The 72,089-nt window shown below is 38.7% G+C and overlaps 1 protein-coding gene across 1 annotated transcript in view; it reads left to right on the top strand.

Annotated features, from left to right (window-relative positions):
• The first annotated feature begins 69,938 nt into the window (after positions 1 to 69,938).
• Positions 69,939 to 72,089, top strand: part of ARHGAP23 (Rho GTPase activating protein 23) — a 1,842,805-nt gene continuing 1,840,654 nt past the window's right edge. Inside the window, exon 1 of the mRNA XM_044055365.1 lies at positions 69,939 to 70,081. Within this exon, the coding sequence (XP_043911300.1) occupies positions 70,073 to 70,081 (9 nt within the window). The 5' untranslated portion in view covers positions 69,939 to 70,072. The remainder of the gene's footprint in view (positions 70,082 to 72,089) is intronic.

Below are 72,089 nucleotides of genomic sequence, written 5' to 3'. Positions count from 1 at the left end.
GATCTCTGCCTGACATACAAGGCCATGTCCAACCCCAAATTGATGGACATGTTCCACCAAAAAAAAAGACAAATCCCCAAGAGCCACACACCCTAGGGATCTAAACCTTACCACAATGATAAATAGGATGTGCTGGAGGGATAGATTCCTATCCCAGAGACTCCCCATGCTTTGGAACAGGATTCCAATCTACATTAGGCAGAGCCCCTCACTAACACTGTTCAAGAGAAACCTTGACGAGAGGATGGGAAACAGAACATTTACCCCGGGGATCACTGCACTGGCTCTGCTGGACAGAGGCACAGGGAACTAATGGCTTCGCTATACAGAGGCACAGGGAACTAAACTAAGGGGGGTGGCGAAAGCCAACACATTCTGGCTAGGCTTATAGATACCCTTGGGCAGATAGCCTAGTACTTACCTATGAACCTATGAGACTTCCTTAAATGTGAGTAATTAATATAGTAGCATATTATCTATTTTTAAATATAATATACTGTAGAAAATTTTAAAAAATTGATTGAATCTACCTCTAAGATATTTTTGAAGTGAAAAAGTAAGTAACTCGTTTGTTGCTGCATGTATGTCATTTTTATGCATGAACTCAAAGTATTTGGAATAGTCCTTACACAGTAAGAAAAAAGGTCCTATCACAACTTGAGGGGAAAAAAACAGATTTTCTTTTCTTTTAAACTGTAGCAAACAGCCTGATACTTTTGTGGCAAGCAGCTAATTCAGTTCACATGACACACAGAAAACTAAAACTCTTCAGTCCTGACCGCAAATGGTAATGCACTAAAGATTGATCACTGTATGCTAATCATGCCCCCTAACACTTTGCACCTGAGGTGGTTGCCCCCTTTGTACTTCCCTAGTTATACCTCTGCAGACTCCCTAGTGTTGCACACAGCCAACTGACTAGCAAATAGATTCATTGTATTAACATAAATATGAAAGTATATTTAAATTAAAAGTTTTTGATATACTACTAAAAGGAATATTCTGTTCCATAACAGAACAAGCCTTCATTGTTTTTTCATCATTCACATTTCCTTTGTAAGTAAAGTTGAGAATCTTCTAGAAGTTTTGATCATTTTTCTTCTATGGCAACATTCCTTCTCTTTTGACCTGCCATTTGCTGTTTTGTAGCAAAGTGCAGTTTTAGTTTGTTTCCCAGCCCACCTGTTCTCAAATAAGACTGGCCCTCCATTCTCCTGAATATACAAGTCTAATACATTCACTTTACATTTATATTTCATAATCATTTTTAAGTTCAATCTGTTATAACCACATTGCCAGGTTTGCCACTGGACTGCCTTTTAGGACACATCACTGCATCACTCTAATCCAGCTTGGATGGCTTGAACTACACAGTCTAATACTATATAAACAATTGGTTATGGCCTATAAAATCATAGCAATACCAATGCACTTAAACATCTTGTCACCCTCTATAATAATCCTAGACTGCTGCGCTCCTCCAACAGACTCCTTATTCAGATATGTAAAACTAATAACTCAACCGGTGACTCACTCTCCATAAATTCTGTAGGTAGATCGTGGAACTCTCTACCAGCTCATATTACCTTACTCTCTTCACTTGGTCAGTTCAAAACTAGGCTCAAACACCACCTGGGAACAAACTGGCTATGTCACTGTATCAAGCCTGGTTAACCTGTCTCTGGAATGTGTAAGTCTGCTAGGTATCTTACTATGTAATTTTATCCGATTCTCTCGCTGAATAACACTACCTGACGATTTCTTATAATGTTTACTCTTCTAATCACTGAAAATATTCTATATGTAATTTGCATTGTCTGCCCATCTAATCTCTGTAAATAATATATTTGTTATTTGTTATTTGTAATATGTGACATGTCATGATGATTTGGAGCTTTTCTCCCCGGGCCTCCGCTGAAAATAGACACGCATCCAATCGGACTATCCCGGTCAACAAATGTAAAATAAAATAAAATAAATAAAAGTTTACCATCAGGATTTACTATGCATTTATAAGTACATCAAATCATGTTCTTTAAACAACTGAATGTATCCTGCTAAACCGAGAATAACTTTCAGTATCCCTTATTTACTGCCATGTGCTATGTCTTTGTCATGTGGTCCAGGTCATGGCTGAAAATGGTCCTTGGATCTGTCCTTCGACACATTTAGCAAATGTAAAACAAATAAATAAAATATCTGTCAATTGTGATTACTTAACTTGTTCTATTGGTCCTTCAGCCATGCTTTGGATGTGACATTTTATAGTCTTTCTGTTTAAACCATCAGCTGTCTGATCTGTAGAAAATGTCCCCATATCTGAATGGGGTCTTATCTTGGGACAGCCAAAGGATAGCCTGTTCTCTGACCATTCCAGTACGTCATGCAATATTTCATAGGCATTTCTGCCAGCTCCCTATCGGAAGAAGAAGACAAAGCAGCAAGAACCCTAACACTTTGAGAAAGAGTGGATCCCAAGTCTCGCTGTTACAACTTTCAAGCATTTTTGTGGGGGGGGGGGTCTTTGGCCTTGAACACTTGACAAGGAAGTGTGCCTTCACACCACTGCTACTTATATATACCAACTTTGACATTGCTATATTTTGGAGTAGATCAACCACAACCTTGTGCTTATGATATTTTGCCACATTCTCATTTGTAGTTCTGCTGTTCCAAGAATCAGAATTATGGTATTCAGAATGTCAACATGCACCCATCCTCGACAACTATTTTCTTTGACGCTGTTATATTAACATGTTTGTTCTCATGATATTTCGATCTGAAACAATGTCTGTCTTTTGTCTAGCTTCGGGTCCATTCTGCGAATATGTCTGTGCCTTACTCTCAGTGTTACTTGCCCACCAAGCTGGCAATATTCAATAAAAGCTGTGCAGCTCGATTGTGCATTCTGAAAATGCTTTCAGTTTTTCTTGATTATTTTCATGTAATCTGAACCTGTCTTACAATTATTAAACATTTGTGTTGGATAAGATTCTGCAAACTAGCTACAGTTTAGGATTTTTCATATAGTTTAAGTGGTACTACTAAAATCTGTAGAAGTCTATAATTGACTACATCCATTAGAATAAAAAATCTGGCATGTTTTATCAGCTCTAATTACCATAGAGCAATTGTATAATATAAGAAACAGCCACTCTGTGATAAGAAACAGAAAAGCTACCAACAAAATCTACAAATAGCTTGGCCAGTATAATTCAGTATACAAACGTCACAGAACAATCAGTGTCTTTCCATATAATAACAAAAAGCTGAGAAAGAGTTAAGCTAGAGAATTCTAACATAATAGAATGTGTAGCTTGGCTAATTTTTTAAATTTCACCCCCCCCAACCCAAAAAGCCCAGACGAAGGGGGAAATCTCTTTTGATATGAAGGCCAATAATGCTAGTTCATGACAGACAGAAAGAGGGACGTAATACCTACAGCAGATAATGTAATATTAGATGTGAATATGATTCAAATATTCAAGGCAGCTTCTGGCTCTGATTTTACCAACAGTTAGAGCATCATCCATACAGCAATTTTGTAACTGCACTCTCAACACACATGGAGTTAAGAAGGTATAAGAAACTCAGATGCTGAACTCAACAGCATAGGTATATCAAAATACCACACATATACTGGAAGTTATAACGAAAATATGTAATTTTAGTGATGACGATATTGTGTATGTGAAAGCAAATACAGAACAGAATAAAAGATCAATAAACATATTACAAAGGCTTAAAACGTTGAGCTTACTATAAGTAAAGAATATAAAACATAATTTACAGTTTTAAGGATTCATATTTTCAGAAATGGACATATCTGCTGACCCAAAAGGGTTACATTGCAGCCATAAAGAATTAACCACTATCTAAAAATCCTATAGATTACCCAGGCACGTCTCCAATTATAGTGCCAGATTCATTAATTAAAATAATAATAACTGATATACTTGGAAACTTTACCACAACAATACATCTCAGATCTGAAGTGTGAATTATGCTGAAGCACTGAAAACATAAAAATACTGTTTAAATGTTGATCAAGTTATAACTTGCTTTTAAAGTCCAATTGATCTGGAAGCTGTTTTGACCACAAAAATCACAAACGCTGCTTTCAACCTAATGCGTATGCTAGGAGATTACACAAAGATGTCAAAAGTGTTATTCCTGAAAGACAGAGATGCATTAACCATTGTGAACAACTGCAGCCATTTTATTTTATATTTATGTGGGCAAAGATAACAAAATTATCACAATTTTAACAGAACATCAGATACAAACCACCTTTGAGAAATGAAAGATGGTGACTATGGTTTTGTTTTATTTAAAAGAAGAATGTTTGGTTCTTAGATAGTCCAAATCAGTCTAGAGGTGTTTAAAGTATTTAGATATATTTTATATTATTATACTATATTTGTATTTTTGAACCTCTTGTTATTTATTTATTTGTTTTTTTTTTCAGTTTATTGCTTTGAGATGTGGTTTATAAAATTGTGTTTGATCTAAAAAAATAAGTTAGGATACTAAAAAGAAAATTAAAGTGAAGGACTACACAGATAAGACCAGATGTTGCAGTTAGCATAATTTTAAAACAAAATAATTTCCTGTTACTGCACTGCAAAACGGATTAAGAACTCGGTGACAACTACAAGACTCTGATCATGTTTTATGAAGTTTAATAGTTTTAGTTTTAGTCAGTTTTTGAAAGTCTACAGATTATGATGGCGCTGATTATGTCACGGTTAAAATGTTTTCCCGTAGTCTTGGAAATAAATCACTTTAAAAGTGTACATTTGCTATTGACTGTATCAGTTCAAATGCTAAACTGGCATGCATCATTTAAAGGACTGCTTTGAAATATTGGTTCAAGTACTCTATCCATAGTAGACAATCATAGATTTGAGCTGTTTTCTTCCTGCAGTTCATGGTTTGATTCACTCAGCCTCCATTTGCCTGTTGTGTAATGTAATTCTGAGTAAGTTATTTAATCAGAAAGTATTCTCAGGGTGAGTATGAAAATGTTCCACATGAATCACTGCTGCACCCTGGTTGTAAATTTTAATCAATAAATGACAGACAAGCTATTTCCTGTAAACATATTTAAAAAACTTCTATTTCATTCTGATTTGAAAAGTAATTTACAATGTTGTTAAAAATATTTTTCTGTTTAATGTAATAACAGAAAATACAGAAAAAGTTTAGTGCGGATTTTTAAAGCTGGAACAATAGAAAAAAGAAGCTGTTATGAGATGCATGAAAATAATTTTAATGTAAAAAATTATGAATAAGCTGTTTTACTTATTTAACCAAAAAGAAAGTGCTGTGTTATTATAAATTCACCCAACCAGCCTTTGACCCTTAGCATGATGATCAGTCTGTGTGTGAAATGCTATTGCCAATAGAAGCTAGCGTAAAAGGCAAAGGGACCCACTAAAGCCTCCTTGATATTTTCTCTAGCTTCAGATGCCGTTAACCTGCACTGTGTGTGAAGTACACCTCATTATAGCTTGCCCAAGGTCCAGGAACATACACTCTGGATTGGTCCTAGAAATCCCAAGAGTCAGCTCTGACTTGCTCACATGATTTGATTCATAAGACTGCATTTCTAGAATGAAGGTGAACAAGGATTTAAATGGAAAGGACACAGGCAACTGTACTTATGAAGTCAAAGTTTTAATATCTTATAAAAGAAGCACCATCTAAAAATTATGGCTACCTTTTTATCACTTCACCTGTGTTCTTTCTAAATAGACAGCTACATTCCTCATGGTTCTTTTTAGATTATTAACATCAGTGTGAAGAAAGTGACCTTTTGGTCAGTCTTTCACTTGGCTATCATTATTTCACTGATTACATATATGGTCCCAATACAACAATAAAGTCACTTTCTATTTCCTTTGCCCAATTTTCATATTTAATATATATTCTCTTCCTGGGTGGTGCAATGGTTAACAGTGTCATCTCACAGCAAGAGGTTCTCTCGTTCGATTCTCAGCTGAGGTGCCTTTTGTGCGGAGTCTGCATGCCCTTCCTGCATTCACATGGGTTTACTCCTGGTACTCCAGTTTCCTCCCACATTTCAAACACATGCATTTGGAGCATTTCTCCCTGGGCCTCCACTGAAAATGGGCCCTATCCCAGTCAGACTTTCCTGGTAAACAAATGTTGCATTTATAAACTATATCAGAACAGCACATTTTCTGTAAATGTATTATTAATTGCCAAGTATTGATGCTTATTCTAATTCTTTTACAGTCACGGTTTCAGGAATTGATTCACACTGGATGTGCTTTATATTCTCAGAAATTAACATTACTTGCTTTAATAAGACTCATTCTGCCACAAATGTTACATAACATCAATATTTTTCCATGTAGCTGCTAAATTACTTCTTTACAGATGCAAAAACAATATTTGTCTTCAGTTTTCCCACTGAAAGCTTAGTTATACTATTTCCATGGCCATCTTGTCAGCATGTGGTTTATTCTCACCTATTGCAAGAATTTATTTTATATTTTTTCTTCAGGAATTGTTGCTTTCTCAATCAAATTTAACCTCTGAACATGTGGCCCACACTTGTCATAAGTTTATTTTGCATTTCTTGCCATATTACGTAGTATATCTTAATATAAAATAAATACACAGAGCCAGTCACTTTTCTCGGTTATCAAGGCACACTCATACGAATACAGGAATATGTGCACATAACACGTGCACTTCAGGTAGGTGCACGTGCAGCCCTAAATGCCTTAATGCTGTCACCATCTGAATGTGGTCAGTAGGAATATGTGCACATAACACGTGCACTTCAGGTAGGTGCACGTGCAGCCCTAAATGCCTTAATGCTGTCACCATCTGAATGTGGTCAGTAGGAATATGTGCACATAACACGTGCACTTCAGGTAGGTGCACGTGCAACCCTAAATGCCTTAATGCTGTCACCATCTGAATGTGGTCAGTAGGAATATGTGCACATAACACGTGCACTTCAGGTAGGTGTATGTGCAGCCCTAAATGCCTTAATGCTGTCACCATCTGAATGTGGTCAGTAGGAATATGTGCACATAACACGTGCAATTCAGGTAGGTGTATGTGCAGCCCTAAATGTCTTAATGCTATCACCATCTGAATGTGGTCAGTAGGAATATGTGCACATAACACGTGCACTTCAGGTAGGTGTATGTGCAGCCCTAAATGTCTTAATGCTGTCACCATCTGAATGTGGTCAGTATACTTCCTATATATCTGCTTTCCATCAGAGGTCAGTTACTGTAAGGTAATCTCCATTTCCTTAGCAGGACAATACACAAGATGCAAATTCTGTCTTTCTACTACATAGCTGACCGTACCACTGACCTCTTAGCTCCCACATCTAGGTTGCCTTTACTGTACTGTGTCTTTATGTCCAGTTTACGTGTTGTCCTTGTAAAATTGCAGGTCTTGTGCTTTAACCTGTACTGGTAATGCTGTGCAGGTGAGTCCAGAATTTATTCAGGATGTGTAAAAAAGCATAGAGTGAAGCCTAACACTGCACATGGTTGACCATGTATGTGATTCCAGTAATTTCCACAATCCGTGCACAAAGCTCGACCTAAAGCCTGACAAGATGTATCTTACAAATGACTCCTTAAACCTACTGTCTAAAACAGAAAAAAGACACGGCTTATTATCGGAACCTCACAGGAGGAAGCCGATTGATATTCATTTAGCATTTTGCTTGTGTGCAGCTGTAACTGTAATTAAAAATGCATGCAAACATATTGAGTCCAGTCAACTGTGCAGTTAATTATGTAACAGCCCTTCCCCCACATCATTTATTCCAAGCCTTTTAAATGCATCTGTAGCCTTGAGAAAATGTTATATTCTTGACCAGTTTTCACAATATTATGCCCTAAACAAGCTTGAGGAACAGCTCTGAGTTCTATTTTCTGCTCTCACTATTTCTGTCTGTTTGGTTATTGTACACCAACAATTCAGTTGAGACAACCAGCTGCTGTCTTCTATCATAGCTGTGCTGTTCAGATGGTCTTCTGCCTGAGTAATAATGTGTTTTGTCATTAGTTCTGTCAGTGACGAAGGCTTCACGTGCTGGCTTGGGCTCAAATCACTGTAAGACTAGCTCATATTTCTCAACTGTCCAGATTTCCACAGAATGTCCAGATTTTTGTGTCATATTTTTGGTCTGTTCCTCATAAAATTTGTGGCAAATCACTGAAGACTGAAATCACTATATAATGACATCCATTTCCATTTCAGACTTAATATCCTTCAGAAAATGCATACTGACTCAAATCATGTTATTATAATAACTTTTTAAGTTGATAGCAATATTTAAAATCTGTCCCTATTTTTGGGCCTTTGTTCCCATTAATGTAAGCTTTGTCCAGATTTCTTGCACTAATAGGTTGAGAGGTATTTCCTTTTACAATAGTTTCTGTAGAGAAAATGTTAAAAATGTTGCTGCAGTACATCTCAATCTTTAGTTGGAAACCAGTAAACTAAAACCAGTAAAACAAAACCTTTTCAAGCAAGTGCTCTTTTTTTGTAAATTAGATACCCTTTTTCTTAAGATATAGGGATATCTTCAGATTCAAAACATATGCCAAGCATTGCCAAAATGGACTAATCTCATAATCCAATAAAATACAAAATAATTCAGAATGTACTGATTATTGCAGGTCTTTCCTCCTGACTCAACATTTGAGATTGAGTTGGCTGCTTATAGTATAATTTACCTTGATGCAGTTAATTGTGAAACAATGAAAAAAAAAAAAAAAACACAGAACATCTGTTTAAAATGTTCAGTGCTTTATCATTACTCAATCCATCTTTGGTCTAAATTGTTAAAATTACTAAATAATGGTTAAAAATACAAACTATTTTAACTATGAAGAAGAATTTTCCTAAGTTTAACCTAGGCAACTGATTTATCATTATTGACGCCACTAGGATGGCATTTTACTCAAATTCATTATTTTAAACTGTTTCTAAAAATATGTATATAAATTATTGTAAAGGCATCTCACAAAAACAACTAAATACTGATATTTTAGCCTTATATATTGACTATTTTGTTGCTTTAATCAGAAATGGTTTTCCTCATACATTTCCATGTTTTGTAAAATACATTGTTGTTATACTGTGTTACTGCTGTTAAATTTATTCTGGGAAAATTTGTTTTGATTAAAAAGATTTTGGTATTTATACTAGTAGCAATGTTAACATTTTCAGTAGAGTTGCATCTTTAAGAAACACTACAGAGTTATTTTATAGTTCCTTTTTATGAGCTCCCTAACTGTCAGTGACATCTCCTGCAACTCCCACAAATTCCGTCCACAGCACCTAGTTCCTCACATGGGATGTCCCTGTTTCAGGCTGCGAGTGGTGGGTGGCTTCATAGTTAGCACAGTATTAGGGATGTTTAATTTCATTTTGCACTTCTTTACACCTGACGTGGTTGGTGGGGATTTATCGATTTTCTTCCCAACATCCAATAAACAATATATGAGGCTATGAGCATATGCATGCTACTGCATACACATTTAACTAAGGTGTGCAATGTGGCCTCTACCTGTTCTTGTGCCTTGACCTGGACACCACTATTGAGTGAATACCTAGGAGCCATCATTGACAACGAATTTAAATTTAACCTACACATTCTACAAAGTATAAAGAAAACTCACCAAAAGCTAGGTATGCTCCACTAACACCGTAGATTCCTGACGTGCGATGTCAGACTGTCCCTATCACAGGCTTCTCTATGCCACCCCTATTCTAACTAATATTCAAACAACTACCCTGGCCAAACTCCAACAAACATACCACAAAATAGCAAGGTTCATCACAAACATCTATACAGCTCTCACCACTGCCTCTCTCTGAACTCCTTACAATGGCTAGAACTCCCACAACAACTTCTTCTATCTCAGTTTCAATGAATCCACTCCATACTGTATAAACCATTAACCTGCCCAGCCCTGTCCTCCTTAGTGTCCACCTATATACCAACTTGCACACTTCGCGCCTCTAACCAACAACTCCTCAACATCTACCAAACAAAAAAATCTATTGGTAGATTACTTTATAAATCCTCCCTATCCCAGGCATGGAATAGCCTTCTATCCCATTTACACTCCATAACACGTCCTTTACAATTTAAGAAAGGACTGAAACTACACTTTATGAGGACAAAAAAGCTGTACTTGCCATGACCCTACATAACCTCACTACACTCTGTTGTATACACTCTAGTAAAATATATTTATATTTTTGCTTTTGAAATGCCTGAATTTTAATGAGAACATATAATGTTTTTTTTTCTCACCTGAATCTTTTTTTTTTTTAAATTGGTCATTGTACTATCTGGCTTGTTAAACTATCATGTATACTTTATTGTATGTAATTGGAGCTTTTCTCCTCGGGTCTCCACTGAAAATGGGCTCCTGGCCCAGATGGACCAACCCGGTTAACAAATGTCAATAAATAAATAAATAAAATAAAATTTCATACATCTCTTACTAAGATGGGAAACCAGGCTTTCAAGATACTTCATTCCTTTCTCGTGGACAGGGCCTCAGGTACTTGTGCCACTATTGGAATGAGTGACAGTGACAGCATTGTCAAGATCTGCATCAGTGTAATCAAGTGAACACTGTGGACTGAACATGGTGGACTGCCCACATTACATTTGCATTACCTTGTTTGATGACAGAAGGAAACATTAAGCCCATCTAGACTCTGCCCTTTCAAATGTATCTAAAATTCTGTATCACTCCACCCCTACTTTCCCCTATCCCTTTTCTCTTGTCTTCTTGAATGTCTCTATAGATTCCCTCACCACTAGTCATTTAAGCTGTCCATTCCAGTCTACAACCTGCTTAGTGTAAAAGTACTTTCTGAGATCCAGGGACTAGGTAGTCTCTACAATCTGCTGCCTGTGTCCCCTCTTCCCTTTCTGCCCCTTCTATTCAGGTTGACACTTGACATCTCCCTAACACAATCCTGAGTACCAGTATCATGGTCCCCCTTTCTCTTCTGCATTTCTAGCTGCATGGCCTCTGGTCATATCCCTTCCCTTCCACCTCACAGACCTTTGCTGTAGCTTCCATCTAGACTCCTTCCAAAAGCTTGACATTCCTTCCTTTTATAGACACCAAAACTACATGCAGTATTCAAGACATGGTCTGGTGAGGGCTCTGTAGAGTGGAAATATTACCTACTTGCTTTTGGGATCTATCCCCCCTGAGGATACATCCAAATATTCTTTTTGCTGCAGCCACTATCTCATTCTGCTCCTGATGGTCCAAACAAAGCATGATTAATACTCCACCCCAGATCCCTTATCTGCTCTGCCAGCATTAGCTCTACTCCACCCCAGCTAATAGGTTGTTGTGGTCCAAGTTTAGTACTTTGCATTTTTTTTTCGGTGGACCTCAATTGACATTTTTATATCTAATCGTTCAGCCTTTCCAAATCCTCCCTTAAAGTTTTATCCCATCATCCAGTGCTATAACCTCTCATTGTGTCATTAGCAAAGAGGGTGATGCTGTTATCTGCTCTCTCAGACATGTCGTTGACAAATATACTGACCACTGAACCCAGGACAGACCTATGTGGTACTCTACCAGTTTTTCCCATTTCCTGATACTATCCATCTTAACATAACCTTCTATGCATTATCATTCACTATGCAGCTACCTACTACTTCAACACTGATCTTATTCCACAGCATCAAGAGATTTCTTATCTGTCTCCTATAAGAGACTGAATCATGTACCAGTACTGTCCTGTTCAGTCGACCTTTCCACAGCGTCAAGATATTTCTTATCTGTCTCCTATAAAAGACTGAATCATGCACTGGTACTGTCCTGTTCAGTTGACCTGTAACTATTGACAAAACTAGATTAGGTATGAGTGACAGATCTTTCTGACTATCAACCCATGTTGGTTGCTGTCCTGGGGATTGTCATATATAAATGCTATGAGCTTTCCTCAAGTGATTCTTTCTATGACTTTTGTTGCCACTGCTATTACGCTAACAGGCCTGTAGCTCATCCATTTTTTTCTGCTCCCCCTTGTACAAGGGTAGCACAATTGATATCCTTCTGTACATTGGCTCTTCTGCACTGGCCAGCGATTTGTTGAGAATATCCACCTGAGAGGAGTGGAGGTCCCCCAACATATTGGCCTAATTTATGAGACCTCCAGGAGGAGGCCTCTCCCTGTATTGGACTGTGGATTCTGAGAATAACACATATATGTTGCCTTTGTTTTGGGTACTCTTAGCTGCTATACATTGTTTATATTTTGCTCTCTTTATGCCCTCAACTCATATTTGTATATGAGTCCCCTTTAAAATGTCGACTTACTGGAACATTGGCTAACAAATCAGTGTGACTACAACGTTGAAAGTTCATAATGCCGAACTCCCAGAATGTCACAATTTAACTCCAGGAAAGTAACCACTGGGCCACCATGGTAACTTTTGCCCTGTTCTCCACTGTAGTGTGATCTCACAGTTGGTATATTTAGTTAGGGGGGTGGGGTGCAGCCCCCCCATATGGGGGGTGTCAGGGTGAAGTCCCCCACATTGATGGGTTTAGTTTGCTTCTGTTCATACTGTAGTGACTGGTGTCCCTGTGGTTACTTTCCTGGAGTTAAATTTCTACGTTCTGGGAGTTCGGCATTGTGAACTTTCATCATTGTGGTCTCTCTGATTTGCAAGTCTATGTTCCAGAGAGTTGATGTTTTAAACTAGACCCCTGTATACAAATTCCACATTCAAACTTCAACATGGTTTAGATTTGCTATATACTAGATGTGATTTCCTAATCTGTATGGTTTGTGAAGTTTGCCTTTACTTGTCTTCTCTAAAAATGAATTCTCTATAGCTGCAATCTCCAGTCAATAAAAGCAAAGGCATAAATAAGTAACATTAAAAGTGAGTTTATGAAATATTATCTGCATGTTCCAGTGTTAGTGCCAGATGCATCTACTACAACATGGAAAGAGAGGTAGAATTTAAAATCAGTAGACATAGTTGTGCAAGGGGAGAGTAGTACTGCACCCCTAAAGTAAGACTCCCCCCTTATTCTCTATAGTGATATAAAATATGATTGTTTCAAAAAACAGTGCTCGTTAATTGAATATTAACATCCTTTTACATATTGGTGCAGTCTGGGTTGGATCCCCAAAAATGACACCATTTCTCTTTCTTACTATAATATGAACATACCTGCCCATTAGGCAGACAGACTGGAATGTTATTTTATTCATCTTATGCAGCATGAGATAAATTGTTTGCCACCGATAATGCTGGTGATTAAGTTTCACCAAAACATGACAATCTATATTGCCGCTGGTAAACATTTCCATATGAGTATCTGACACGTGAATGAAATTTTCAAGGATTAATTTAAAACAACTGACATATCTATTACTTAATCCAGTAAACCAGTATGTACTGGGAGAGAAGGATAAATGTCAAGAGTATACCCCATGATGTAATATGCATGCCCACACAATGCCCTTGTATGGCAGTATTAGTTATTCATTCATTTATTTTTATAAGTTAACTGGATATGTCCAACTGGATAGAAATAGTTTTCAGAGGATACCCAGCAAGAAAAGGTGCAGTGTGAGTAATATAACAGACCTTTCAGTGACTTTAGAGACGTATATAACATTTGTTCACACACAGCATAGCTCATGACCATGGTGTTTTTTTTTTTTCTGTCAGGTAAGTACAGTTAACTGGGAGAGAATCATAGTCATTTCTTATATGTTCAGCTCATTGCAATGACACTTGTTGGCACTGAGCTATAAAATACGTAAAGCAAGGATTTTTCTGAGGGGGCTATTCCCCCAAACTCATATATAACGGCTTCACTGCCACCCCGTTACTCATATGAACAATCACCACAAGCAATCTTTAGATGGAGTATCAGTCTGGAGCTAACCTTGCTACAAAGTATATTACCTCCTCTTGACTAAATGAGACTAACATGCCTGTAGAGTATTGGTAGTTACTTTATAATGTGTAGTTTGTAGCGATAACATTGTATATGAATAATAGATAAGGATGACATATGGGTGCACTGCTTAAAGTTTCTACCTTTCAGTACGTTGTTCTCTGGCTTGGTTCCTGGCTTCAGTGCCTCCTGTGTAGAATTTGAATGTTGTTCCAGTGCTCACATGACATTTGAAAGGGGGTTCCAGGTTCCAGTTTCACCTCACATTCTAAACACACGTGAGCATGCAGACAAGCAATGCTCAAATTGCTCCTATGTGTGTGTCTGTGTGTGGGCTCGTGCACGCACACGGTGTGTGTGTATGTGTGTGAGTGGGCACGCATATATGTGTGTGTGTGTGTGTGTGTGTGTGTGTGTGTGTGTGTGTGTGTGTGTGTGTGTGTGTGTGTGTGTGTGTGTGTGTTTATACTATATTATGTACATAAGCCTGTGCCCTATGATAAACTGATGCCCCATCCAAAACTGCTTCGTACCTTATATCTACTGTTTGTTGTAATAGGCTGTGGCCACCTATGACCAGGAAATGGAGAGGGCAGGTATTAAAAATACATGGATGGAAGGATAAGTAAGAGGTATATGAATGGATTCATTTAGAAATATCTTTGTGCTGAGATTATCCGGATTACCACTTTCAGCATCAGAACGTATACTTTTATCAATAAGTGCCTGTTCCTTCAGTGGCAGGCAATACCCCATCATATATGCCTAAAGATGTATAATGTTAGAACGGTGTGTGCAGAAGAATGCATGTGTGGTTTAGACATTAGTCTACATTTAGAATGGACATGAGAAATTACTATTTTAAAGAGGAGGTAGTGGGGAAACTGAAGTGTGCTACCATAGGGAAATCTGGAACCTGTAACAACTGAAAGCTTTAAATTAGTGTGGGAGAGATTGATAAAAGTGGATTTATAATGTGGAAGCTGCTGTAAGGAGTTAGCTGCAACACAGAGGGATGCATTGGTCTCACTGTTAACATAATCATACATTTTTGTTTTGTGGAGATTAAACACAGTTGTTAGAGTTCTGTGGAAGGTGAAGTTCACTTAAAATTACTCATAATTTTCACTAGCAATGAAGAAACTAGAGCTTCAGCTGAGTGGCTTATGCTGAAGGAGGTTGCTACATAAAGCGATTTATATGTGCATACTCGTTTAGTTATGCATGCTTTGGCTAAAGACAAGAACATGCTGTTGGGTGCTGTAGGTGGTTCAGTACAATGAAGGAATTCTGATTCCACATGTCAAATGGCACTGCACATGACTGTATGTTCATATGAAGCTGGGGGGAACTCAAGAAGAGATCTCTCACTACAGTGTCATTACTTGGAGACAATCCTTTGTTAATCTGAGACTGACTATAACCTAATTTTGAGCAACTCAGAAAGTTGTAAGGTGACAGAGAGCAATAATTAAGGGACGTCATTCAATCACTGTGCCGGATGCCACTGTCTTTCTTACCAGGATAATGAACAGTTCTGTATGCATAATGTTTGAGAAATACAGATTAAGATGGCTCATAGCTAAATCCTTAATTTGCTTGTCCATACCCACCCACAGTATAAAGCAGTACGACAGGGACTTCAGTTCTACAGTTCCCAAAAGTTAGTCAAGGACAATGACTAACACTGGTCCAAAACCTAGAAGGAATTATCCCTCTATAGCCATAAAATACATTGCAATGACATAAGGCTGATGACCTTTTCTAGTGGTTAGCTCATTAAATCTTATTCTTTGAACCATTTTTTATACTAATCTCACACACGCTGGACAGCTCATGGTTGTTTGTAATTTCTCTTTGGATAAAGGCATTTGTCACTGATAACTGTTTATAGACCCCATGCACACAGGTGTTAGGTACACATGCATAAAGGGTCCATGGTGTTGGGCTCCTCTTAGGTAATTCCTAGGCCTGAGTCCAATTTCCCATTTGTGCAGAGCACCATTTGGTTAAGTGACTTGTTCATACAGTAAGTAAATAGGAGCTGTCAGACTCAAACCCTCAACTACATGAAGCAGCTTGCTAACAGCTCATAGCCCTAATTCTCTGCACTAACTGCCATCCTGCACTTTTTCCTATGGTAATTCTCACAGTCCATCAGATGTATCACACTGCTTGTCCTTTTATGTTCACTGTTACAGCAATGTGCTCTTATGAACTGTGCCCTGTTCTGTAGGTATGTTACTACAATGGATGAAACACCCTTTCTTTAGTTAAAAAAACAGACTAAAGGCTAATGGCCTGCAGTAATGTGAATGGATTTTTTATACTATTGTTAACCAGATAAGCCCACTGGACGTGCCCCTTTTCAGGAACAACCTACGAGCACTATTTGGTCAAGTGAATTGCTTTGAGTCACATAGGAGACAAACAGAGGTGAAAGGAATGAAATTCTGCACACTTGACTACAGGAGGCAACTCATTAACAAGCTACAAGCCTTAATCCTCAGTGTTAACTACCAAACAGCTTTCCAGACAAATACTGCACATTAGACTAATGGTTTCTCTTTAAGTTTGAATCATAATGACATTCAACTGTTGTCAGTGGTTTTGGAAGTGAATTAGTGTAATATCTGGGGCCTTGCATAATATAACACTCATGTGCCAGTCTAAAAGATGTACAACAGTCAAAGAAGCTAAACACTTTGACATTGTCATCTTTTTAGATGCCTAAAAGGCCCAGTTCCATCTGTCCAACCATTGACAGAATTATTCTACAACAGCTAAGTTGCTGTAGAACAACTGAGATGTTTGACAGATATTTGGTGTAGTAGGGGGTTTGGCACTTTTAGCACAAATTCCACTTTTCCTGATGACTTACATAGCACATCCTTGCCAATAATATGATCACACTATGACATTTCTTCTTTACAAAATAAATACATTTGACTCTGACAGCTAGACACCCATAGTGCTTTATTTAGCCTGTCTAGAAACGTCATTAGTTTATATAAATGGTCTTCATTATCCTTGACTGTCACTAGGACTTCACCAAGGTAAAACTGTGTATACATTTTCCTTGGAATACTACAGTCTGCCAAATGACTCAGGTAGGTGCAACTTCATACATAAAATGTTGAGTCGGTCCCAATAATCTTTGTAAGAAACTCAACATGATTAAACTGGAAAGAGTGCTGAGGAAATATAACAAGGGCATCCACGGATGTGAACGTTTAAATTATTAAGAACGATGAAAATAACTTGTTCTTCATATTGGTGCAGATCTTTAGCCTTTAGTATGTTTCATCCATTGCAGTAACGTGCCTACAGAGCATGGCACAGTTCATAGGAGCACATTGCTATGACAGAGAATGTAAAAGGACAAAACAGTATAATAATGCTGATGGACTGCCAGAATTACCAAAGGAAAAAGCAGGGGATGGTCATTTCTAAATGCACCTAAGCTTTGCTGCATCAACCTTTCTGAAACACTTTCCTTTCTCAGTGGTGCAGAAATGTCTTCTGTCCATGGTAACAAATACTTCACAGTATGGGCCACTTAATTTGGACACGTTTTAAATTTCCACAAGTACACACATTTCTTCTTTTTCATTTTTGATTTCTTTATTACTGTTACTGCAGACACAGTCCACTCACTCTATTCCACGTTAGGTAATAAATGTATGTGTGTGTATTTTTATGTTCTCCGCTCTAGTCCTAGGATCTGTGTGCCCTGCTACACTAATCGCAAGATCCGACTGACTGGGTAATTAAGTTCTGCTACCTTATCAAATGTCGGTTCGCTACTGAGACCATTGCGCACTTCTGTATTACTAGCGCATGGTCCGGTTTGCTGCTTTGTTTTACTTTTGTTTTACTTTGGGCCCTGCATTACTAACGCAAGGTCCGATTGATTGTGGAACAGTGCTGGTACCTTATAGACTGTTTGGTTGGTACTAGGACCTCTGCGCATATCTGTATTAAGTAAGCGCATGGTCCGGTTTGCCGTTTTTATCACTTTTTAACCTGGTATCTTCACAGGCTGTCTGCATCACAACTGGGACCTTCGCGCATTAAAATACTCAAGCGTAAGGCCTGGCTTGTTTTTACAGCTACATTATAGTAGAGTTGCGAGTGTAGGCATCTACCTTAGGTCTGTTATGTGCTCTATCTGAAGGTAATTACTAAAACGCTCTAACTGATTAGAGAAAGTCTGACTATATTTGCCTGTAATTATACCTACTTGTGTTATTGGCTGATTTTCTCTGTACTAGCAAGGGTTTGTGTTGATTTATGTGTTATTGCTATGTGCTGTGTTTTTTATCTCTACCTTAACATCTCATTTTGTGTTTTGTGACGACTGCATTTAAAAGCCAATTTGTGGCGGGAAAAAGTACTGCACTATATGGTTCTATTAGCTTTTGTGATCCATACGATCAGCAAATGCCATGTACTAGTTGATTGTAACATATTCTAAAAATATTTTGGGGTTTTTTCTTCTAAGACCAATTGCAAATTAATGTGTATTGTGTTCCATCGACTATACAGTTGTAGTATTTTGGTGGCCAACTGCAAATGCCATGTACTAGTTGAGTGTAACATATTTTAAATGTATTTTGGTGTTTTTTTCTAAGACCAATTGCAAATTAATGTGTACTGTGTTCCATCGACTACACAGCTGTAGTATTTTGGTGGCCAACTTACATGGCTTTATTGTTTAGACGCTTCTAACTGCTAGAAATTGTTTTGATGTGCTACATTTTGCTATCATTTCATTACTATCTTACAACAAGCCTTTTTTAATTTATCTAACACTATTTTTCTCACAAAACTCTCTACCCTGTTTTTAGCTCTCTGCCGTGAGTTACCCCTGCGAGTAAAACCCTCGAGGATACCTCAAACTCTACTTCCAAACCTCAGCTGTCTTAATTGCTCCAGCAAAGTAACAAACATCTAGGCAGGCTTCTCAGCTGCCTCATTCCCTTTATGTTTGGACATTTCACCTACAGGAATTTAAGGAAGTATGTGTAACTGCTAATGAACCCTTTATAACTTATGTTTTGGCCTTGATAGATGTTTTGTAGTACTCTAGCCTGCCAGGATAGCCAGCAGCCTTAGCTCTCCCCCCCCCCCGATACGCACTAGCTGCACTCATTTTCCAAGTATTGCCCCAAGGATACTCTAAGTGGCACAAGACCTTAGACTCCTCTGCTAAATGTTATGTTTCTATCTTAACGATAACCTCTCCCCTTTCACTGTATCTTCTAACTCTCTAGCCCACTCTAGCTATAACACCTTATTTTCTAATTTCCCCCTCTAGCTTCTCATACCTCACTCCTGCCCAGCACCTCAGGTCCTTCTCCCTTCCTTCTTACCCCTCTGTAAACCTTCTTTCACTGATTGACTCCGGAACCCCTCTGGACCTCTTGGTTCTATCCGCTCCGTTCGCCCTGCGGGCTCACTCTGCTCCCCTACCCTACCCCCAAATCCCACCCGCCCCCAGTGCATCTAGCTTTATTCCCCCATAGCCACGCCCCCTGAAACTCAGATCCAATTATACAATTACTAGCAATACCTACCCCTCCCTATCCCCACCCACATTAACCACTAATTATCTACCTCACCTATACCACTTAACCATTGGGATCCTTCTCACCCACTCCAATCCCAACTCTATCTTCCACTACCAACTTTATATTTCTATACTTAACTACTCCTACAGTAACTTATCTCTAGCTTTCATATATATCTTATCTACCACATAACCACTCTACATATCTCACAATCTAACACACTACTTCTACCCAGATACATCCAGTTAATTTATATAGTATACACTTTATTCAATACTCAACTACTCTAAGTCCACTGTTCTATTTACTCCTCCTCATCATGCTCTCTAAATACCCCTTCACCTTCCTCCCACTATTACTACTATTCTCTTTATCCTCTTTATATCTTCTCTCCCAATCCACAATTTCCACCCACTCCCAACTCTTTCATATAACTAATCCTCATAACACTTCTTTCTCACCCTCATATTCTCTTATCTCCCCCCATTTATATTCCTCAGAAAACCTCCTTCTCTTTCGACACAAACTTATCTCCTATCATGCTAACTTTTCCACCATGACTTTTAGCAAACCCTTCCAATTCACAAAACAACCTAATCTCATCTCCTTGCTAACTACCCACATAAACCATTACATACTACACCTTACAAGTGCTCTCATATCTGGAGACATCCATCCTAACCCAGGCCCCACCACTACTACTGCTATAAATAAATCCCTATTATTCACTTCCTTAAACTCTCAAAGTGTAGTAAACAAAGTCCCAAACCTACATGCATGGCTCATACACAATAAACCTGACATCCTCACTATTTCAGAAACCTGGCTAAAACCACACATTAAAGACTCTGAAATAGCTCCTAACTACTCCATCATTCGAAAAGACAGACCTCACAAGAAAGGTGGAGGAGTAGCCCTCCTATACACCTCCTCCCTAGTAGTTACCCCATACAACAAACCTACTCCACACTTTAACAATGCCGAACTTCTCCTTACCATGCTACAAATCAATAATCATAAACACATATGTATAGCTTCCCTTTACATCCCCCCAGGGGATAATATCTCCACACTTGAACTCATCCTTTCCTGGCTATCCAGTAACATTAGTAATGAAACCATAATCCTAGGAGATGTTAATATTAACTGGGCCCTTATACAGTCTCCTACAAACCTCACTAACATCAACCTTTACAATTTCTCACAACTGATCACTTTGGTAACCCATCCTGCCAAAAACCCCTCCAATGGGAGTATATTGGATTGGATTCTAGTCTCCCACCCTCACTACTTCAACAACAGTGGCACTCTTCCCGACCCACTTGGTGACCACTTACCCACCTTTACCCACCGGCTTCCCACTATCCTTCAGCAGACTCATAACTACATTACTATCCGTGACCATAAAAACTTCAACCCATTAATCTTTTCAAACTCACTACAAGCAATTAATTGGAACTGTCTAAAAACATTATCTCTAGACGATGCAGTCTCATACTTCAATTCAACTTTCTTAAAACTACTTGACTCCCAAGCTCCTTTACGGACTAAAAGAATAAAAACTAAATCAGCCCCATGGCTCTCCAAAACTACTCTTGCTATCATGAGACAAAGAGACAAAGTTTGGGGACGCTACCAAAAACACAAGACAATACCACTCCTTAACGAATATAAAATGCTCCGAAACAAAGCAAAGAAACTCACTACTTCTGATCGTCAAAACTATTTCTCTACACTCCAAAACCAGAATAAAAACAACCCTCAGAAATTCTGGAAAGGGATCTCTACTCTCCTCCACCCCAGTAAACCGGATACTCCTACCCCAGACCCAAATGCTCCAGAACATGAATTAGCCACCCAATTTAATTCCTTCTTTATTGACTCTATCTCTAAATTAACCTCCTCATTCTCAAACTCCTCTCTACTATCTAATACCTCCTCATCCACCCCCACTATCTCTACTTCTTCACCCTACTCCTCACCCACAATCTCCCCTACCCCCTCTTCTACACAAACTCTATCATCATTTCCTACTCCCCAAAATTTCCCCCCTCCTGACTGCCCCCTCTTCTCACTAAATCCCATACCAACATCAACTATTAAAAAACTCCTTCAGAAATTGAAACCATGTACCAATGCTCCAGATAATATCCCCTCTTACTTTCTCAGTATAGCTGCTGAAACTCTTGCCTAATCCATTAGCATTTTAATTAACCGCTCACTACTAGAATACACAGTTCCCCAAATCTGGAAACAAGCCTTTATTATACCTCTACATAAAGGTGGTAACAATAATAACATTACTAATTTCCGCCCCATAGCCATCCTGTCCCCCATCTCTAAACTCTTAGAAAAATGTATCCAACTTCAGCTCCTTCCCCACCTCCTAGACAACCATCTTATAACTCCCACGCAGCACGGGTTCAGACCCAATCATAGCACCATGACAGCCCTCCTCTCTTTCCGTGAGGTTGTAAATAAAGCCCGTGACTCTGGACAAATCGTTTCCACCTTACTTCTTGACCTTTCCAAAGCCTTCGATACTATCTCACATAGCCTGCTCTTAAACTTTCTAATCTTCACCTATCTTCCTCCTCTTTGAACTGGTTCTCTAGCTACCTATCTAATAGAAGTCAAGCTGTAAAATGGAAAAAAGCTACCTCCTCTTTCCTTAGTACCCCTACAGGAGTTCCCCAAGGCTCCATACTGGGTCCTCTTCTCTTCAATATCTTTATAAATGACTTCCACAAATCAATCCCTTTCTCTAGCATCATCCAATATGCAGATGATTCAACTATTATCTGTTCCGCCTCTTCTATCTCTACACTACAAAAACTTACTCAAGATGCTTTCTCTTCCACTGAGCAATGGATGCTTTGTAATCATCTAGCTCTCAATGCTACCAAGACCAAACTAATGTTATTTACCCCTTCTAAAGTCATCCCTCCTGACATGGGTACTTCCTCAATTACTACTCAACACAACTCACCTCTTGAAATTGTGTCAGAAACCAAACTACTTGGGGTCCAAATTGATAACCTACTTAAATTTAACTCCCACCTGCAAATTAACATCAAAAAAACACACCAAAAACTTGGCATGCTTTACAGACAGAATGCCTACCTCACATCTGCCACTAAAATCACTCTCTCTACCTCCTTCCTAATCCCATCCCTGCTATATGGTGCCCCACTACTAACTAATCTTCAGTCCTTGTTAAAAAAACAACTTACTTCCTGCTATAACAAAATTGCAAAATTCGCCACCAGCCAAAAGTCCTCCACCCACCACTGTTTCTCCCTCCATAACCTAAAATGGCTAGAACTTCCCAATCAACTAACTTACACTCAACTAACTCTAGCCCATAAGCTTATTCTCAACCCTTCCCTCTGTCCCTCTCTTTCCTCTGCCTTTAAAATGCACCTACCTAACAGAGTTCTAAGGTCAAATAATCAAAATCTACTCAAGTACACAAACCAACTCATCCCCAGGCAAAACCTTCTTTCCTTCAGCCTCGCTCGCCTGTGGAACTCCCTACCTCCACTCATCCGCACCACCTCTAACCACTCTGCCTTCAAAAAGTCTCTCCACCTTCATCTAGCTTCACGGTGGGAATGCTCTTGTTCCCACCCAACATAACTAGCTCTACTCTACACCTGTAGCTATGAAATTTGTTCTCTAATCAGTATTAATGTTTTACATTTATTCCATTACTTGTAGGTTTCTTCTTATTGTATTAACTGTTATGATTGCTTTTCTAAATGTGATTAGTTCTACTTTTTAGTATATATAATTATTAATAACTCTCTGTATAAAAATTGTTACTGCTAAATGTTGAAAATACACTCTGTTGGAGCTTTTCTCCCCAGGACTCCATTGAAAACGGGTTCTTTAAGGCTCAATGGACTATCCTGGTAAACCAACGACAATAAATAAATAAATAAATAAATAAATCAGCTCCTTCCAAAATCTGCAGGTCTGATGCTATCTTGAACTTAGGATTGGCATTTTGTTCTAGCTCTGTTCTACATACATATAGATATGAAAAGTGTACAAACCCCTGTTAAAATGCCAGGTTTATGTGATATAAAAAATGAGACCATAATAAATCATTTCAAAACATTTCCCACCTTTAATGTGACCTATAACCTGTACAATTCAATTGAAAAACAAACAAATCTGTTAGGGGGAAAAATATAAAAAATAAAAAATGTAAAACAAGCTGGTTGCATAAGTGTGCACACCCTTAAACTAATACTTTGCTGAAGCATCTTTTGATTTAATTACAGCATTCAGTCTTCTTGAGTACACACCTGCTATCAATTAAAGAGACTTTGATTAACCCCAAATAAAGTTCGGCTGTCCTAGTAGGATCTTCCTAACATTTACTCAGATGCCTTCTACATCAAAAGTCATGGTTCAGAGAGAGCTTACAAAGCATCAAAGGGATCTCATTGTTGAAAGGTATCAGTCAGGAGAAGGGTACAAAACAATTTCCATAGCATTGTATATACCATGGAACACAGTGAAGACAGTCATCAAAAAGTGGAGAAAATATAGGACAACAGTGACGTTGCAAAGAACTGGATGTCCCTCCAAAATTGATGAAAAAACAAGATAAAAACTGGTCAGGGAGGCTGCCAAGAGACCTAAAGCAACACTGGAGGAGCTGCAGAAATTTCTGGCAAATACTTGTTGTGTACTACATAAAGCCGCAGTGGTGCAGCGGATGCATTGTTGTCTCACAGCAAGAGGTTCTCCTGTTCGATTCTCGGCTGGAGTGCCTTCTGTGTGGAGTCTGCATGTCCTCCCCGTGGTTGAGTGGCATTTGAAAATGGGCGTGCCTTCGTTGAAGGTTGAGCATCGAGCTGGCACCTCGGTACCGTAAAAATCTACTGCCAATCATTAGCAGACCGGAGTTCCGCTGTGGCGACTCCTAACCGTGAAAAGCCGAAAAGACAAACAAACAAACTTGTTGTGTACTACATGTGGCAACAATTGCCCATATTCTTCATATGTCTGGATTATGGGGTAGAGTTGCAAGGCAGAAGCCTTTTCTTACACAGAAAAACATCCAGGCACAGCTAAAGTTCGCTAAACAATACATCATGTCCCAAAAGCATGTGGGAAAATGTGTTATGGTCTGATGAGACCAAGGTTGAACATTTTGGCCACAATTCCAAAAGGTATGTTTGGTACAAAAACAACACTTTGCATCACCAAAAGAACACCAACCCCACTGTCAAGCATGGTGGTGGCAGTATCATGCTTTAGGTTGCTTTTCTTCAGCTGGAACTGGGGGTTTAGTCAAGGTGGAGAGAATTATGAACAGTTCGAAATGCCAGTCACTTTTGGCCCAAAACCTTCAGGCATCTGCTAGAAAGCTGAAGATGAAGAGGAATTTCATCTTTCAACATGACAATGACCCCAAGCATTACATCCAAATCAACAAAAGAATGACTTCACCAGAAGAAAATTAAAGTTTTGGAATGGCCCAGCCAGAGCCCAGACCTAAATCAAATAGAAAATCTGTGGGGTGACATGAAGAGCCCTGTGCCCAAGAGTTGCCCTTGCAATCTGACAGATTTGGAGTGCTTTTGCAAAGAAGAGTGGACAGATATTGCCAAGTCAAGATGTGCCATGCCGATAGACTCCGACCCAATAAGACTGGATGCTGTAATTAAATCAAAAGTTGCTTCAACAAAGTATTAGTTTAAGGGTGTGCACACTTATGCAACCAGCTTATTGTACATTTTTTATTTTTTATAATATTTTTCCCCTAACAGATTTGTTTGTTTATTAATTGAATCGTACAGGTTATAGGTCACATTAAAGGTGGAAAAAGTTTTGAAATGATTTATTGTGGTCTCATGTTTTATATCACAAAAACCTGGCATTTTAACAGGGGTGTGCACACTTTTTATACCCACTGTATACAAATACTTCAGACATGGGCAATAGTGCATTTCTAGCCTGCCAAAATACCAAAATTGTCATCCTTATAGCAACTGTTGTTATTAAAATTATCCAGTGTGTGCTTTAATATAATTTGATATCAGCTATTTTGACAGAGAGCTAATTTGTACATCTAACATTCGTATAAAATGACATGCACAAGTTGTCCAATTCTTTTCTACTACTCTTTGATAACTCAAACATTCTTAGGGGTAGCTGCCTCTAAATGCACTGCATACCTGAATATGATCTCCTCTTAAATATCTATATAAGGCATTTTACAAGTAAAGATATTTTAATGTTTCATAATAAGCTAAATGCTCATTCCATTGATGCCAGTAGCATATTTCCTCTCTACTTATTTCAGTTTACTCATGTTGTTTTTTATTGCTGATTTTATAATTTCTGATGTCCTCGACTTATTTTAGCCTCAGGTAATTTTTCTCACATGTTTAACTTTATATGCTCAGTGCTACCGTTTGTGTTAATGGTAAATTTGGAAGCATTTTCTTATCACTAACAGAAATTGCAGGTGCTACTCTATCCCCTGTAAGCAGTTCCATTCTGAACTTTAACCCTGCTACATCTGGGATGACCTATGTAACTTTGCAAGTATCTCTAATGAAATGATGTCATTAGACACATGTATTTCTCTAAGTCCCTAAGCACACATCTGCCTGAATGCTCTAGTCATCCTGCTCTGCAGTCTCCCCTAGTGAAGGGGCCATGCTGTAGCTACCCAGCATATCTCTCCCTTCCCTCGTCTCTACGAAAGAGATGAGCAGGTAATCGCCTCTTCTTTCCTCTCTCACCACTGTGCCAGGTCCATGAGCACTCAGGCCTTAGTGGAATGTGAGTTGTCTGGGCCACAGTCAGGCCACTGTCCCTTTATACCACAAAACCAATGATGTTGGCTTACCTGGTGCTAGTAAACCAAGTAATATCCGACACGTTTTGGTGTCCATTGTATTATGTAGTAACGGAAGTGTCCTTTCATTGTAAATATCCTTTTTATTATAGAAGACCTACTTACTCTAAATATGAACTGATCATTTTTCTATGCAGCCATCCACACTAGTCAGTTTGTCTCTTTTATCTGCTATTTTGTATCTATTTTCAGTTCATGGACATTAATTTGCACTCGTTACTGTGCTTTAGTGTGAAAATGTCACAATACAAAATATCTTTATGCCCCAAATCGCTCTTCATATCTCATTTACTGATTAGCCCCTCTGTCAGCAAAACTTCATTTTATGTTACTTGGCCCTAAACTGCGACTTATACTATTTTGCAAAAGTCATTTGATATCGTATTTAATAAACTTGTGTTCACAAAATTTAGTATGTGTATCTCTTTGCAGATCAGGCAATCATTATGCAAAATTTACTTATGTACTTATATTGCCTTTATAAAGCTCATCTATACCATCATACACAACACTTGATTTGCCTTTAAAATCTTTTTGCATACAAAACTCACGCTGTATAAATTGTTTCTTTATGTAATTGCTATGAAACACCCTATTGTTATGCAAATTTACTGCCATATGCCTTTAATTCATCACTCACAAATTACTTACAGATCACACTTCAGCCAGCATAGCAAATTCATGAGGTTTCCATCTCACCTGTTATAACATTTTATTTTCTGTTCTTTTTCCTCTTAAAATGTCACCCTGTAGTCTTTAAATTTGCTGTACATCAGGCTGATTTATCACCAGTTGTGCCCAATATGTTTATATTTTGCAATCTAAGTACCTTATGAAAACCATAAGGGACCAAAGAAAGAGGTAACTGCTCAGTGGTGGATCCAGGAATATGGCAAAGGGGGGGTGCAGTCTAGTAAGTCAACTACAGGGGTTGGAGTAAGAAAGCAGAACACTGGTTACTGGAGGTGTGTAAACATCACCTTAAGATGCTCTGAATTATGTGTGAAAAGACAGCAATATACATTCAGCTGATAAATAGATGCTGTAAATGTGTATGCATGACCTCTAATGTAATGTTCATACTGATTGTTAACACTAAACGGTATCTTCTGATACCTAATATAATTGTGGTACAGTAAACAAATATAGTAAACAGCTGGGGTAATTGTGGATAGAATGTGTTTCAGTTGTTCTACACTCAGAGTCAGACACTCTGAAGTAACTGCAGGTGTTCACAGAGCTGAAGAATTTACTCATAAGTAAGCCACTATAGGCAGGATCCCTACCGCAGAGTCGGTGGTATCGCTGTGTAGCCGGGAAGTATGCTTGTTGTGGATTATTCTTGCTTGCTTAGTGGCTATTAAAACATTGTGTGCCAGTATCAATATCGCTTGTTTTCATATTCAGACTTTTCACACCATCTGACAGGGAATAAAAGTGATTTAAAGTGACTGTGTCACATTTACATATTAGCTAGGAGTCATATGATGATATCCTATGTGCTGAGAACGCACCCTTCCTGCCTCATCTCAATGCCTACTACTGATTCTAATCCTCTACTTTGAAACTCCCCCATGGCTGGTGGAAAGTTATCTATATTCCTCCAGAACTTCATCATATCTAGTCTTATACAGCAGAAATAATAACCTACAGATACCCCATGTATTATTAATGTAAATAAGGTCATCATACCTCACAACCTGCAGACATCAAAAATATAGACAAAGGTTCTTGGAAAGCAGATACATACAGCCAAAAATCTGGACAGCAAAATTCATATACCTAACATCATAACTCCTCCTACGTCACTATAGCTATCAGAAACAAAGTGCACAAAGGTATCAAAAATGAATCATATAGGCATAGTAATTCCAAGGTAGAGGGCTTTCTCTTTTCATAAAAAAAGCTGGTGGTGGAATGCAGAAGTCCAGAAAGTCATCAAAAGAAAGGAGTTCAGGAAAAAGTGGAAGACAGAAAAGATGGACCAGGCTAGGAAGGAATACTGTTGGCTAGCAAAGAAGCTAAAAAAAGAGTTGCAGTAGCAAAGAATAGGGCATCGGAAGCACTCTATCAGCTTCTGGAAAGTGACTCAATAGGTAGCACAAAGAAACTATATCAGGTTGCAAGACAAAGTCAGAAAGATAAAGAAGGCAGTCAGACCTGAGCAGCCAAGTGCTCCGGATTGTGCGGAATGCTCCGCATTTGTGATCAATTAAGCCGAACGCTCCACTGTTCTGTAATGAGCAGCCATTGCTCCGCTTTGTGTTTTGACATCCACATCCAAGTGAGGAAGGAGTCAAGTCACCAGCAATAGGTCTGTATGGATGTTAATTTAAAAAAAAATGCAACCTATTGGATGATTGCTTTTCCGTACTTGCCTACAGCCAACTGCATTCCAGTTCTGCATTCTTGGTAGAAATAACAGCATTAGTCACAAGTGCAGCCTCTCCACAAATTATATAATGAAAACTAGAATGTGAAAATCACTGTACCGCAGGTACTGACAGCCAGCGGTATTTTCTTAAAAGTGTAGGTTTTCTGGTGGAGGTCTCGTACATTTTGTGGACATCTACATGAGTTTTCGCTAGATTTTCTGATTTCCTTCCTAATGTCAAATATATGTTGAAGAGGAATCGTCATTCCTCTTGATTGTTTTTGATTAACGTGAGACACCTTGGTAAAATATATACCACTTAGAGACAATAATCATCTTCAAATAGGAAGCTCACAACAGTATGTTACTCATGCTTCTCAGCTGTCCATGATTTTAGATCAGAATGTTGTTCTGTCCTTCCTAAAACTTGCCAACTTGCCATTTGGGAAGAAAAAATGGTTGGTTACATTGAAGAAATAATGACTAAGTGTAAATATATTGACTTAGTTTACTTGAAAATGCATGCGACTTTACATTATCTTATTCTGTCACTATTTCAAGTTAATGGTACAAATACCACAATGGGGAGACAAAGGCCAAAAATAGGGACAGATTTTAAATATTGCTCCTATAAACTTAGAAAGTTGTTAGAATAACAGGTTTTGCATTATTCTGTATTTTTCTGAAGGATATGGAGTCTGAAACTGAAATGTCTGTCATTATTTAATATTATTTACTGACTTCAATCCTCAATGATTAGCCAGAAAACCACAAATGTTATAAGGAGGAGATGAAAATATCAGGTAAAAATCAGGACAGATGAGTGGTATGAGAGGCAGCAGTATAAGAAACACTAGGCAATCACTGTCCAAATGGAATCGATGCTCTGTTAATATAATTGGGGATTTTCCTGCCATTGGATCTCAACAAGATATTCACTGGCAGATTTAACATTATTGTTTTCTGCAGAGTGTGACCATTGTCTAATACCATTCAAAGTGAATTGGTACAGCAGACCTGGCACCAGCCACTGAGTATGTTGTATTTTATCAATGGTTTCTGCTGACTTTGTTTTATTTGACATGTGTCCTACTGAATTTTAAAAATGTACGGTATTCACTAACTTAGTACTTCTGGCAGAAAGCACACTTCAACCACGTCCCATGAAAATGGTGGGTTTTCGCGTAGTGCAAAAATGGGTGTTCCACATTTTGACTACTTGTCACACATTGCTAGGGTCTGTGTTCCACATTGGCCCCTTAAGAGGTTGAGACCTATGAGTCAGACACCTTTCATAAGGGATGCCAGTAACAACCTGCTCACCAGTCAACAGGCCATCAAAGGAAGATGGTAGGAGTACTTTCAGCACCTTCTGAATGAAGAAAAACCCACAGAAGCTGTACTGCCCTAGACACAGTTTGCAATGAGAGAAGAGGAGCCCACCCTAGAAGAAGTAAGAACAGCACTAAGAAAAATGAAGTCAGGGAAAGCAGCAGGCTCAGATGAGGTCACAGCAGATATGATAAAGCAGCAGGGTCAGATGAGGTCACAGCAGATATGATAAAGCAGCAGGCTCAGATGAGGTCACAGCAGATATGATAAAGCAGCAGGCTCAGATGAGGTCACAGCAGATATGATAAAGCAGCAGGCTCAGATGAGGTCACAGCAGATATGATAAAGCAGCAGGCTCAGATGAGGTCACAGCAGATATGATAAAGCAGCAGGCTCAGATGAGGTCACAGCAGATATGATAAAGCAGCAGGCTCAGATGAGGTCACAGCAGATATGATAAAGCAGCAGGCTCAGATGAGGTCACAGCAGATATGATAAAGCAGCAGGCTCAGATGAGGTCACAGCAGATATGATAAAGCAGCAGGGTCAGATGAGGTCACAGCAGATATGATAAAGCAGCAGGGTCAGATGAGGTCACAGCAGATATGATAAAGCAGCAGGGTCAGATGAGGTCACAGCAGATATGATAAAGCAGCAGGCTCAGATGAGGTCACAGCAGATATGATAAAGACGAAGAAATGAGGACATAAGAGCAGAAGCGAAAGTAGCTCCAATTGCAGGAAAGATCAAAGAGAACAAATTACGGTGGTTCAGATACATGGGCAGAAAAGCAGAAGACAATCTGGTGAAGAAGATTTGGGACAGACAGAAAGAAAGTAACAGGTAATGAGGGCATCCAGCAAAGAGGTGCTTGGATTGTGTCAGAAAAAATCTGCGACAGTCAGGCATGAGTGCTGAAGAAGGCAGGAGTGTGGTAATGAATGGAGAGAGATGGTGATGGTTAGCAAAATACCCTGAGCCCATGTAGAAACTGTGGAAAAAGGGGGTTGAGGATGATCATGGCAATTATGGTACGATGGATAGCAGACTGGCTAAAACACAGAATCCTCAAAGTGCCAGTGACAATTGTCTTATAGGAAGCATGAAGGCAATAAGTCCTAACCTGAGAGCTCAGTTTTTGAGCACCTTTTTTGGGACTTACTTTTTTCATCTGCAGGCTGTAAACAAGGATCTCTGGCTAACTAAGTTTGCAGATGACTGCAACTGGTGAGTTACTGTCATTTCCACCCCCACCCCCGATTCCCCTACCTTTTACTAATAACTAGTGTACTGAAAACAGGTTCAGATTAAATGCAGAAAAGTGCACTATTATCTGATTTAGTAGACAACCCTTTTTATCAGCCTACAGCACAGACAATACCCTACTTCAAAATGAAAATGTTGTTAGGGGCCTTGAATCTTGGATTGAAAATTCCCTTTCATTCAATCATCAGGTGAAATACAGTTGTCACAAAATCCTTCTAATTAGTGCAGCTAATGGCCAGGAGAATATCATTCAGATCTAAAGAGGGCAGTGTCACTTTACATTCAGCATTTATTAGGCCAATTAAGTACAATGCCCTTTTCAGGATGTACCTCACCAGACATATCAAACAACTATAAAGAAACCCATAAGTTCCTAAGATCACTGCCATAATGAACCCGAGTTCCTGAGAAAGACTGGAAGCACTGCCTCTTTATTAGACTCTTGAGGGAAGATTAATGCCTTCTCTCTGTGGCATGAGAGATACAGTTGTCCTAGATCTTTTGTATCTCCACAAGCTTACTAGTTCCACAAATGCCAGAAGAAGGTACCTAAATCTTCACCAACAGGTAAATAAAACGTGATGGAGAGACAGATTCATCACACATCACTTCCTCCACCTCTGAGACAGACTGCCCCCTGCCAGTTAAACAGTGTGACATATATCATTCTTGAAATAAGTCCTAGGTGATTGAATGGGCACCCATAAATTCACCCTGGGTTAGTGTAATTTTTTTAGAAAAAGCAGTGCAGCAAAAGGGTAGGTACTGGCAAGGCATGAATCATCACAAGACTTCACTGCCTTGAAATTAAAGAAGAAATGTAAAACATATGCATTTTTTAGTAAAAGGACTATGCAATGCTACAAAAAAAACAGTATTTCCTAAACTTTGGATCTTTGACACTTTCCCTTTAAAATTTGATAATATACATTAAACAGTTTAATATGATAAACATCACCACAATAAAATACAATTCAACAAAAGAGATTCTGGTGGCAACATTAACAAACACAAATACACACTTATTTATACATACACAGACATACATATAACACAGGACAAACACAAATGTAAAATCTTATATAACTGCTGAAATGAGCAAATGCTTGTCCAAGCTTCATGAAAAGTAAAACAGAATGACTGGCTATCAAATAAGCACAACGCTTAAGACAAATCCAACTTATTAGAAAGAAACTACCCTCCCTAACATAGCCAAAATATACACCTGAAATAAAAACTGCCCACACTAAGTGCAGTAAAAACTGGTAAACTGTAAAAATAAAACTCCGAGTCAAAGCATAACCTCACAAATATAACATATGTTAACAAAAGTGCAATAAATACATCATTCCTGCTTACTTATTATGTCAATTACATCCAACATTATTAATTCAAAGCTTGAATAAGAATCTCTGAAACATAAAAATATACACTTACCTGTAATGTCCAGCAGCTGTTTAATAAGCATGCCTAGCAGCTGCCTTCCTCAACTAAGCTGATTAGATACCCTCTACAAAAAATGTGTCCACTGCCCAAGCAAACATATACAGTATCTTATAGCACTTGCCTCGACTGGAATAAAGTTCAGAAGTTTTGAAATTCTCCTTTTATGAAACCTACTAAGCCTAAATGATAAATAAACTATCATTTGTCAGTTGCCAGCAAAACTAAGCATTCTTAAAAAAAATTATAAAGATTTTGATAAATTGTCCTTTCCACTATGTCTGAATTGTCAACTAAGCTAAAGTCCATAGACGTTAAGAAACATACCTCACCTCATGCAAGAACATACCTAACCACTCCCTAACCAGTCAAAAAAAATATCAAAGTATTTTTTTTTCACAAGAGACTGCACCCTGCTAAGGCCTAAAAATCACTACTTTATGATTAGTACATTACATTCTGGTTAACAAATTCAAATACACAAATACACTGATGAATAAATAATTTTAAACTTCAGATTAAAATCTTAAACTTTAAAAATTAAGTCAGTCAACAGTATATTTAGCTTCTCAAAATGAATATGGCCATTTCACCTCACATAGCACTATTGATTATTCACCTCCCTTGTCCAAGACCAAGAACTGTTAACTCAGAGTGATTAAAGCAAGCTTAGAATAATTCACATGCAAACTAATTTAGTCAAACACCCCTTACCATATACTATGCCAAGGGTATGACTACAATATGTGGCTATTTTTTTCATTATTATTTGAGTTAATGTTTTAGTTAACGTGATACAATTTGACAAGTGTGTGTGTGTGTGTGTGTGTGTGTGTGTGTGTGTGTGTGTGTGTGTGTGTGTGTGTGTGTGTGTGTGTGTGTGTGTGTAGATTGTAATCTGGCCTCATACTCAGCTAGGCTTTGCTTCATTTCATCCTCTGATTTTTGTAGTTTCATTAGTTGAGCTGAATAGCTAGTTAAAACAACTTCTACTTTTCCAATCTTTTATTATTTCAGTTTAGCTATTTCTTCAGTGTTTCACTTATTTTAACACATTTCAGTACACTTGATTTATTTTTTCTTCTAAATTTCTTGAAGTCATTTCCTGTACGAAAGCTGAATTTCACTGCTTTTTGCTGAATGTCTGCGCGATTCTTCCCAGCCAGAGTTTTCTTCTCTTTCTTCTCTTTCTTTGCAGTTGATTTTCTCTCAGGTTCTTCCAAAATTCTCTTTGCTAGCCTCCAAGAAGTGTAATTACTAACAAGGGACTGATATTTACTCATACTGACAGTTTCGGGGTCCCTTTTTTCACAGTTTCTGTTTTTATGCAGGGAGAAATTAACTCAGTATGTTGATCGGTGTGCAGCCATCTTGGATGTCTGTCCTTTTCATCATTATTTTATCCTCTTCTTCTTCTTCTTCTTCTTCTTTCGGCTTTTTCCCGGTTAGTGGTCGCCACAGTGGATCACCTGTCCACACATGATTGGCAGTGGAGTTTTACAGTGTCGAGTTGCCAACCCAGCGCCCAACCTTCCACAGAAGGCACACACATGCACACACTCAAACCTAGGACCAATTTAGTGTGTCCAATCCACCTACAGCATGTCTTTGGGATGTGGGAGGAAACCAGAGCACCCGGAGGAAACCCACGTGACCACAGGGAGGACATGCAGACTCCGCACAGAAGGCACCCCAGCCAAGAAATGAACCGGAGAACCTCTTGCTGTGAGGCGGCAATGCTAACTGCTGCACCACCGTGGCCGCCCATTCATCGTTATTTTATCCATTAGCCTTATATCACTCAGATTTACCCATCCTTTTCCTCAGTGACACCTACTTACACTACCCATGCTTCACCACTTGCTCTACATTCTGCCTCCATCTCTTACAAGACAAGACCCATAGCTGGCCTTAGGCATAGGCCAACTAGGCAGCTGCCTAGGGCACCGCTCTATCAGGGGAGCTTTTCCAGTAATCTGGATGGTGTAGGTAGACCAGGATGGGGGCACAGGGTGGTGTTGGCAGGAGCGCTGTGGAGACCTTTTTCCTAGGGCTTCAGTTGACCAAAAACCTGTCCTGACAACACCACTAGCTTATTATTCCTCCCCCCCTTACACTATCTCAGTACTATATTAGGGCCATGATTCCAAAGGTTCTCTGCTTCCCACACTTTTAATTTCATATGTTACAACAGTACAATTATCTGCATCCGTCCTTCATAACCTTCCTGTTATCCTTTATCTCTGAAATGTATTTAACCCATCTACAACAAAAACACTGGCCCAAAAGGTCATCACTACTCTTTCTGCCTGCATTACCCCTTTCTACCCTCTATCAACAACCCAATCCCCAACTTTCTACTTTCCACCCTGCTGGCTGTTATATCCTATGCAGGATATAACCCATATACCTTAGGCTACTGCAGCAGTGATCTATTCAAGCATCTACTGCTAAGGTAAGTTTACTTACACGGCATTTTCAGATGCTACTTGTTCTGCAGATGTGCAACAAACCCATCAGAAATGGATCACAGGATCATAGGAGATTACTAGGCTAATGGCTCTGGGACCCTTACACACCTAGCCAAGAGTTTATCCCCAGAAAAGAAACCACAGTCAGCACCTGTCGCCCCTGCCAGTGAGGGACACAGGTGGAACCCCTGGGACATATTTGTGATTGCCCATCCAATAATCAAGGTTGCATTGAAGAGGGTTAGCAACGTATTTTGTTTGACGTGAATGGGGAGTCTATTCCAGAGATGGGGCAGCCTCTGGGAGACAAATCTGCCTCTCCAGCAGGTTTTGTAAATGTCACATATTAGATTTAAGCCTTTCAATCAGGTACTAAGAGAGGAGCTAGACTTACAGATATGGAGCATCTCTAGTAGAGCAGGGTCAAAGATTGCCTTGTAAGACCAGGTCACCTCTGAGCAATTTGTACGACACCAAGTAGAGTGATAGTGATTTGAGCCTGTCCCCATAAGACAGGTGTTGCAGGCCATGGATTCTCTTTGTGAAGTATTTCTGTGGCCTTTCCAGTTGTTGCAGGTGTTTGGAGAGGTACATAGAAAACGGGGTGTTGTACTCAATTATTGGCCTAATGAGGGAGGAGTACAGAGAGGTAATGACCTCCTTTCTTCTGGATGCAATCCCTTTACTTATGAGATGAACCAAGTAAAATGCTTTTCTGACCACTGCTGCTACATGATGGTCAAATGTGAGATTGATGTTAACTTGTGTACTCAGGTCTCTCACCACAGGTTGTGTGTTTAGGGGGCTGCCACTAATGTGGTAATCAGTAAGGGCCATGTTTTTGCCAAATGGTATAATAAATTTTTATACATTTAACTTAAAGCCATGACTTTGGCACCAGTCATTTGTTGCTGTGAGACCCTCTTGAAGTATGTTAACATCATTTGGGGAGTCAATGACAGCACCCATCTTACAGTTGTCTGCAAACTTGGTCAGTCACAGACCTTTTGCCTTTGCATGGACCTTTGAGAAGTAGATGCCAAACATGTCTTGTTGGCTAGGTACAGACTGCCATGCAGCAGTCTGTAGAAGTCCGAGTAAATGGATAGGGCTTTGAGATAGTCTGCATAGGACTTGTTTACTCTCTGTGGTTTCTCAGGCTGTTGTAAGTGCCAGGTTGGGTACATGCTGAAGGATGCATTTTACTCAGTGATGGGTTTGATGACAGCACAGTACAGGATGTCATGCCCTTACTTAAAAGTTGTACAACACAGAGTGATTTTCTCACCACAGAAGACACGTGGTGGTCAGAGGTCAGGTTACTGTCAGTATGCATTCCCAGATTCCTGACCACTAGTCTACTTTTAGGGGTGTATTATCAACGTGGTAATTTCCAGAGGTGGCTGTCTTTCCAAAGGGTACTATTATGCACTTTGTCACACAGGACTTTGAGACTGTCTGCATAGCAGTTGTTTACTGTCTATGGTCTCTCAGGCTGTTGCAAGTGCCTGGTCACGTACATGCTGAAGGGTGCATTGCACTCAATGACTGGTATAATGAGAGCACAGTACAGCAGAACAATGACCTCCTTGGACCTGGATGCCATGCCGTTACAAGTTGTGCAATATAGGATAATTTTCCCACCACAGTAGACATGTGTTGGTCAAAGATCAGGTTACTGGCAATTGCCAATTGGATGTGACTGCAAAGCCAGGTGATACTGGGGCTTTTTAAATTAATTCTGATGCTGCATTAACTGTAGCAATACACTTTTTGTATGATTCTAGCAAGAGACTTGCTACAATTATAATGACAATGAAGTTTAATTTTACTTTTTTAGTCTGTCAACTTTAGGTTGAGGCAGGCACCAGTGTGGGGAACTATCCAAGGTGTCAGATAACCTAGACACAGCTCACACACATTTATTTACTTGGCAGTATCTCTGGACCATGCTGTGTGTTACACAAGCTAATAGTGATATAATTACCATAACTACACCTCTCAAGCAAGGGTTCCAATAGAAGTAATAACTGTTATTACTTCTAAGCAATGCACACAAAGCAAACATGAAATAAAATAAAATTGAATATAACTTGTCACTATCACATACTACAGGATAGCATTTATTAAAGAATAAAGTCCATGTTGAGAAAAAGAAAACTAAATGATTAATGCAGGCATGTAAAATAAATTATAACATTCCATTGGTTGAAGTTTGATCATAGGATTTCATTATTAGGTATTACATAACTCAGATAACAGTACTAATGTAACATTCAAGGCTGTGGTTGAATGTGCTTTGCAATGATTTTTTTTATTGTTTACTAGTATATTAGTGTGGAGCAATTAATATGTCATCTGCAAGTTGTTTTACTGTCCATAACTGGCAAACTTTCAACACTATTTTGCTGCATGGTACTTTCTCAGGCCATCACCTACTCTCACCTCTGCCACCACATACACAGACATATGTATGTTTATAGAGATACACACACACACACACACATATATATATATATATATATATATATATATATATATATATATATATATAAAATATCTTCATCCAGAGGCAGACACACAGTACTCAACCCCCTAGATTAGGCTTCATTGGAAAAAGAGAATGATAAGGTGGTTATCTGTGGCAATTCCTAAGAAACAACATGGGTTCCTTTATCACTTCTATAATGACATCAGCCTTATACCTAAAAAAGGGACATTCATTACCTAAAGATGTAGTTAATGTGGGGAGAATGAATACAATGGTTTAACCGTGAGAGGTGGCAACCCATGCAATTCAGCACCCTGAAAAAAGCATTTGGTTTGCATTTTCTTGAAATGACAGCATGACAGCTTAAAGTCAGGGATGCAGGAGAGCCACATGCCATCCTTCCCATTTAAGTTTGTTATAAAATAGATATCACCAGTAAGGTCCAACAGACCAACAAATATGGCCATAGACCTGCTTAGAAATGTTCCACTGCATCTGAATGTATAGGCAATAATGTTTTAGCTGATTATAATAACAGCGAGAGACGTTCGATAACACGAGAAACAACTGCTGATTTTTAATGATAAAAAAGTCAGCAGTACTTTGCTTTGAACTATAAGTATGCATTTTTACTTAATATGTATTTATTTGAGAGGTTGTTGAGTAAGAGTTGGTGCATACAGTCTACAAAAAAGGCAAATTACATATAATACTTTTCTAACAAAGGTCATTCCCTGTAAGAATAAAAAACATTGCACAGTTCAGGATGCTCAGCTTTATTAAATATCTGCACTAACAAGGCACAACTGAACAAACATCAACCCAGTGTTTGTTTTCCCAGGTGAATAAAAACAATTCTGGGACTGTCACTAAAGAGCATAAATAATTAGAAGATAAGGAGGCAGGATGAGAAAATGGTGACATCACAGTGTGGGAGGGGTTATTGAAGTACAGTAAGCACAGGACGCTCTGAAGAAAAAACTACTAAAATACAGCTAAAAGAAGGAAAAAAGTCAGGAAGTAAAAACTAGGTGTCATGCTTATGAAGTATGCTATCTATTGGGATTTAAAAAAATGTTTTTCAGAGACACCCAACTTTGACACGCTCTCTGTAAGGAAAAAAAAATTACCTCAGAGTTTCTGAACACTAGTCTGCGCTCACTGCAGCAGTTCTCCTTGAATACGTGAAATGTTGATCAACTCTGCAGTTTGGCGCTAGTCTGAAAACATCTGTTTCACCATCTACTAAATCCTCGCTGTGACCAGACGCACTTTCACTCAACTATAGCGGAGAAGCAATTGGAGGAGCAATTAAGGAGCGTCCTATAGATCACCTGACTGCAACCTCCAATTGCATCTCCGATGCATCGTTCACATAAAAAAAAAAAAGTTGAAACAGCAACGTACGATTTTGGTAGTAGATTTTCCAATTTTAACAAAAGCACAGCGCAGTGCATTTCTTTTTTTTTTAAACTCGCACAGCAGCTTTAAAAAGGGGGTGGCGCGCGCCCCTGTGCCCATGCCTAAATCCGCCATTGCTGCTCCTTTATTTATGTCTGAGAGACACAATAAAGGTGCATCCAACAGGGTACATGCATACACATAGATTCATGTTCAGTAGTATTTATGCACTACAACCACCATATAAAAAAGAACATACATACAAGAACAAGAAGACCTCGTATGACAATACAAGCTTAACAGCTCAGAGGAGATATCAGGAAGCATTATTTGTCAGAAAGGAGAGTATGAATAGAGAGCCCTTCCTCAAGAAGCAGTACAAATACAGTAATATAATTATTCTACAATGTCTGAGACAAATGTATGGCTTCATTTATCAGGGGATGGAATAAAGAAAAGGAGATATGTTTTTAATTAAGCAGGATTTTTTGCCTATTCCATAAATAGGGCAGATCAGGCGGTTTAAGAAGTCCTTATCTGCCATCAAAATTATTATGTCTTTTTTATGCATGTTTCTTTTATTTTGGTTAAGTTGGGTTCTGAAGAACTCCAGACTAATGCTGTTTGGCTTATTCTCCAGAGAATAAATATCCATCACATACTAGCCAAAGGCACTCAACAGCATTGTCATTATAAAAAAGATTGGCACACCTAGCTGATGCAGGCCAGAAAGTGAGTTGAACATCTTGAAATGACAGAGGTAAATGCAAACTTAACACAATATTTTCAAAAGATATGCAGCTGTAAATTAATTTACAGTGATATTACGATTAGAAAAACAAGTCACTTAAAAAACATGGCCTTCATGATGCAACTGGTTTTAACTACAGCAGGCAAATCACTACACAGAAAAAATATGAAAATAAGCTATAATGGAGAATAATTGGTTGTTCTTTGTATAAAGGCAACATCAAATTAAGGCAGTAGTTTGCTCCCAACTGACTGTTGAAATTCCAAAGTCAGCTTACATATATGCTATAATTTATGGAGCCGTTTAGAAGCACTGAATCTGAAGGCAATAGAAAGTTCAGTGCTATAGTAGAGAAATGTCTAACATGCTATAAAACATTCCAGTTTGGTCACTTGACAACAGACTTGTATATGCTAACTTATATAAAGCAAAGTAAACTATCAGTTGCTCCTCTGCTTGAAAGTAGGTGGCTATAAAATGTCTTCACTCTGGCCCCACATGTCTTAATTGCATTAGTGTAAGAATGCAGTTAGTATAGCTGTAACAAACTGGCAATTAGTTTATTCCATGTATGCAGGCAAGGTCTGAAACATTTTAAGTGGCAAAAGCTGTGGAATCAAATTCAGAAGTATGCTGCACTAGAAGTAGCGAGGTTAAGAATTGCAGCCTTAGGTGCATTTTTGTAGCTGGATAATCTGCTGTTATTAGCTGAAAATGTTGTAATGAAATCTCAAAGTGTAGCTTTCTTAGACTGGACCCTGTGGCTTAACTCAATGTGCCTTTACTGCTAGTCTGACATTTTACATTATAATCATTTGTTTATTGTGGGTTTTGTGGTGAACTTCTGCTCAGTAGGCCGAGTACAATAATGGCTTAAAATACTTCTTTACTGAGGTGTCATTATCTCACAGCTAACACTCCTATTTACTTCTCCTGTATACAGAAGTATTTTGTTACCAGACTTATAAACTCCTCTACCACATTTGGACTCAAGAGCAGTCAATTGTATTACAAGAAGATAAAGCTATGAATGTGCATTTTTCAAGCTGACACACTCAGGATGCATAAGAATCATATTATGACGTGTTCTTATGAAACAGGGAAAACTAATATTTTCTGTCATTTTATACATAGAAAAATATACATATTTTACATGCTCTGAGAGGCATGCCCATATCTGAGATTATCTTGTCTACTTTCCCTAAAAGCAAAATGAAAGTAGGATTATCAAGGTGTCTCATCCAGAAAATATAAGAATGTCTTGAAGCAGACTTCCAAGATGTTTGCACACTGATCAATAGCTTGATTTCAGCTCCTCCAGTGTGAAAAAAGAAATTGAGAGATATGGGCTAGTAATTCCACCAGTTTTAGTAAAATTCTGTTACTGGCTAGTACCTACACAGCCTAAATGCCAAAATGAAGAAACTTAGAGAACCTGAAAGAAAAACATCTAAAAAAGGTGAAAAGAAAATACTGACTGGGAAGAATCCTGCAGCTGTTCAGCAAAAAGCAGTTGAAGCTCCATGTTTGGTACAAGACATGGCTTCCAGTGATTTAGAGGGAAAAGTAAATCAAATGTTTTCAGAGACGATTAAAATAAATGAAACATTGAAGGAATATATCAACTCTAAAGAAAAAAGGCTGGTATAAGTGGAAGAAGCTTTAAACAGCTATTCAGATTGATAAAACTGCAAAAATCAGAGGTCAAAATGAAGAAAGGGCTGACAGAGTATGAGAGTGGTCAAGAAGACCCCTTTCAAAAATGGCAAAGTTAGAGGACAGAGCACACAGTGAAAACCTGCAATGTTATGCTGTACCATAGAAACTGGAAGGAACAGATTATATTAATGTTATGAAAGCACACATAAACAACTGGACTGGTAATGCACAGCAGGATTTGTTAATTGAAAGGGCACATCTTGTGTATGCTGCAAACCTGGCCATGAGAAAGCAGTCAAGACCTCTATTAGTAAAGATGCAATCATACCCGCAAAAAGAGTTGATCCTGACAAAACTGTAGCAGAAGGCAAAGTATTAAAAATTGGAGACAGCAGATTGCATGTGGAAAATGATTACTGACTGTACACCAGGCAGAAGAGAAGCAAATTTATCCAAGCAATCAGGGAATGTTGAGAGACAGGTGTGAGATTCAAGGTACTGTATCAAGCTGTCTTCAGAATATTTTTTCCTGGATGATCAAATTCATTTTTGATGCAGAACTAGCTATGGAGGAAATACAAAGTTCGCCCAACAAAAAGTGAGCCATCAAACAGAAGGGGACTCTTCTTTCCATTCCTCTGATAATAAAGCTCATAGAGAGACATTGCCAGTGAAACATTTTTTTCAATGTTCCAAAGGAAAATGCTTAACAGACAGAAAAAGAAAACACAGAAGCTGACTAGAAGAATTGGGAGTACCTTGAAATTGAACCAGAGTCTAGGGTTGGGAGATGGGTATGAACAGGAAGAAGATCAGCAACATTGGCATTAATGAATAAATATGAGAATATAAAACATCAATCACATTTGTGAAAAAATAGCTTTACAAAAAAATTGGCTGAGAAAGATTGGACTTTTGTTGACTTTGTTAAACTTGTGGGGGACAGAAAGGCATACACCCCACTTCATATCATTACTCTTTGGAAGGACACCAAAAGGAAAAAAGTAATTATAAATAAAACAGTTGTTGTTCTTCATATTACTTCTATGAAACATTTCAGGATATAAATTGCATGTTATATAGTAAAGCATTTTCAGTGATTGTTATATGTGATAAAGATATTAAAGTAAACAAGTACTTTTTTCCTTTTTAGTTTTAGGAAATGTAAGCACTACAGTGTAAAAAGAGAATAAAGGCTGGACAAAAGTATGTTTAAGATAATGTGCTGTAATCTTTGGCTGCTGGGGTGGGGGAGGGTGTAAAAGTTCAGTAATTATAATATATGTAGAATTGAGATGTTTTCTCTTAATCTTGCCTGTCTGAATGTCTGGATCAATGTTCTTGGCTTAATCTAATAAAAAATGCATGTGTGTGTGTGTGTGTGTGTGTGTGTGTGTGTGTGTGTGTGTGTGTGTGTGTGTGTGCATGTGTGCTTAAGCATGTGGGCTTTAAAAATAAGAGAACAATACGAATGTTATGAAAAGCTTTCTTTTAGCAAATAAAAGTTCAGTGTGAGTTGAGACGTCTGCAGCTGAGGGCAGCTGTACATTCTGTTTTTACCTTTCCATGGAGACAAACAGACTACAGGTGCAGGTAATAAATCTCAAGAGGTCTGGGCATTATTTGCTGAGGGAAACCAGTGTTCACTAAGCAACACAACCCAAAATCACTAATGTACACTAAAAATAAAAACAAGTAGTGATACAAAATGTCTGCACAGCTATTTTAATGAATTAGATTAAGCATGTTCATCTAAAATATGGACTTCATCAGAATGCTTTACATCGTATAATCAAACCTTTTAGAATTTCTTCATATCATCACATGACCAACATTCATCCAATAATAACATATTTTATTCAAAAACAGTTTTTACCATATGGAAACAATGTTTCTTTTTCTTAAACATGTATGACACCGCAAACATGAATATAACTATCTTACCATATCAGATCTTTAACAAAAAAAGTAGAAAAAGGAAAAAACATAAAATATGTAAATATAACTCATATATATATATATATCTATATATATATATATATATATCTATATATGTGTGTGTATGTGTGTGTGTGTGTGTGTGTGTGTGCATGTGTTACAAATATGAAAACTTAAGCCATCCTAAACAGTGTGCACTTTCTTTTTAAGTATACAATTAATATTGACCATGTCAGTAATACCTGGAGAAGTATTTGTTGCCAACCTATCCTACCACCATAGCTCCATGCTCATTGTTTGCTGAATCAAAAGGTGCAGAGACAAGCAGTTTAGTAAAAAATAAAGTTTGAAATTATTAGAAATGAATAAAATATGGCAGCTTTCCTTGAACCTAAATACTTCAATGCATTTACCAGAACAGTATATAATTTAGTTTTATTTAAAGACAGCCAGTACAATAAGGATAAAAGTTTTGTTTTCTGAAAGCATGCAAGCTGTTTTTAACATCTGATAGGGGAATAAACATAAGACAGCAACAGTAGGATCACAGGCTGCAATGTGTGCCTTAGCATAGATAACCTTAAATTCAGGTTAGGTAATGTCTGTGGGTATAGCTGTCAATTTGGGAAATTGTTCCTATCAAGAAAGTTAAACTTTATTACTTGAAGATGCACATCGTTTTGTTTATTTTAAGTTAATAGGTCCTGGGGTGTTCTGGGAATGTGTTTGTTTTTGTTTCAGGGTTTTCAGTAAAATAAAATGTCATGTAAAATGTGACAAAGGTTTAAATGGAGATGACAAGAAGGGACTGTATAAAAGATCAACATGCCAAACTTTAGTGGGTGCATGTAACACAAAAGCTGAATATGGACTTTAAAAAAAGCTATCCTATATAATAAGTGGGGAAAAATGTCTTATTCATAATGGCTACACTATCCATATTATTTAGGAACATGAATGACCTCACAGGTATACACAAAAAGGTAAACACGATGAATCATATTAAAAAGTGCAGAGTTCAAATAGCAATGTTACATGAAATGCATTTGAAAAGAAGTGAGCATGTGAATTTGATAAAGAAAAGATTTCAGGATAGATATTCAGCAGAATATCAGGTGCAAAGGTAGCAGGTAGTACTTCTACAAATTGCTAGAGGAGCTCCAATTGTGATAAAAGAGAAAAAAGATAATAATGGCAAATATGTGTTAGTAAGGGGCTACTGGCAAGGGAGAAGGAAGACTGTGCCGCCATGTATTTATATTCCACCTAAAACTGCTATTATGGAGCTTAAGAAATTGGAAGAAATAATCAGCTTTCACCAAGGAATATTACTTATACGATGGGGATTGGAACTTGATTTGCAACAGTGAGGATGTATATGGTGGATCTAAAGGGAAAATATAACCAAAGAGGGTAGATTGCTGAAGAAATGTATGAAAATATTTGGTATGGAAAACGTGGATTCAGTAGTAGGAACTCAAAGAGAATTTGCATATTATTCCCCAAGGTACAATAACTGGGCTAGATTGGAGAGAAATTATGTTTTACAGGAACATGTGCATTTAATTGAAAGCATCAACATATCCAGTAACTATTACAGATCATGCACCAATAACAACTAAGATAAAAATTCAGGGTAATGAAGTAAAAATGAGACACTGGTGCATCCCCACCTACCTGTTAAAAAGACAGGAATTTAAAGGTTGGGTAGTGGAAAATATGTAAGAGGTATTAAGGAAGACAGAAATTTGTTCAGAAGTTACAGGTAGTGAATGGGATAAAATGAAAGTGAAGTTTAAAAATAGAGAAGAAATAAAAGAAAAAGAGATAAGGTTAAGAAGTAACAAAAAATATTTAGAGAGACTGACAAAGGTTAATGTATTTCAGAATAAGGGAAATCTCACAGAACAAGAAGAAGTGAAACTGCAGAGTGCTAAAGAGAAATTAAGGGAGTGCCTGGATAATATGCATGAGTTTAGAAAGATTGCTGTTAAGCATCTGTTTACTGATAACAACTCCAGAGTAAAAAAAAAAAAAAAAACCTTTTAGCACAACAATTTAGGCAACACTAAGAAGAAAGGGTTACTGCCCAACTCAGTGAGCCTATAACAAGAAAAATAACCAGAGATCTTATAGAGATATTAGAGATATTTTGGAAATGTTATGAAAATTTGTATAAAGCAGAGAATTGAGGAAATCAAGAAAAAACACACATGGAAGTATTTATGAAAGACTTAAACAAGCCAAAGTTAGAGGTAGATGATGATCAACAATTAAAAGTTAAGATAGGATGAGATGCAATAAAAATGGTGATGTATAATGAAATTCTTCAGGAATACATGGCATTCTGGTGAAAGAAGGGAAGAAAGTAATGAAGATCTCGAAGGTATTGTTTAACAATATTTTAAAAGGAGTGGAAGCACCAGCCGCTTAGGAGAAACCTGTGGTGGGTGTGGTACCTAAGGACAGTAAAGGTCCCCCTGACCCAGCTTCCTATAGGCACACTTCAATTTTAAACCATGATTATAAAGTGTTTATGTCTATAATCGCTAAAAATGGCATAGATAGATGTAGATTAATGTGGTTTTGTGGAGGGGAGGAAAACATTTAATATCACTAATAGAACAACTCTCCACTAAACCTTAACTTTTTAAACAGGTAAAAGTTAAGTTACCTACTTTCACGTCTACCTTCTCTAGTGCACACTGCAATGTGCATTTTTTTCGTCTTACTTTTATGCATCCCTTTGACTAGCACTTTCTCTAATACCTGCTGGAAAGCACTAGGAAGCCTTAAACTGATACAAGCACTCAACTCTCCTTGTTAATAAGGAGAAATTAATAGTAGGCACTAAACAGCCTATAATTGCAAAGTACCTTGCTAAGGTAAGGGAAAACAGCTCCTGTACTTTACAAAAAAAAAAAAAAAAGCATCAAACCAGGCATGTTCAAGGGTCAGCTTCTGGCGATTTCTCATGTCCACCTGGTGAATCTGGGCATACTAGGGCAATGCAGCAATTGCCTCATGTACACAGACAACCCTCTCCTCCTACAACCCAACACTACAACCTGTAAGAGATGCACTTACATAGCCAAAATGGAAGCAAAGCTCTCTCCACCCAAGATTGTGCTAGACAGTCAAGAGGAGAAGGTTAACACCCACACTACACCTCAAGCAACACATAGCCCTTCTAAATCCACACCACCAACACCCACATATAGCAACACTAAATCCACATATGAAGAGGCCCTTAACTGTAACCTGCCCAAGCAACAAGGACCTCTGAAGCTGAAACGCAAACAAACACCAATCACAACCAAAGTGTCACATAGTTCAAAACGCCTGTATGCCACCCAGCAACAGCCCTAAGGCAAGACAATGTACCTAACACTTTAGTCATAGGCGACTCTATAGTCTGGCACACTGATGTCCCTCTCACCAGGTTGAACAAGGAGAAAATTACAGTCAGCTGCCTGTCGGGTGCCAGGATCCGCCACATAACACATGCACTCAAGTCACTCCACAACAAGTACAAATATGACTCTGTCATTGCCCATGTTGGAGTGAATGACTTGAGACATAACTCCCTGGACTACATGAAAAGAGACATGGAAGAGCTCTCGGATCATGTGGCCCAGGCAGGTATGACCCTAGCCCTGAGTAGCATCCTGACTTCGCCCAGAATGATACCACAATATAAGGACAAAATGATTGACTTCAACAATTGGCTAAGCTTCTGGTGTCATTCAAAGGGGATCCAGTATCTGTCTGCCTGGGATGACATGATTGACAGACCATGATGCTTTGCCAGAGATGGTCTGCACCCGTCACCTCTGGGATTCAGGTTACTGGCTAAGGCTCTTGCCACCCCTATAGTGCCTTTTTTAGGCAAAGTTCAAAGAACAAAACCACCACCGTAACAGGTACAAGCATGCAAAATTTGAAGGTAATGCTACTCAATGCTAGAAGTCTAAACCTCAAAATGCACTCTCTCGATGCACACCTAAAAATGGAGAATATCGATATCTGTGCAGTAACTGAGACCTGGTTCAAGGCTCCAGAGAGCACCCCTGCAATACCAGGCTACAACTCTTACCACACTTTTCTGCCACCAAAGCAGGACCAAAACACTAAAGGTGGAGGAGTGTCAATATTCACCAAGGATATTCACACCACCAGGCTAGTTGCCCAACACAATGTATCTGAAATTCTCCAGGTGCAACTAACACTAGGTAAGACTGCAATCCAAATTGTAGCTTGCTACAGATCCCCTACCATACCCCAAGATTCTCACTACACCTTTCTAAACATACTGGAAAATATTAAGATAGAACCAAACATCCTAATACTGGGTGATTTTAACTACCCTGCCATTAACTGGGAAAGCTACTCATGTACCAACACCTTCACCCAACGGTTCTTGGAATTCATAAATTCCAACGCCCTGGATCAACTAATCCATAGTCCCACCAGGGGCTCCAATATCCTAGACCTGGTCATTGCCAACATGGGAAATCGATGCTCCACACCTATGGTCACCTCCTCGTTAGTCACATCTGACCATAAGCTAATCACCCTTAACATCCACATCCCACCCCCACCCCCCAGTAAGGAAACCCCCATAAAAAACTTCTCCAAAGCCAACTTCATGCTATTCAAGTCAGAAGTGACAAACTTCATAACACCCATGCAGACGGGAGCTGAAAGTTCAACTGCTGAATCCTACACTAAGGCACTGTACGAGCACATCCACTCATGCATAAATCGTGCCATCCCAAATAGAACAAAGATGCTCTCATCCAAAAAAAAGAAGCCAATCTGGTGGTCCCCTGCCATAAACAAACTTTACAACAAAAGGAAGAAACTGTTGCAGAAAAGAGGAAAATCCCAGGATGCAAAAAACTTCCTTACCAGCCTCAGTAAGAAACTGAGATCCCTCATAAAATCCTCCAAAGCTAGTTACGAAAATAAAATTGCCAAAGATTCCAAAGACAACAACAAGGCATTCTATGACTATGTCAAGAATCTAAATGGCAATGCTCAGATCTGCTCCGAGCTAAAACAGAATGGCATTAAATATACTGATCCCAAGGATATTGCCAATATCCTGGCAGATCGATTCAGTGCCAACTTCACCCCCCTCTCACCCCCTAAATAGCCCATCTCAATACCGGAAGATTGCCAAATTCCGGTAATAACGGCCACACAGGTAAAAAATGCACTCTCCAAAGCTAAGAATACAGCATCCATGGGACCAGATGACATCTCGGGCTGTGTACTACATGAACTACAATATGAACTGGCACCTCACCTAAGTGTCATGTTTAATCACAGCCTCACCTCAGATTTCGTGCCCACTGAGTGGCGCACAGCTACAGTTATCCCACTCCACAAGGGGGGATCCACCTTGGATCCTGGAAACTACCATCCCATCAGTCTGACAAGCCTTATCTGCAAGGCCATGGAGCGTATTATCATGGAACTTATAAACAAAGACATTGGCAACCTTCAAACACTGGACCCCACCCAGTTTGGGTTTGTGAAGGGCCGATCTTGTCTCCTGAACTTGATTGACTACTTTGAATCAGTCTCCAGAGCCATGGACAAGGGTAAGGTGGTCCACACAGCCTATCTAGACCTTGCCAAGGCCTTTGACACCATCCCCCACTCTGGAATCATAGATAAACTTACTAAGCTGGGCATTAATCCCTACATCACCCAATGGGTTGCTAACTGGCTTACTGATAGAGCCCACACTGTAAAAGTAGCCGACTCCAAATCCAGCTCCAGACAACTGACAAGTGGAGTACCTCATGGTTCAGTCCTGGGACCGCTCTTGTTTGGCATCTACTTCTCTGAAGTACAGGCCAACACTAGGGGACTCTGGATAACAAAGTTTGCAGATGACTGCAAACTGGGAGCCATTATTGAATCCCCAAATGATGTGGATACTCTACAAAAGGGCCTTACAGAAACAGATGCTTGGTGCCAGAGCCATGGGCTCAAGCTCAATGCCAAGAAATGTATAGTTATCCCCTTTGGGAAAAAACATGTATCCGTGAATTACCATATAGGTGGCAGTACACTAAACACCGAAAGTTTGATAAGAGACTTAGGGACACAGGTGGACAGTGGTCTCACCTTCGATAATCACATCACCACAACAGTCAGGAAATCCTTCTATGTGGCACACCTCATCACTAAGGGCTTTTCATCCAGAAAAAGGAGGTCATTGTCCCACTGTACTCATCCCTCATTAGACCCATTATAGAATACAATGCCCGTTTGGTATGTACCTCTCAAGACATCTGCAACAACTGGAAAGGCCACAGAAATACCTCACTAAAAGAATCACAGGCCTAAAGCAGATGCCCTATGCTGACCACCTTAAAAACTCCAGCTATACTCTGTCGCATATCGTCTACTCAGAGGTGATCTTTGCTTAACATACAAGGCCATGTCAAACCCAGAGCTGTTGGACATGCTACACTTAAAGAAATCCCAATCCCTTATAGCCACACGCTCCAGGGATCTAAACCTTGTCATCACAATAAACAAAACATGCTGGAGGGATAGGTTCCTGACCCAGAGACTCCCCAGACTCTGGAATAGATTGCCCATACATGTCAAGCAGAGTGCCTCTTTGGTCCTCTTCAAAAGGAACCTTGCTGATTGGATGGGAGAAAGGAAATTCACCCCGGGGATCATGTCAGTCGCCCTGCTAGACAGGGGTCCAGGGAATAAATAGTGTGGGAAGAAATAGCCAGGGAATTGTTATGGCTAGGCTTGTATAGGCCCTAGTGCTGATAGCCTAGTACCAACCTATGAACCTATGACCCAGATGGAAGAAGAATGTAAGAAAATACTGCTGTTGTTGGAGGGTTTTGATGCAGAGAAAGCATTCAACAGAGTAAGCTGGGGCTGTATGAGTAGGGAAATGGACGCAATTGCATTCCCTAATACAGTAATAAGGTTAATTAGGAGGATATATGAGAGATTGGTGGCAAAAATTTAAGTGGGAGGGTTCCTCTCTGATAAGGTTTTGGTCACTGGTCACTGTTTTTGGTTGAATCTAGAACACAAGCTGCTGTTAAAAAAGGATAATTAGTAGGGCATATAAAACACTGCACAATAATTATAAGAATTAATCAGAGGCGGTTAGAAAAGATTGGGAAGAGAGATTAGATAAGCAATTCACAAAGAAACAATGAGAGGATAAATGTATGGCTCTGAAATATGCAACAAAGTGTAGAAGATTTAGGATTTTTGCCTGGAAGTATTTGCACAGGCACTTTTATTCCCCAAACAGACTCTAAAGTATTTTTCTGCAGGTAGATGGCAAATGTTGGAGGTGTGATGGTGAAGAAAGAGATACCTGGGAGCAGATGTTCTGGGAATGCAATGAGTTGGCAGACTTTAAAAATTCCCTACAGGGTACTCTGTCAGAAATACTGGGTGAGCAAATGAGTGTAACTAAGGAAATGATTTTTTTTAGCTGAGATACAGGATCTGACATGTTAAGACATAGTAAGGCCTTGTTAAGTTTAATTCTGGTGGCTGCCAAAAAAGAAATTACCAGAAAATGGAAATCTAAGCCTAAACCAACCTTATCGAAGTAGTGAATATTGTTAACAGAGAGAAAAGAACAGGAGATAATGCCAGTAGCAAATTACAAAGAAAAAATGGAAAATGTAGAAACAACACATGCAGAAAATGTTTTGGAGGGGGAATGAGGTTTAAGAGAAGACAGAAACTGAACAATTTATGTTATGTTGGACTGATTATATCATATTGAACAGTGGTGCACAATGTCCAGCCCCGGGACCAAATCCGGCCCTCGATGCAACACCATCTGGCCCCCAGAGAGTAAGTAAAAATTTTTAAAAAAGTAAAAAAATGCTATGCCTTACTCCAGTCACACAAAGTTTCCAGCACGTGCTTACTTACCTAATTGCCTGCAGTTGCGCACACCTCTAATTTTATCTGCAGACGTAACTATTCTTTGTTGTTTATAAGTTGTAGCCTGTAAACAGTAGTAACTTTCTGCAACAGTTTGTAATAAGTCATGGCTGCAGGCCTGAATAAAGTTAAACGCAAAGTTGATGTAGAAAACAGGTAATTTCATGACTGCTGTCTTAAGTAAAAATGGTAGTCACCTGTACCTATTTTTAGCTCGTAATGACTTACTATGTTTTGAGGTGGCCCGTAGATGCATTAAGAATTTGTGTAGTGGCCCTCCCCACAAAAAGGTTGTGGACCACTGACACAAAAACATATATGTGATATATATTTGTTATTTTGAACTTAACATATCAAGCGTTTGTGTTTATGTGCTTTTTATTGTTTCTTTATTGTAGCCGTTTGTCAATAAAACAGTCATAATTTATAGGATTGAGTTTTGTCCTTCCAGAAGTGCCTTTGCTTATATTTTTTGTGGTTTTTAGAGGTTTTGGGCACTTTTTTTCTCACTTCATTTTGTGATAAATGTAAGTTGTCCTATGTCACACGTGATAATTATTCAGTAAAGATGTTTAAAAAAATAACAGTTAAGATAGGAAGAGATGAGATAAAAAAGCAATGTATACTCAATCAGCTGGAAAGTCTCCAGGAAGAGATGGTACACCTGTGGTAGTTTGGAAGCTAGGAGCGAAGAACGTGATAAAGATCTGGAAGGTTTTGTTTAACAATATTTTAAAAGGAGAGAAAGCACCAACATCCTGGAAGTAAGTACAGTGGCTGTAATACATAAAGACAGCAAAGGCCCATCAGACCAAGCTTCATATAGGCCCATTTCAATTTTAAACCATGATTATAAAGTGTTCATGTTTATAATAGCTAAAAGAATGGCAAATATGTTGCCAAAATTGATAGATATAGATCAATGTGGTTTTGTGGAGAGGTGGCAAGCATTTGACAACATTAAAAGAACAATGATGACCCAGTGTTAAGCAGAGTGTAATAAAATATTGCCACTGGTAGTGGGTCTTGATGCAGAGAAAGCATTTGACAGAATAAGCTGGGGTTTTATGAGCAGGGCAATGCATTCCCTGAGTGACTGGAGACAAAAATTAAAGTAGGAGAGTTTCTCTCTGACAAGCTGCATCTGACGAGAGGAACCAAGCAGGCGTGTCCTCTTTCTCCTTTGTTATTTATTTATATTTAGAGTCACTGTCAAAGAAAATAAGGGACTCAGAAAATCCAACATATAATTGATATAGTAATCATGAAAATTTGGCTTTATTTACAGATGATATTTTTTCCTGATGAAACCAGAAAGGGACATTTCAGTGTTGTGCAACATTTTGAAACAGTTACACGTCTTTTCAAGGTATAAATGAAAGAGGATAAAACAAAGGCTATAAACTGTGTACCTACACATGATTTGGTACAAGAATACCCATATTTATGGGGACTCCATAAAATGAAGTACTTAGGAGTATGGATTAAAAAGGTTCTGTTATGGCAGCTAAGGATCTGTAGGAAGAGCCTAAACAAAAGATTATACAAAAACTGAGAAAATGGAAGCTCTTGTTTTTGGATATGTTTTTAGTCCCTTTAGTTTTATATACAGGTCAAGCATATTTTATCAACCAGAGGGGAAGCTGTGGACAATAATAAAGATTGTAAGAAATTTATCTGGGAGGGGAAGATGGCAAAGATCAAGTGGGATAAGTTAATCCTGCCAAGAGAAAAAGGTGGTTTAGGATTACCTGACATGAAGAGATATTTTAGCTATACAATTAAGGCTCATATACGTAACACAAATAGAACATTTTGCCAACTAACCCACCATAAGAATGCAGAAAGGAGATTTTTCTGACAAGGATGACTACAATTGAGGGTACAGAAAATAACCAAGATGTGTGATTTCAGAACGAAAAGGTGCATTTCTGTATAAAACTGTTCTTTTTATTCTTTGTATTTGTTGAGGTATAAAAATAACTGACATTAAAAACTTTTTTTTATTAAAATTTAAAACACATCTGCTTATTTGACTTCTGTGAGGACCGGAACCCAGTTCCCTTTTGTTTTATAGACAATTATACCTGCAACATTTGCTGAATATTTCATGAATGCATGTTGAACCATTTTGGCAATTCATACTTTTAAGTCAAAGAGCAAAAATAGACCAAAAAAGGACAAACCTTCTGGAAATGCTCAACAGTTAAGGAGTTTAATGTGCCATTAACAGTTACTGTGGCATGTATCAGCTTATCTTTCTACACATTTTTAGCCTTCAGATTTTCATGACCCAGCTGAGATTAATGAGACTTCAATGAGTTTTCTTCAAGATATTTTTCCATTTTTTTCCTGTGTCTGGGTTTCACTGTTGATTTCATAGACCTTAGGCAACTTCAGCACTCACATTCAGAGTATTTTTGATAATAATTCCTGTGCACTGATTCATAGTTTTGCCATCTCATTCACCTGATCTGAAATACCATATTTATTAGCTTATTTTTCTTCTTTTCTGTGTCTGTGAGCAGTTCTAGTCATTAGCTCAATCTCTTTTGGCTTCATTGTGACTGCTGTTTGTTTGTTTGACTACTTTGTTTTTTTCCCCCGTATACCCCAATAGTGCTTTCCATATGAGATATTTTATGAATTACATACACAGTCTATGTTAACTTTTTTCCATTCTGTTTATTAACAGTGTTTTGTAAACTTCATGCAACTTTCCAGGTATTTAGTTCACTGCTGTAGTCATGTTTGGTTTTCACATCATTACAGTCCTCTGTAATGAGGGAGATGGTTCCACATCACTTGAAAAAGTCCACACTGGTTTTAGCTTCAGCCACACAAAAACAATTTTTGAAGAAGCTTCAGGCTGATTAAAAAAAGTTTTTGAATAGGAACAAGAGCCCTGTATCCTTCATGGGGGGGGGGGGGGGGGGGGGGCTCAAAGAAGATTAAAATGCCTCAAAACTGAATCACTCCTGGGGTCCTGGCAGTGATTCTCAACTGAAAATAGGCATTGATGAGTTGCAATTCATGGAAGTACGCCTGACAAGCTTAAACATTGTCCAGTTTTTACCTGTTCGAAGGTAGAAAAGCTGGTGGAGATTACAACCTAACATGTCAGTTGATATTGCTGACATGTAGTGCTTCAATATGTTTTGTACACTGACATATTCAATATTTTATGTTTTGGACATATTTACTGCCAGGTTTTCTGCATTTGGCCTTTTGACTTTGATTTTTCTACATTTGGCCTTTTGACATTATGGATTTAGCAGGGTTCTCTTTGTACTACTATGCATCGAATAAAAAATTAATTGGGTAATGTCTTTGCAGTTATGTTCCTTGTGTGCATTGTATGTTAGGTGCACTTTGCATAACAGTGTTTTTATGTACATTATATTGATTATCTTAACTGGATGTCTGTAACTCCATTTGCCGTGTGCCTCAAGTCATAGCATTAAAAAAGACCAGATTGGACTGGTTTGCATACAGTTTAACAAACAATAGCTCATGGCTGGCCCTAATGAGAATGAAATGCAGATGCTTCTTGATGGCGGTATAAATGCTGGTGGTATAAATGCTGGTATACATCTGTCAAATGAGAATCCAGCACCCCTTAACCCAGTCACTTTATTAATTACAACTCTACATTGTGGGCGCAGTATGGATTTAGCATCTGAACCTGTATTAACAGCCACATTCATAGCTCCTTTTAATGTTATATCACCTTAAACACCCTTATTTTAAAATGTCCAAGCTTCTGAGTGTATTTTGCTGAAGCAGCAGCTAGAAGATTAAGAGATATAAATGTACACGTCTTATTAAATATCTTCTCCCTAAAAATATATGCTGGAAATTGAGAGACCATGTCTAAGGATGACGAGGTATTCTGATTATAAAATAAGTGTTTTAAATTGGAGATAGGAAATTATTAAATTGTGTGGACAATAGGAGTCCAGAGCCCTAGCTTTCGAGAACCCCTACTGGTAGTGTACTTCTACAGAAGTTGCCTTGTGAATTCTGACCGTAAAGGGAGGAGGTAGTCACCTTGTGAATTTTTGGATGGATAAAGATGCTGGTGTTTAGATGATTTATTGTCTTGAGACAAGAAGTCATGAGGTTGCCAAGTAAGTGCAGTTGATGTATGAAGAGTAAATTATTTAAAGTGCCAGATGCCCTATTTTGGAGTGTAAACAAAAGCTACAGTAGTTAATTTACCATTGCCTGTTGGTGGTGGAAAGGGAAAGGTTTATTATGGATTTTTTTGGCCTGGTTATGATAGGGAAAGAGAGTTTTAGAAATTAAGGATAAAGGCTATCTACATGCACAGATATAGGCTAACAAAAGACAAGAGCAAGACACTTACAGACTTAATGGGCAGTCTAGTAAGATAAAAGGTTTGTTTCATTATGTCTGGAATCTGGCTAAGTAGATTGTGTAGTAGCTGAGGCTTATAACATATTATTCTGAGAAACTCACTCTAACATTAAATTTGGTTACAGGCTTACAGTCTCATGAAGAAAGGCACACTTAGTACAAAGGTGGACAACAGGTATGTAGTTCTGCACATATTCTGCTCGTAACTTTCCCCAACAGCTAGCTACTATGCCCATATTGTGCCTTGGGAACAAAAGGAAACTTTAATTGCCACTGGTCAGCAGTGTAAAGCCAGTTAAAGGATATCTAGGCTGATAGTATGAACAGCAGATTACTCACAGTAAAAATATGAATGAATGAATAAATAAATGATTTTTATTTGATTTCAAGTTAGCATCTGGATGTTGTCTGGCTGTTAGAGCATTGGATTAAGGCTATGTGCTGCTACATTAACAAACTACTTTGATTTCTTCAGTTTTTATTTGCCTACTGGGTTGATAGGAGGTTACTAAGCTAGTAGCCCTAGAGTCTTTATAAACATAGCCATGTTAATCCTGGGTTGCCCCAACTGTCCTTGGTTAGACAGATGTATTTTACAGATCAGCACCGACTACCCCTGTTCATGAGGGACATGGGAGTCACCCCCATGGTAAATTTGCAGTCACCTATCAATTTGTCCAGGTTGCAGTTGAAAAGGGTCATTGAGGAGCTCTGCTTCACATGAATTGGAAGTTTATTCCAGAGCAGCGGCAATCTCTTGGATACATACCTGTCTCTCCAGCATGTTCTGTTAGTGTCACTGGCAAGGCTGAGATCTCTAGAGTGAGTGACTCTAGTGCCATTTGATTTATAGATGTGCATTTCCATCAGGTCAGAGACTGCCCTGTAGGCCAGGTGCAAGTTGCCTCTCAGTAGCCTGTATGATACAGAGTACAGTGACAGGGTTTTCAGTCTATCCACGTAGGTCATGGTTTGAAGGCCCTGTATCTTCTTAGTGAGAAACGTCTTTGGTTTCTCCAGTTGCTGCAGGTGTCTGGTGAGCTACATGCAGAAGGAGGAAGCATTGTACTCTATTAATGGTCTGATTAGGGTCAAGTAAAATGGAGTTATAACATCTTTAGACCTGGAAGTAATGCCCTTACGTATGAGATGCACAATGTGAAAGGCTTTCCTTATAACCATGGAAACCTGGTGGTCAAAGATCAGATTGCTGTCGACCTGTGTTTCCAGATCTTGCACCACTGGGTTTGAACTTAGAGGGGTGCTGTCAATATTGTAATTAGTGGGGAATTCCACTTTGCCAAATGGGATAATAGTGCACTTTTTGCATTTAGTTTTAGACCATGACTCTGGCACCAGTAATTTGTTTGTGTTAGCCCCTGCTATAATATGTTAACATTACTGAGATCTCCATGATTGCACCTAGTTTACAATCATCAGAGAACTTAATAAGCCAAATGCCATCTACGTTAGCCTGGATTTCCAAGAAACAGATTCCAAATATTAAAGGCCCCAGTACAGACCCTTGTGGTACACCACTGGTGACAGGTATATTGGTAGAGGTGGAGTCACCAACTTTCACAGTACATGTTCTGTTAGTTAGCCAATTTACTACCCATGGGTTAACACCTAGCTGGGAGAGTTTTTCAATGATACCCGAGTTGGGGATTGTGTCAAAGGCTTTGGCCAGGTCCAGGTAGGCAGTATGCACTGTCGTACCATCATCCAGGGCTTTGGTGAATTTCTTGAAGACTTCTACCATGCTCAATAAGCACAATCAACCCTTAAAGATTTAGTAATTAACCAGACAATGCTCCTGAGCTGAGCCAGAGAAATGGTCCACATGGCTCAGGGCTTTACTCTAGTTAACAAAAAAAAATAAATAAATAATAATAATAATATTTCCTTTTTAAAGAAAATGAAGAAATCTGTCCTGTGTCAGGAAAGTTGATGTTATAAGTGATGCTGTCATTGAGCAATGATGTTGAGGTAAAAAAATGCTACTGAATTACAAAACCTGTATTTGTAGTACAGCGTGACAGTCAAATCCAAATCATGATATGATTGCATTACTAGACGTACTAATAATAATAATAATAATATTGATATCAGTAACTTACTACTACTATTGTTAGCCTTATTTATGGTAAAAGCCAGTAATTAATAGTGAAATGTGTTACGTAATTTGCCCATAGGCTATATAACTAAATTCAGATGTCACACATTTAATGATACGCTGCACATGGTTACACATTAGCACCTCCAGCTGGGTACATATTCTGATAATGCAACAAGTAAATGGAAGCAGCATTCAGTTTCCTTTGATTTATTTATTTTACTAGAGTGTGAATGCAGATAGTGCAGACACAGTAGTATGCAAATATTATGATTAACATCTTACTAAAAGCTTAAGGTATTGAGTGTTGTTTAGCTGTAGCTTTCATAGACTGGCTTTTTATTTAAACCTTTCCATGAATTAGCTATGCGTTACTCTTTCGCAATTTCTTGAATGTTGGGGGATGGTACATGCAGGCTACAGACTCCGTGCGGTTGTCATGGTTACTGAAGCAATGAAGGGGTGTTACCCCAGTATACCATTTTCCATGTTTTAACCATTAAAAAGGTCTGTATTGCATAAGATAATTACTGGAAATGCCCTAAGTGCCTTTGAAATTATGTTTTTAATAAATTATAAATGCAAGTATTGATGTTATAAAGATAACTAAATGGTGATTACTGATATTCTGTCATTGAGAAGTTTGAACTCTGACAGTATAGCTTTAAAAATCACCAGAAACTATTACCCAATGGCAGTTAAATCTGTCCAGCTTTGCAATAAATTCTATATATTATTTTGTACCATGAAATAATGCTTCTCTGACAAGTTTACTTTTTAGGAATGCTGAATAAATGAATAGTAAAGAAAAGTATACTATAATAAAAATATTAAAAAGGGTGAGAAGACTGATTTTATTCAGTTGTTTTTTATTTACTTACTGTAGAACTGACTAGTAAAGACAGCATTGCACTGACAACAATATTGAAAATACGATGAAATGACTTTTTATGTATTTTTTTATTTATTTCTAAACTGGTTAAGTGCACTTCATCCACTGATGACACCTTTCAGCATAGAACCAAGCCACAAACAAAATGGTAGATGTAATATATAATGGTGATTTAAATTATCCAGTCAATTACTAAGTTTTTGGGGAAAAAACACAGTACACAGAGGAAACCCACATAGACACAGGAGGAACATAATGTACAGAGACTGTAAGAGGAGGTCAGTACTGAATGTCAGACACTGGAGCTGTGAGGCAGAAACCTTAAAACACTAAGCAACCCCATGTCTAATTGTTAATACTGTGTGATATATGGTCTGTTTCAAGATTAGATTGGTAAGGCTGAGCTCCTAAAACTAAAACTAATGTCTTTCGACTTTTCCCGGTTAGGCGTCACCACAGCGGAACTCTGGTCCAATAATGATTGGCAGTGGATTTTTTATGGTGCAGAGTTGCTAGCCCAACCCAACCTTCAAAGAAGGCACACTCATTCACGCATGCACCTATCTGCATGTCTTTAAATGTCACTCGACCGTGGGGAGGACATGCAGACTCCACACAGAAGGCACTCCAGCCGAGAATCGAACGGGAGAACATCCTGTTGTGAGGCCACAACGCTGACCGCTGCACCACCATAGTTATTGGTTATTGGTAAGGCTGAGCTCCTAAGGGTTAGAAAATGTTGTTTTGCTACAGTATTGCAGAACAACATTTAGTGACTTGTGAAATGCAAAACATCCATATTTACTGCATATGATTTCTATACAGGGCAGCACATTCTTATATGCATGTCAAGAAATAAGAGTGAAAAACTAGACAACTTGTATTTGTTTTAATTCTCTTAATTGTGAATATTGATTTTAATTATAAAAATGATAACTGGAAAAATTAATATTTTCACTTGTTTCTCTAAACTACAAAATAGAACTACATCCATCTATGTTAAGTATCTTGATTTCCCATACGCACAGACCTCTTTATCAAATTAAGGACAAAAACATCAAAGCCCCCAGCACTCCCCATAAATGTGGGCATGACACTCCCATACCTCCCCCTCCCACCCCCACTACTTATATACACCAACTCCGTGGTCGCACCATTTCATTCATAAGAGAAGTTTGCAGGACAGTGCAACCTGTCCTTGATCTTTAGTGAACAAAGTTGTCACTTGCACACAACTGTCTGCTCGTACTTGAGTTGATCACTAGTGTTTTGAACACAAGACTGGCTCCTGCTTTAGGTTACTGAATCAATTTCAGTGAGTCACGGAACAGTAGCTAGTCTCCTGCAGAAATGGCAGTCTCTGTAGCAGTCCTGACTTAGAAGCGACTAATTTGCTGCTGGACACGAAAGGTATGTGCTATTTAGTGAATAAACAGGCCACACTATAATACACACGTTAACAAGATATTTAAAGTGTGTGAATGGCTAGAAAAAACTCAGGGTTAGAGGACAAATGCCTGTGCCACAAAACAGTGACAGCATGTACACAACTAAGTTGGATTGCACTACCTGAATGTGGGAGCAGGATATTCAAGAGCCATGGGAGTGTACATTAGGATGTACCAAAGTGTTCTACCTATTGTAGTAGTCCTCTTGAAGTAAAATCAGTCAGTACTTTCAGGTGGTATAAATGCAGCTAAAACACTTATCAGTAACACAAGAGCATTCTTTTAATCTTAATCTTACTGCCCAAGTAAATTAATTATCTATGGTCTAACTGTCTCTGTTAATTTACAGCTCAAGCTATAGTATATGTGCAGGTGTTTTTGTGTGACTGCATGTGCAAGCTTGTGTGTGCATGTGTATATATGCGTGTATATTTGTGTGTCTGTGAGTGTGTGTGTGTGTGTGTGTGTGTGTGTGTGTGTGTGTGTGTGTGTGTGTGTGTGTGTGTATGTGTGTGTGTGTGTGTGCATGCATGCGTGCGTGTGTGTATATACATGTATATTTGTGGGTGTGTGTGTGTGTGTGTATATACATGTATATTTGTGCGTGTGTGTGTATGTGTATAAGTGTATATTTGTGTGTGTGTGTGTGTGTGTGTGTGTGTGTGTGTGTGTGTGTGCATGCATGCGCGCGCGAGTGTGTGTGTGTGTATATATATATATATATATATATTATATATATACGTCTGTGTGTGTGTGTGTGTGTGTGTGTGTGTGTGTGTGTGTGTGTGTGTGTGTCATAACATCATAGGAGATTACTAGGCTATTGACCCGGAGGTCATTTTAAGCCTAGCCATTTCAACCCTATTTAATACCGTAGAGGTACTAGTCAGTACCAAAGATTGCATTTAGTGATGACTGCCCACACACACACATGCACACACACACAAATACGTGTATTTTTGTGTGTGTATGTGTGTATACATGTATATTTGTATGTGTGTACATGTATGTATGTATACGTGTATATCTGTATGTGTATAGGTGTGTGTGTGTGTGTGTGTGTGTGTGTGTGTGTGTGTGTGTGTGTGTGTGTGTACATGTGTATTTGTGTATGTGTGTGTGTGTATATATACACGTATATTTGTGTGTGTATGTGTGTATATGTGTATATTTGTGTGTGTGTGTGTGTGTGTGTGTGTGTGTGTGTGTGTGTGTGTGTGTGTGTGTGTGTGTGTGTGTGTACATGTATATGGGTCTGTGTGTATGTATGTACAAGTGTGGTTATACAGTAAGGTGGTGTATCGGACAGGGCTTTAAGTGTGACAAAGCAACTTACATTGGTGGTCGTTCCCTCAACACAGTAAGACAGAAGCCTTAGTGTTTACAGGTATGTCTTATATAAAATACAAGCATATAACACTGCACCATGGTGCACTGGTTCAGTGGTAGCATTGTCACCTCACAGCAAAAGGTTCCCCAGTTCGATTCTCTGGAGGGGTTCCTTCTGCATGGAGTTTGCATGTCCTCCCTGTGTTTGTGTAGGTTTCCGACAGGTGCTCAGGTTTCCTCCCACATTTCAAAGACATGCATCTGGAGTGTTTCTCCCTGGGCCTCCGCTGAAAATTGGCTTCGTTCTAAGTCAGACTTTCCCAGTAAACAAGTGTTAAACAAATAAAAATAATAAGCATTACATGTATGTTCATATAAAGTCACAGGTATGGCAACTAGTTAAAACATACAGAGATCACATGATGAGGAAGGTATGCTCTGTCAGCTTAGGTGAAGACATCATTTTTGTGTAACCTATAGGTAAGGCAAGGACAGAAACCACATTTCTTATTTCTACATATATTTTCAATAGGGAAGGTTCTTGTCATGCAATGCCACAGTAGGGGTAAGATAATTTATAAATAAAATACATAAGCATGCTTTCATAAATGAGGCACAGTTCTAACAGCTGAAGTTTGCATGAATCATTTGAGCAAGGTGGAGAATGCTCCTGTTCTAAGCCATATTTTCAGTTGGTAGTAGTGCCCAGAGGAGAACTAACAGATCCTTATCAGTGTATCTTAATTCCCTGGAAAGCGAGTATCAGATAAACATCTGTCTGAACAGGGACACATTTCCTTTTAGAAACCTCTGTGAGCTGGAGACAGCTGCATGTATCTTAACCTTCTTTCAAGCAGGGCATTCTAGTTTTTTAAGGGCAGTGTAGCATGAGTTCTGGTTATAACCTATACCATGAACTGAAGCACTGCATTATGTGCACTGGAGAGTTTTCTATGATTTCTTGATGAAAAGTACAGCACAATGTCATATAAATAAAAGAACTGGCTGTGCAAATCTTTCTTTGGTCTTTATAATGAAAGCATATCTGTCTATCCATATTTCATCATTTGCTTATATACTGGCTGACATTACAATGTTGCACTATGTCTTCTGCAGAGCATTGTAGTTCTTGTGTTTCTGAATCGCCACCTCCCATTTAGATGTATGATGCTGCTCACTCAAGTTGTGTCTGGTAAGAATGTGTGGTAATTGTTTCTGAATATCACCAAGAGTTAATTTAATCAGAAACAATTACTGCACATTGCTACCTGAAATAGCATCGTGACCAGCAGGGAGGTGGTGGTGATTTGGAAACACAGGAATCATGACTGTTCTGCAGAAAAAATAGTGCAAAATGTTAATGACAACAGTGCATATGCACATAATGAACCCAAACATGGACAACCGATTCAGAGACGTATAAAATTTAGTGCGAAGTGCCATGGCACTCTGCGATTCTCAAAAGCGGGATTTTCTGGTGTATAGGACCATCATTGGTGCTATAACATCAGCAGTAGCACATGTCAGTGGTCAGATTCAGGGCCAGTACCAACAATGGTGTGCATTGTCACCCCTCATATTGCACACGGGTCAGGCACTGGCTGGCATAACATCACCTCTCTAACCAGGACATTCCTGACCACTAGTATCTGGACAGAGAGAGAGAGAGAGAGAGATACCATATGGGAGTTAGTAGACATGACTGCCCGCATATGGAATCAAGGGGGTTGCCTATCCCAAAGGACACAAAGATTTGTCTAGCATTAACCATTCTTGCTAAAGAGTCTTTTCAGTGTCTGGCAGGGAGCACGTTAAGAGTTTCATAGGCATTGGATTTACAAATCCTACTTCAGTTGCTGCAGCATGTGGATGAGTATATCAGGTGTCCACAAATAACACAGAAAAGAAGTACCACTACTGATTTATACTCCTTTCTCCCTTTTATTCTATTTGTCACTCTAGACAACAGATTAACCACACATCTCCTTCTGTTTCTAATCTATTACTCATTAGCTACACATAACTCTAACTCTCCGCCCTTACTACTCACTTATAACACTCCTCTGTTCTCTCACTCCTACGTCTTCTCTCATATACTTAGCTCAACATCCATCCTTCCAACACCCCCTATCCAACAGCCATCTCATTAGGTACCATACTTCTCCCTCACTCCCTGATAACACCCACCATGTTTTCACTATAGCACCCTCCCTTTACAACACATCAAATATCGACCTTTTTAAGAATAAGTACCTCTACTGCAACTTCTCCATCAACAAACTAGCTATTAAAATCAAGCAATATCCTCCCTAATCCAGGCCTAAATAACTATTCTAAACACAGGAATTCCACTAAACTCTAAAGTAACCCTGCTCACAACCCCCTCTAAAACATCTCTCTGGTCTTTGCCTGTATTCAAGCAACGTCCGGAGAATTCGTAATGAATTGCCAGAATTAGATGCTTGGAGGCATATTACAATCCAGACATGTTGGTCATCACTGAATCCTGGCCCACACAAGATATTAAGGATAATGAAATCTTATCACCTGGATACAAGATTCTAAGGCAAGACAGGACTCATAAAAAGAAGGCAGGATAGTCAACATCAGCAAAAAAAAAAACAAGTGTTTCCCTATGCCAACTAAACTCTCTCCCATGCCATAATGTTGAAACATTTATATCCACTCTCCAAATCAAAACCCACAAGAACCTACACATAACAGATGTCTACATACATCCTGGTAATAACATAAACACTGCCAAAGAATTCCTGTCCTACACATCAACCTATATCTTTCAAAAAATCATAACATTAGAAGACATGAATATTGATTGGCAAACCATAGATAATGAAAAATCTACAAATGCCATAAACTAATATGGGTTTACATAAGTCATCTCTACTATTACTAGACACAACAAATCCACTTATAGGAATTCCACCTTAGATTGGATACTTGCAGATAAACCAGATAAAATAAACAATGTAAGTGCTATTTCTGACACCCTTAGTAACCTGCTGTACATTCATAACATAAACAAAATCACAATAACATTGCTCGCAATCTGTCCACCTTCAACCGACACTTTCATTACAAACTTAGAATTAATAAACTGGAAAGCGCTGAACGCAAACTTGGATGATGCAGCAACAGTATTTAATGCAACATTTCTAACGATATTAACTGAAGCTGCACTCATAAGGACCAAAAGAAGTACATCAAACCCAGCTCCCTGAACAACAAAGGAAACTAAACAGCCCATGAAAAGCCACCTAGCACTAAAACAGAGGCACCTAGAGACTCCACTGCTAACCAATTTAACTCACACTTTGTAAATTCTATTGCCCCTCTCTTAAACCCACAGTCTTTAACAACTAGTATAATATCTTCAGACCCCACAGCTCATTCTCAAGCACTCAGACTTCAACTCATCCCAATTTTCACTATCAGAAAATGACTTCAAACTTTGAAAGCCACCACCCTTGTCCCAGACAACTTACCATCTGAAAACATCAAAATAGCTACAGATGCTCTAGTGTAGCTTGTGTACATCATAATAAACTGCTCTATCAAGGAAAGATATGGTCCCACCCCACTGACCCATTCTATTACAGGCATACTATTTTACCTGTCTACAATACTTGAAAAGTCCACTGTGGACACCCATAATGGGCATTTGCCAGTATTTTATGGATATGACAATGGAAGCCAAGTGGACCATGACTGCCCACAGTAGGCCAGTGTCCTCTTTGTATTTATATGCCATATCATTCTTCATGTAGTGTTGGCCAGCCCTCAAACACACAAGCCAACCATCTCAGCCATGGAGTGCATAGGAGCTGTCTGGTCCTGAGTCAATGACCTGGACATCTTCTGATTAATGCCAAGTCTGATACGCAGGTCAGGGAGTGATCTGCAGTCATGGCAGTGACAGACACCTACACATCTGTCTCTTGTGGTACATAAGTGCCTCCAAGACAGTGCAGCTCATGGGTGCCATCTGATGTGGTGACCTTTCTGAGTCCAAGAAGTTTCTAACATGAAGAGAACGTCCAGCTCTAAACACAGGTGATGCTAGAGGTTCAGCTTGCCCACTGTGTGCTTATCCTCTATTGTTAGCATACCTGACAGTGATGCTATGTCATCAGACTGAGCCATGAGCATAATGTCATCTTCGTCAACTACAGGTGACCCATTGATATCAGGCATGTGCGAGCCGGTTGTGCTGGTACCTCCGCCAGTGGAACATATGAAAGTATAAAGATACCATATTTGTGGCAGTGCTGGAACATATGCTTCATCCTCCTGTAATGGCACGCATGCTGGTAAGTGGCAATTATGTGAAAGCATACTGGCACATACCTTGTGATACAGGGTGTTGCAGGCACAGCACAGAAGTATCTGGAGAAAAGATATGTATATGCTTTCTGCTGAATAACCCATTCACATGTGCAGGTATATGCGCATATATACAGGGATGTGAAAGGGCTTACCTAGCACATCCTCTTACATACACTTGGGTAGCCCTCACCAGAGTAGCTCCCACATCCAAACTACCACTAAGTATGAGGGCTCTCTCACTTATCCAAGACAGGGTTACCAGGATCTCTTTCACCTCTGTAAGTTGCTTCTGTATTGGTGGACCTGTCCCTAGTGATGTACTGTACTTGGTCTTGGCATACAGTACTATGTTGATAACATTGTGATGCACTTTTATTAGTGTCCTAATATGACTTTCGACTGCACTGATGACCTGCACTTAGCAAGGACAAGGCCTACAGTAACACCTTTTTCTACTGTGTGGTGACCTTTTCCAGCCATTGCCAGTCTCCTGGGCAGATGACAAGATCTGTGCACCTTTGAGTTATACATGCGCATCAGTGTATATGTGGCTGTGCATGTCTCTGTGTCACAGCACTTTCTCTCTACCTCCATTTAATCTGTTGTCCCCACTAAAAACATGAATGGAAATGATAGCAACTGAAGTGATCTACATAAAGGAGGCATCATGTCTGCTCTAGCTTGTTTTGCAATCTGTGTGCATGTGTTACACTGTGCCCCCAACAGCCGGACATTAATGTGTTATGCCCATATGCTCCTTTCCTGTCAGGGTTAAACCCTTCCTACAGTTTCATTCACAGCAACCTGTCATGCCTTTGTGCCTTGTTCCCTGTTTAGATTAACCTCCCAGTACAACTAGACAGTAACTTGTCATGCCCTAGTGTTATGTTACGTCTTGCACGCTGCAATTTAATATCTGCTAATGTTGCTTCCACGCACCTATATGTGCTCCCTGCAATGCAGATGTCTAGTGTTCTTTCCATATGCCTGTATCGCTGAGTAAACGTATTCACAGAATGCCTGCTCTTGGTTTGCTTATCATGCAGTGTCCCATGATATTGTGACTTTTATCGCTCTACAATGGGCCTCGCAGTGCAGTGATAATGATAATAAGGTAACTTTTACAGCGATCATCTCTGAATACCAGTCATAATGCGTTGAGCTATCACTCATAGTAAGTGCTACCATGCTCACAGTTGTCTGGCCCCAGGCTAGGAGGTGATGGGCACGCTTTACCTTTAAAACTGCGATTTGCAGAAGGGTGAGTGCTCATATGAGCGACTCAAAACCATGAAACTAACAATGTCGACAAACCTACATGTTCGAAAAACAGCAAATCGAACAGCAGATTCACTGTTTTTTTTATCATGAAAGTGCAAAGCAAGGGGGAAAGCCTCCATGCACCTCTCATGTGGGGCACTGCACCCCCCACACCCCCCTACTTTATTATTCTAACTCTGAGATCGCACTACAGTGGGGAAAGGAACCATTTCCCGATCCCCACTATACTGCAATCTGCCCCTGAATGTTGAATGTGCAATGAGCGAATCTCACTGTGCATTCGCTCATTGCACATTCAAACCTTTTTCCGTTCCGGGTTTGCAAACTTTGCAAACTGCCTTTCGGATATGTCCTGTTCGCCCTTCTGAAAATCGTGGTTGTAAAGGTAAACCGATGGGCACACTACACTAAACTCGTGCACAGTTATTGCAAAGCCCTTAGATCCACCTGCCTGTGCTGGTGGGGGGCTGTACCTCCCACACCCCCGCTAATTATATATACCAACTCCAAGATCGCACTATAGTGGGGAAAAGGAAAATTTCCTAAGCCTCACTGTACCATGATCTCAGTATGAATAGTTCAACAAATGGCATGTTCGATGTAAGTGAACCAAAATTGCTGTTCGCTGAACTAATATAGACCCACTTTGTTGTAGGTGTGAGAGCATATAGTGGTTCCGTGGTATAGTAGTTAAGATTATGGGATGGACTCTGAAGCCAGTTATCTGAGTTCACACTTCAGTGGAACTTAAGTTTCTTGGAGTTGAGTGTTAGTATAATGGTTAAGGTCTTTACCTCATATTCACATGGCACAGGGTTTAAGTCTAACCTTTGGAAGGGGAAATTAGCCAGGCTTAAAATTGTGCACAGGAGCTGCTAGTCTAGTATTTATTTATGAACTTACGAACATACAGCCTCGGGCACAGCACCTCGCTGTCCCTGTAACATATATCACATGACCACCTATAATGCAGCCACTTCGCTATGGTTCAGTGCATGACTGCTGGTAGTAAGACAGCTGTGGTAATTCACTGCACAGCCCTTTTCCAGGAATGGCAGAATTATGTTGTTCTAATACATAGCTAGGCCGCTTTGAACTGTTTGAAACTAAAACATCCATGATATTTAAGGTAGTGCTGTCATGATGCAGATCTTTCAGAATACCCCCATTATCTTCACAGTTCTGCCACATTTAGTCTTTAAACAAATTCAAACATATGTAACACAAACATTTCTTACTTTCAATCTATGATTTTGGTAAAACACTTTTTTTAGCTATCCCATTCTAATTTTTACAGTTATTCACATTTATCTGAGTGAAAAAAAAAACAAAATTAATAAATAAAATATAACTGTTTTCTGCATCTTCTTGTTAAATCAAAAAAGACTGTTGAGGGTATCTGAAAATAGAGTTAACAGTTGGCTGCTTAGCTTTCAGTCCCTGATTTCAGATATCAGGGCCAAAGTAAAACATAATGAGGGAGAAAAACCTGATAGCAGTGACATTTCTAAATATTGGCACTAATTATTTAGAACATTAATAGAGTAAGACTATTTATGCAGAAACAGTCACTGATGTATAAACACTCTAAAACTACTGTTATTCCTTAGTACAATTCTTGCAGTTATTTCACAAAATGAAAACGTTATGAGGCAGACAGCAAAATTCTGAGGCAAATATCATAAATATTTGCCAGATGTGCTAGTACAATTTTTCTGTGTCATGCTCATAAGCACCATGCTGTCAGTTTTCATGCTATTTTATTTTCATTTTTCCCCAAAAGAATTAAAAGAAGTGACTAGTTTCTGACAGAAATGCATGGAAGAAGTGGTGGGTGAATTGACAGTAGTATCTGAAACAAGTATCATAACTGACTGATTTAAAATACCTCTGACAAAAAATAATACATTCATATAACCAATTAAATTTCCTCCAATAATATGTGTTTCAGTGCGAGTGTGTGTGTGTGCGTGTGTGTGTGTGTTCCCATCTGTCTTTATATCTGTCTTTGCATTTTTTTAAAGCCCCCCATGAGACAGATGTCCCAGTTCTGAGCCCAGCCAGAGGCATAGCCAAAAACAGTGTTGAGATATTACTATCAGAATACATCAACACAAAGCATTAAAGCCAACGTTAAGATTAAAAAGATAACAAAAAAAAAAAAAAAGTTCGGTAGCAGGGTGGAAGTGGCAAAACTGTGCTGTATGAAGACAGGTAAAGACAGATACATGAATACATAAAACAAATAAGTGTGATTAAAACTAGAATTAGTAGGCAACAGCATGGTGTGTGAGTCTGAGACTGTGTGCATATATTAATATTATTGTTGTTGTTGCTATATTTATGTAACGTGTGAACATGCAGATTTATGTCTGAAGGAACATATTTTGATACAGATAAATGTATAAAGACCAAGAAACTGTAAATAGAGTAAGGCAGACATTGACAATGATTTGAAGCAAGTCCAGACTGTCATGTAAGCAGCTGTCATGTAAACAGAATAAAAATAATGGGGACGCTTCACATGACCTGACAGGCAAATTGCAGGAGGGAATGGGAGGGGGAGGAGACTAGTTCACAGGCAGCAAGCTAGCCGCCGCCTACCTTGTGATTCACCCAGGCTGTGGGAAAAGATGCAGCTGTTGAACTGCACGGTTCTGATGGATATGGGCTAGCACTTTATAAATGGAATATATGGCTGGGGTTCTACACTACGGCTTCTGCCACCATCCAGGCATGGAAATGTAACGGTGGTCCGGTACAGCATGGCACAGGTAGGAGGCAGAGCTGTCCATTTGCAAGCTGTCTGAAGAGCAGTTGTTTTTTCAGTCAGGATGGCTTGCTTTCCTTCACTGAGTATGGGTGTAACCTTTCCCCAAGTATGCTAAGCACAATGTATGGCATCTCTTAAAGGCACAGCTGCACTACTTGTGAAATGTTTTTATAAAGCTGTAAGGACCTGATATGGAATAAGGTCTTAGAGTGCTGTGTATGCACTTCTTATATCTGGGTTAAAAAAAGGAACATATATGCATGTACTTATCTGTTTGTAAAATGTAAATTTACCACGTGTGATGTGTGTGTGTGTGTGTGTGTGTGTGTGTGTGTGTGTGTGTGTGTGTGTGTGTGTGTGTGTGTGTGTGTGTGTGTCTGTGTGTGTGTGTGTGTGTGTGTGTGTGTGTGTGTGTGTGTGTGTGTGTGTGTGTGTGTGTGTGTGTGTGTGTGTAGACGTGTCTATCCCCTTCAGTGTAACGTGTCTTGCAAATGAATGGAGATAATGCACAGAGAACAGGGGCCTTGCCTGTCTCTGAAGGGTTTGTAACTATTGGCTCTATGAAATCAGCACAGAAACACCCCAATGTAAAACACAGGCTACCAGGAATAATTGAATGGATAGGGGATATACAGCTTCAGTTTTAGACTGCATAGCAGGGAATATGTTATCAGAGAAAAAAGACAGGAATGCTGTTCTGTCACTTAAGTCATAGTTCCTCATTTGTGGTTGAAGCCTGTACTTTATTCTAGAGGCTTGTGAGTTTAATTGCAAGGTTGAAGTGTTTAGAAAAATAATTTCCTGATATGCATAAAGTGAGCTGCTGAAACATCTTTACAGACATATGCCAATGTAAGCATTTGTACCTATATATATATATATATATATATATATATATACATAATTAAAAATATTATGACAGGCACATTTAAATATGCTGTAGTATGTCACATGCAAATATACAATTACACACACATGCACACACAAATATATATATATATATATATATATATATATATATATATACATACGTGTGTGTGTGTGTGTGTGTGTGTGTGTGTGTGTGTGTGTGTGTGTGTGCAGTATATGTTATTGCAGTCATAACACATGGACATAATACTGTGACTGTAATATATATATATATATATATATATATACATATATATATATATATATATACATATATATATATATATATATATATATATATATATATATATATATATATATATGTATATATATATCCAGTCATAACTGATAATAGACACTGTAATAAAATGCATGCATGTATATAACCAGTTATAACTCATAATACACACTGTAATAAAATGCATGCACACACAAGCGCGCACACACACACACACACACACACACACACACACATGCAGGCAAACACAAGCACACAAAAACATAGTACATGCACATAAATCTAGCATAGTCTATGATATGTACATATGCATCATACTGATTGAATATAAAAATAAATATAATGAAGCACATACATGTAACAGTGAAAACATATATGCTTACATAGACATCATGATAAATATATTCAAAATAACACACACAGATACAAACACACAAAACACACAGACATATTCTAAAATAAATAAATATCATTCATCTATTTAGAGGACCTATATGCCGAAGCCAGACTCCACCCTTCCTCTTTTCAGATACTTTTTTTAATCACTTAAGAATTATATTATAACAGACTGGCTGCTTTCATTCTTAACGTCTTTTTCTACCTGTGATCACAACACTTCTGGAACATTCTTCATGCTGAATTTTTCTGTTCCAGACCATTTTTCTTCTTCCATAAAGGCATCTTTACCATCCTACGACATACCCCACATAGAAGTCTTAGCTCTCTCCCACCCACCACATTATCAGAAGGGAAACATATTTTTTTCTGAATGACAAGTGCTCAGATCAGAAAAGTTTAAGCCGAGTATTTCAGAATTGCATGTTTCCTATTCTAATGTTACCAAAGAAAGCCAAGTATATAC

This window comes from Protopterus annectens, chromosome 13.part0, assembly GCF_019279795.1.
Source record: "Protopterus annectens isolate FY-2018-M chromosome 13.part0, PAN1.0, whole genome shotgun sequence".
In the NCBI taxonomy this organism is placed as follows: Eukaryota; Metazoa; Chordata; order Ceratodontiformes; family Protopteridae; genus Protopterus; species Protopterus annectens.
This window is presented reverse-complemented; position numbering and strand designations above follow the sequence as displayed.